This window comes from Bufo bufo, chromosome 3, assembly GCF_905171765.1.
Source record: "Bufo bufo chromosome 3, aBufBuf1.1, whole genome shotgun sequence".
Classification (NCBI taxonomy): Eukaryota; Metazoa; Chordata; class Amphibia; order Anura; family Bufonidae; genus Bufo; species Bufo bufo.
The window spans coordinates 359,566,872-359,638,960 of NC_053391.1; positions in this window are offsets into that span (position 1 = coordinate 359,566,872).

Consider the following 72,089-nt stretch of genomic DNA (forward strand, 5'->3'; position numbering starts at 1 on the left):
AATATAAATAAATAAGTTTTTAAATCCAAATAACTGTTTCATTGTATACCAGATGAGAGTGTGCCATCACAACTATACATTTTCAAGGGATTTTATATACCAATAATATACGTTCTATGTAGTGATTTTAGGTAGTGCAGCATTTGTCTTTGGTTTTGCTGCGTTACCGCATCTACACAGAGTGAAAAATACTATTGGAACCAATAATTGAAACTGGTGTGATTTACCAGTTGCCCCCCAAAAAAACTGATTGAGGCAGGGGTGTAATATACCTTATTCCACAAATACTGCTCTTCTATAGGGACTTTTGTCACAGGGTCATTTTGAAAATGACAGGCAGAGGAAGAGGCAGGCCATTCCGCAGGGGTGGTAGGTGTCTGGCAGGTGCACCAGGCCGGAGCCTAAGTGGGAAGTTGCAGAAGGTGCATGCGATTATGTCAAAGGACGCACCAGACTTGGTTGAGTGGCTCACTCAGCCTTCCGCTTCTGCACCCTCCTCATCTTCTCTATCTCCACCCTCTTCACTCTCTGCTGTATGCACCCCCAAAGACACCACCACCACTACCATATCCCCTCCGCTTGAGTCAGAGGAATTATTTTACCATCCATTACAAGACCTTACCGATGCACAGCCATTATTGGCATCGGATCAGGAAGAGGAGGTATCAACGGTCGCCACCCAGCAGTCTGACGACAGTACCCAGATCAGCCCAAGGAGGGTGGTCCCCGCTGTTGCTGCCTACTCTGAGATCTCTAGTGTCAATGGTGGTGAAGGGGACGAATCCAATGATTATGTGTCGATGGACGTCACGTGGGTGCCCATAAGAGAGGAAGAGGAGGGGAGTTCAGAGGGAGAGAAGGAGCAGCAGATAGGAGAAGGAGGAGAAGCAGGCAGAACTTATAGTGCACAGGAGGCAAAAAGCAGACTGCTAATGTATCTGGAATGAAACATCCACCATGCACGGTCACATCTAGCGCTCCTAGGAAGCCGGCACATGGCTCCGCAGTGTGGGCTTTCTTTAATGTGTCCGCTGCTGACAATAGTATTGCCATCTGCAGCCTGTGCTGTCAACGCATAAGTCGCGGTAAGCCCAACACTCACCTAGGGACGACCGCCTTAAAAAGGCACCTGGCCCAGTGGGAGCAACACCATCAGAACCCACAAAGCCACACTCCCGGCGCTCACCGTCCTGCCTCTTCTCCTTCTCCTCTCTCCTCCCAGTTATCCTCAACTCCACCTTCCACCGTGTAACTGTCACATTCATCTGGAAAAAGGCAGGCTTCCTTGCCCCCAATGGTTTGAGTGAAAAAAGATGATGACGCCGGATAACTCTCTTGCCCAATGGCTGACCGCTGGCTTGTCAGAACTGCTATCCCGCCAACTAATGCCATATAAACTGGTGGACTTGGAGGCCTTTAGAAAATTTGTGGCCATTGGAACACCGCAATGGAAGGTCCCCGGGAGGAAATATTTCTCCAAGAAGGGCATTCCAGAGCTATATGGCAACGTTCAGTGGCAAGTAAATGTATCTCTGGCACACAGTGTCAGTGCCAAGATACATCTGACCCCAGACACGTGGTCTAGCAAACATGGGCAGGGAAGGTACATAACTTTTACTGTCCACTGGGTGAACCTTCTGACGGCCGTCAAGCATCCAACCCGTGGCACTTGTGTAGATTTGGTGTTACCGCCACGGATTGCATGCAGGCCTGCCTCTTCTTCTCCTCCTCCTACTCGATCCTCCCTCTCCTCCTCGGCTGACTCCTCCTTTTCTGCTGCTACCGTCTCTTCCGCTGCGCCCCCCAAGATCCCCAGAACCTATTCGACGTGCCAGGTGAGATGTTGCCATACTGTGCTGCGTCTGTTGTGCCTGAAAGCCAAGAGCCACACCGGTCTTGCACTCCTTTCAGTTTTGCAATCACAGGCAGATTAGTGGCTAACCCCGCTCAGTTTGACAGTTGGTAAAGTGGTGTGCGACAACGGTGCCAATCTGCTGAGCACGCAGAAACAGGGCAAAATGACACATGTGCCGTGCATGGCACACAATAATCAGGTGTATTCAGCTGGCACTCTGTTGTAGAGGCGTGGTGCACGCGTCCGAGATAACAATCCCGTATGTATTAGAAGAAAAGACCGGCACTCACTGTTATCTCCTAGTGGTAAGGTACAATTTTGTGACGCGCGTTTCGGCTCACAATCCGAGCCTTTCTCAAACAGATATGGCATATACACAGTACCACATACACAATTTAAATAGACCGCCAGGGCGGAAGTGACATCAGGTCACCATAGTGATACAATTAACAAAAATAAACAGAAACACGTGAGAGAACAGCCCAACTGCAGCAGCATCAATCAAGACAACATTGCTTTATCATGTGTGGAACTCTCCAAAAATTTAACCAAAGTCAGATGATGCGGTTGGGGGTTCATCACGTTTTCTGAAAAGATAAAGAAAAAGACAAATAATTATAACAATATATGAGCAATAGAATTGGAGATTACAGGAAGCTATTGAGATCATACTCCCGATTCAATCCCCTGGGTTCAAGTGTCTGCAGTGTGTGAATCCAGTAGGCTTCACGCTTTTTTAACATTTTAATCCTGTCACCCCCTCTGCGTGGTTGCGGCACATATTCAATGATCTGGAAGCGCAATTGTGCAATATTGTGGTTGCAGTGATCAAAGTGGTAGGGGATTGGTAAGAGCAAATTCTTTTTTCGTATTGTAGACTTGTGTTTCGAAAAGCGATTTTTCATCCGCATAGAAGTCTCTCCTATACACGTCCTGAACTTAGTCGTACAGCGATTCGTTGCCAAATACCCCGGGGTCCAGGACATCTTGCGGCAGGCCAGGAAAATCTCTGGCCATTTTAGAAGATTTTACACGGCCATGACTCGCCTTGCTGACATTCAGCGGAGACACCACCTGCCTGTCAAACGTCTGATTTGTGACTGCCTGACACGATGAAACTCCACCTTGTATTCGCTTGATAGGCTGCTCCAGCAGAAACATGCAGTTAATGACTACCTGTACGAACTCTGCGGCAGGACAGATTCTGGGAGCTTGTTTTTTTTTCACCGCGCCAGTGGCTGCTCATGCGCGATGCATGCAGACTTCTGTGGCCATTTGATGAGATCACCAAACTGGTCAGTCGCAGCCTGGGCGCCATCACTGACATCATACCCTATGCCTTCTTTCTGGAGTGTGCATTGCATCCTGTCATTGATCAAGCCGTCGAGGAGCAGGAGCAGGAAGATGAGGAAGTTCCGATGCTCGATGAATTCCCAGGGGGGACTACTCCATATGAGACAAGTCAACAACAGGAGTCTGAAGAGGAGTCAGAGGAGGATGGTGCCGGGGCGGAGGAGGAGCAAGAAGAGCATGCTTTAAACGTTTCTGGGATCCCTGGTGTTGTCTGTGGATCGGGGGAGGAGAACGAGGACGACATTATCCTGGATGATGAGCAGAAGCCAGGCCACTCCAACGCTTCCAGTTTAGTGCAAATGGGGGCCTTAATGCTCCAGTGTTTGAAGAGGGACCCCCGTAAAAAAAAGCATAAAGGGCAAGGACCTGTACTGGGTGGCAACGTACTTAGACCCCCGGTACAAACACAAAATGGCGGAAATGTTACCACCATCACATAGGGCTTTGCGGGCGCTGGCAGAGGAATTTCCACTCACAGAGAAACAGTTGCGGGTACCAATCCAACAGCACATGGAAGAAGAGGGCGGTTTGAATAACTCTGCTTGAGAACAGTGGGGTCTGAAACAGACATAACAACAAACTTGATATGCTCTGATATTAACTGATATATACTTATCAACTACATGGGTGTTCAACGTTTACAACAATAACTATAGTATTACAACAGCAACTATAGTATTACAATAATACCTCTACAATATTATGGTTAACAAGCAGTTATTTTAACAATAAGAATTGTATGAATATCGCAATCAACCGCATACACAAAAAAAACTGCAATCAGTGATTTTGCGATATTCTAGCGCCATAATATATGTGGTATACATGATATAATATAGTATAAGTTATGATTAGGGTTGAGCGAACCCAAACTGTAAAGTTCGGGTTCGTACCGAACTTTAGGATTTTTGGATTTTTTAGGACATGTTGACTAATCTCTCAATTTTAAAATCAGTTTGAGGATTTAGTGATACTGCAGAGTGCACCTGTGTTTGTTATTGTTTTGTTATATTGTTATATTAATTATTACATCCGCACTTGTTACCTTGTGTAGGATGTCTATTGTGGTACTTGTGGTTCGCCGCGGGCATCCTCCATTGTATGCATTTTGCTGGGGATTGCCATTAGCAACGGGCCACAAGTGCAGGATTTGCTCCCCTATATATATGCACAACTGCATGTGGGTTTGAAGCACCTCCTGCTAATGCCAACCTGTTTTCTTAGTTTGTATATATAGATTCCTGGAGGTGTATAAACTCCTATTTAAATGTGCCTGTTTTCCATCTACAGGTCACATTTAGGTGCACCTGTGAGGCCTGGGACATATCAGCAAGTCTTGAGTGGGACTCACAGACTCCTCCCTCCTCCCATTGCAAGCATGGCCACATGCTGGAGGTAACTGGTGAGTTGTTTGTGAGTCGGCCTTATGCTCCTGTAATTTGCCCACTGGCTCCTGGTATCGCACATACGGCTCAGGTAGGAGAGTGTAGGGTCCCGGGCTACTTGAGAAACCTTGTCGCGGTGTCCGGGCTTAGACATGTTCTACACCGTAGGACATGTTGACTAATCTCTCAATTTTAAAATCAGTTTGAGGATTTAGTGATACTGCAGAGTGCACCTGTGTTTGTTATTGTTTTGTTATATTGTTATATTAATTATTACATCCGCACTTGTTACCTTGTGTAGGATGTCTATTGTGGTACTTGTGGTTCGCCGCGGGCATCCTCCATTGTATGCATTTTGCTGGGGATTGCCATTAGCAACGGGCCACAAGTGCAGGATTTGCTCCCCTATATATATGCACAACTGCATGTGGGTTTGAAACACCTCCTGCTAATGCCAACCTGTCTTCTTAGTTTGTATTTTTGGACCCCGGACCCAAACTTTTCAATAAAAGTTTGGGTTTGAGTTCGGTGTTCGGCGATTTAAAGGGTTTCTGTCACCCTGCAAAACTCATTTTTTTTTTTTTGGATAGTTAGATTGCTCATAGTGCGATATAGCAGAATATAATGCTCTTACTTACATTCATGCGGCCGATTCTTTATAAAACGAACTTTTATAATATGTAAATTCGGGCTCTACCAGCAAGTAGGGCGTCTTCTTGCTGGTAGCTGCTGCAGAAATCCGCCCCCTCGCCGTGTTGATTGACAGGGCCAGCCAAAAATCGTGCGCCTCGCGTCATTCGGCGCAGGCGCTCTGAGATGAGGAGGCTCGTCTCCTCAGCACTCCCTCAGTGCGCCTGCGCCGATGACGTCTTCTCTTTCGGTGATGTCATCGGCGCAGGCGCACTGAGGGAGTGCTGAGGATACGAGCCTCCTCATCTCAGAGCGCCTGCGCCGAATGACGCGAGGCGCGCGATTTTTGAATTACTGACAGGGCCGGCCGGAGGAGGAGATCACGGCTGGCCCTGTCAATCAACACGGCGAGGGGGCGGATTTCTGCAGCAGCTACCAGCAAGTAGACGCCCTACTTGCTGGTAGAGCCCGAATTTACATATTATAAAAGTTCGTTTTATAAAGAATCGGCCGCATGAATGTAAGTAAGAGCATTATATTCTGCTATATCGCACTATGAGCAATCTAACTATCCAAAAAAAAAAATAATGAGTTTTGCAGGGTGACAGAAACCCTTTAATGACGCTTTTTGAAAGGCTGCAGGGCAGCCAATCAACAAGCATTTAACTTGTGTGCCCTTAGAAGCCATCACAGCCATGCCTAATAATGGCATGGCTGTGATTGGCCAGTGCAGCATGTGACCCAGCCTCTCTATATAAGCTACAGTCACGTAGCGCCGCACATCACTCTGCTCTTACTAGTGTAGGGATAGGATGCTGCTGCTGTGAGGGAGAGAATAGGAAAAAATATATCTGTTATCAGAACTTGTTGTTAACTCTGCGATCCACAGCGATTTTTTTGTGTTGGTGCAATGCAACATTTTGTGCAAGATACTACATTTGCAGCCTTTGCTGCATTTCTGACAGTCCAATACAAACATTAAATACTGCTGTTATATTCTAGTTTTAAAAAAACACCCATAATGTGCAAGATACTACATTTGCGGCCTTTGCTGCATTTCTGACAATCCAATACGAGCATTAAATACTGCCTTTATATTCTGGCTTTAAAAAAACACCCATTTTGTGCTAGATACTACATTTGAGGCCTTTGCTGCATTTGTGACAGTCCAATACAAGCATTAAATACTGCTGTTATATTCTGGTTTTTAAAAAAAAAACTATTTTGTGCTAAATACTATATTTGCGGCCTTTGCTGCATTTCTGACAGTCCAATACAAACGTTAAATACTGCTGTTATATTCTGGTTTTAAAAAAACACCCATTTTGTGCTAGATACTACATTTGCGGCCGTTGCTGCATTTGTGACAGTCCAATACGAGCTATAAAGACTGCTGTTATATTCGGGTTTTAAAAAAGCACACATTTTGTGCAAAATACTACATTTGTGGCCTTTGCTGCATTTGTGACAGTCCAATACAAGCGTTAAATACTGCTGTTATATTCTGGTTTAAAAAAACAAAAAACATTTCTTCCTAGATACTCCATTTGTGGCCTTTGCTGCATTTGTGACAGTCCAATACAAGCGTTAACTATTGCTGTTATATTCTGGTTTAAAAAATAATAATTTTGTGCAAGATACTACATTTGTGGCCTTAGCTGCATTTCTGACAGTCCAATACAAGCCTTAAATACTGCTATTATATTCTGGTTTTAAAAAAAACACCCATTTTGTGCAAGATACTACATTTGCGGCCTTTGCTGCATTTCTGACAGTCCAATACGAGCTATAAATACTGCAGTTATATTCTGGTTTTAAAAAAGCACACATTTTGTGCAAGATACTACATTTGTGGCCTTTGCTTCATTTGTTACAGTCCAATACAAGCGTTAGATACTGCTGTTATAGTCGGGTTTTAAAAAAACACCCATTTTGTGCAAGACAGTACATTTGCGGCCTTTGCTGCATTTCTGACAGTCCAATACAAGCGTTAAATTCTGCTGTTATAGTCTGGTTTTAAAAAAACACCCATTTTGTGCAAGACACTATATTTGCGGCCTTTGCTACATTTGTGACAGTCAAATACAACCAGTCAATACTGCTGTTACATTGTTGGTTGACAAATTACCATTTTTTGTGACCGTGAAGTAATTGTATAAAATTTGCCTGTCACACTGTTGTGTGACCTCAATACATTTTTCCTGTTTATGACACTGGCACTGCATTACTGTCAGTGAACTTAATTGTTGACTATTGGTGGTTACATTGTCGCCTGGCATAAACTATCTGTTTGGTTGGTGAACGCAAAGAATGAGGAGTGTCAAATAAGGGACGTGGCCCCGGTCGTGGTGCTTCTGGTGTTGGTGGAGCTCCTGTTGCAGGGAGAGGACGTGGTCGATCTGCGCCAGATTACAGGCACAAGTGAAACACCTTCCTCGCGATAGTAGATTGGGTGGCTGACAGTGCCTCCAGTTCCTTCACATTGTCTCCCACCCAGTTTCCTGCTGAAAGATCAGAGTTGGCACCTGCAGCCCATGGCCATCAGTCTTTCACCCCCTTTCAAATCAGCCAAGCAGTCTGAGCCCCAAGTCATGCAGCAGTCTCTTCTGCTTATTGATGTCTCTGCTAGCAGGGTTTCCCAGGGCCATCCACCTAGCCCTGCCCCAGAAGTGGAAGAGATTGAGTGCACCGATGCCCAATCACTAATGTTTCAGGATGAGGACATGGGAGGACCACCGCAGCACGTGATGACGAAACACAGTTGCCAACTGCTGCGGCTTTCTGCAGTCTGCAGACCGACAAGTAGGATGTGCAGGATGATGAGGAACTAGACCCCACATGGAATCAAGGTCATGTGAGTGACGTGTGCAGTTTGGAGGAAGAGGCGGTGATCGCACAGAGGCACAGCACAGCAAAAGATATAGCAGGGTGCAAAAGTGTCTGTTACATTCCTAGGTGACATTTTACCATTTTTGCTGTATACAAACCCCTGCTCTGCATAGGTGACAGGGACCTAATTTTTGTAAAATCGTCTGTTCAATTGGTGGGTGACATTAACCCATTTTTGCTGATGAAAAAACCCTGCTCTGCATAGGTGACAGGGACTTAAATTTCTAAAATTGGTCTTTAATTGACGCGCGCCCCCTCCTTTCATTCGATCCTTTCGCTTTAACAACATGTGCCACATTTCCGTTCAATCACATTTCAGCCTTTGACCTCCCTTGGATGTGGTATCCGTTTCTCACGCTCCCTCTCCGGCATGGAACCCTGATTCCCCATTATCCGCGATGACCATGGTAAGCGCATAAAATAACATCGAAAGTTGCTAGAGAAGATATCCAATTGGATCATGGACGTCACGGGGACGAGCGATCAGGCAGAGGTAATCTAGAGTCAACAAAGCGGCAGCAGGGCCTCTCCTGTCTATCATTTCCAAATCCAAAATACCCCAGTGACATTACCTGTAATTTTTTATTAATCATAACAATAACAGGGCATCTTAAGAGTCCTGTATTGTTATTTATCATCACTACCTCCCCGAGTCGGGAGTGGGTAATTGCTTTTTCCTTTACTTGGATGCTTCCGCTTTAACAACTTGTCCCACATTTCTGCTCGATCATATTTCATCCATTGACTTCCCTTGGATGTGGTATGCCTTTTTCAGGCTCCCTCTCCGGCATGGAACCCTGATTCCCCGTTACCCGTGATCACCATGGTAGACTCATAAAAGAACATCGAAAGTTGATAGTAAAGATATCCAATTGGATAGTGGACATCACAGGGACGTGCAAAATGGTGGAGCAGTATGTGTGCACACGCCTACACGTACTGACCGCCCTCTTCAACTTTTGGGTCTCTAAATAGGGCACATGGCCTGAGCTTGCCCTTTACGCCTTGGAGGTACTGGCCTGCCCTGCAGCCAGTGTATTGTCTGAATGTTTGTTTAGCACAGCAAGAGGGGGTTATCAAAGAGAAGCGCAGCCGCCTGTCCATAGCCAATGTGGACAAGCTCATGTTCATTAAAATGAACCAGGCATGGATCCCACAGAACTTGTCCGTACCTTGTCCAGAATAGACATGTATACCGGCCTCACCCAGCAATTTTTGTACTCCAGCCCTTTTTCTCTTTGTTTTATTTTTTATATTTCCAAATGTTTTGGGGTCTACCCAAATTTGAACAAAAATTAAAATAAAATAAAAAACAAAACCAAAAACAAGTGTTGGCTACGTCCTCCTCCTCCACCGCCGCTTCCACCTACAACGCCACATCCACCGCCTCCTCAACCTCCTACTCCATATGGACCTCCTCCTCCTAGATAAAGATTATTATTTTTTATTTTTACGTATTTTATGTTATTTGAAGTCATTTCCCTATCCACATTTGTTTGCAGAGCACTTGCCATGCTTTTAACCACATTTTGCTGCCATTTGCAGCCCTCTAGATCTTTCCATGACTTTTTTTAGAGCCATTTTAGTGCTCCAAAGTTCGGGTCCCCATTGACTTCAATGTGGTTTGGGTTCAGGGTCAAGTTCGGGTCAAGTTCGGGTCCCTAACTCAAACTTTTTTGTGAAGTTCGGCCGAACCTGTCGAACCCGAACATCCAGGTGTCCGCTCAACTCTATTCCTCAGGCACCTTTTAAGACAGTATCTGAAGATTCACATATTTATACACCAAAGTACATAGGAATAATGAGGTAGATGAGACAAGTGATATAAAGCAGATCAATGTGAGTGGAGGAGGAAACAAACAGATGTAGCAGTAAATTGTTGTGGCAATTATAGATAAGGGGTGGGAGGCTCATAGTGTAACCTCCGATGACCTTAATTTTACATGGAAGCACACATGTTTACTTTTAATATATTCTATTATAAGCCATGAAAAAAATACCCTGCTCCATCACTAGCTGTATTATACAGGCACTATACCACAAAAATGAGTGTCTACAAGCCAATGGGGACTTCATGCATTATGTGACATTCCTAAGAACCACCTAGTTGTCTCAGGACTGGAGGAAAAATTACAGACTGCTCCATAGGCTTTCATGTTTGTACTCTGTGGTTCCTACTGTCATGATCAGGATCTTAACAGCTTGCACCGTCATACTGCATGCAGGAGCCTAGACAGAGCTTGTGATCTTATTTATTACTGTACATTTCCTGTGTGCAGCTGCAGGTAGAAGCTAGCATGTAGAAAGTAAGGATCAGGGCTTAGTGGCTCCAGCAGTAGCTTATGAAACAGAAACTCTGTCATTCTTCATATTTTTCTGGCATTGTTTAACCTTTAACTAACCCGCAGGAAATATAGACATATACTAAGACAACAAGCATCAATTAATCCAAGGATAGGTGAGGAAAGTAGAATTAGGAGGTGTTGGGGCGAGACCACTGTAAAACTTTTGTATAATTTTTGCATATATTTTGCAATGGTCTATGAGTCTGCAAAGCCTCCACTTGGATGGCAGTTGTGCCATTTTTTTTTTTTTAGAACTCAGTATTATCTGTATTCATTACTACAATATGTGACTCCAAATCAGAGAGTGCCTGCTACTACATTTTCTTAAAAATTCATCTTGAGTTTCCCAAAATTGTGGATACCAGTTGAATTAAAACTTTTGAAGTTCAATTTGGACAAATCTCTCAAAATGGCAACCACTATGTTACAGGTCCGAAGAAAGAGAAGAAGGCAATTGCCACCAAAAGGGGATAATTTATGGACCATGTTTTAATTTGAAAATATAAATATGACAGTGCAGTGTATTATTAAACAGGCTGTTTGTTACCACCCACTGCCATCCGTTAACTCATTGCCATATACAGTATGTTGCTGTCACTTTAACATTACTAATGCTGTCTAAGGAGCTTGAAATTGGTTGGATACAATCCTAGGAGACCTCAAAACACAATATATGACTTTTGAGGGTAACTTATTGGGGTTGAATTTATTTGTGCTTAAATCACATCTGATGAATGATTTGTACGAATTGGACCCAAAATAGATGTCAATCTCTAGCCACAAATTGCAACAAAAATATTTTTTACGCCGCTTTTTCATGCCACTTCTGTTGTAATGGGCAGTGGATATGGTCCCACTGTACCAACCAACTGTTTGACTTTGGAATAGTCCTAAGGGTTTTAAACTGTGGTCCCTGTTTTTCACCCTTTAACTTCTATACAGAAATGTCATCTGCACTGCAGTTGACAGCTGACCCATGTGGCTCAAAGATACCGGTGCGAAGCACCAAGAGATCAGGCAATATTTGTAGTCAGTAAACAGGCAAAGGTCAGAGAAGGCAGAGCTGGTGCATTTCTATGAAACTATTCTGAGGTCTGGGCAAGCAGCAAAAGGTCAGTATGGTAGACAGGCTAAGGCCAGGTACAGGCAGAAGAGTATCAGAGTTAACAGGCAGAGGCATGATACACAGGCAGACATAATATCACACCTTCACTGGTAAACAAGCAAGCTAGGAACCTGAGACCACTAGCCATAGGCTGAGGAAAAATTAGGACATTTGTATTCTGGCCCTTTAAGAGTAGTTTTCCAACAATACAGAAGTCAAATGTCTGCAATTACTGCTTACATGCTAGCTATATTTACCAACTAACAGCCTGATGTCTGGCTTTAGATGAATATCCGTCTGTACCTATAACCCTGGCTTGTGGCCTGCAGTCTTCTAGTACTCTACTGTTGACTGTACAGAGTTGTTTGGCTCCTTCCCGGTATTTTCTTGGCTGGTGATGCATATTGACACTCGCAGTAAATTGTTATGCAAATAGTTTCCTGGTACGAGAAATGAGAACAGTAGCATTAGAGAATGAAAACACTACGCATGCTTTACATCATGCAGGGTAAATGTATATGTATATAAAAAAAACGGAAGCAAAAAATGACCTTTTTTCACATGAGAACTGAAATCTCACTTTTCGACATAATAAATACTTAAGCTTACAAGTGTAAGTCATATTGATCAATACATTTATTTAAAGGGGTTGTTTCACTAAGACAACTCCTTTTAATATGGCCTATCAAGGACCCAACCAGTCCAGTTAGTATAGCGTGCTAGTCCTTGTGTTAGAATAGAGCTATCAATAAATTAGATGTATTTCTATAAATCACAGAGTAACAGGTAATACAAAGCTAAGTAATCGTGTTATACTAAATAATGATAAGATGAATAATAGGCAATAGGTAGTAGTCCCAATTACTAATAAATAGATGGATATAAAAAGATAGTAAAAGCAGGTGACTAATAATCTGTAGAAAAATGGTGGTGTTAGAATAAGTCAATCTTGCACATATAGTCCTTCCATTAATAAAGGTTAAATACTATTGATTTTTGTGATATTCGCTGGCAAACTTGTAAGTTTCGGGTTGCAGCTGATCTGAAATTATATTGCTGGTCCCAAGTACAAGTCTTAGCATACTGCTGGTATCAAGTTAAAATCGTATTCAGTAAAAAACAGAGATAAATCTCCTGTTGATTAGTATCGTATCAGAGGGAGTCTGTCAACGGAACTTATGTGCGGGGTGGGTATTCTTGGATAGCTACTGCCTTAACGCGGCGTCCAGCGTCTTCTTTGGCACCTAAAATCGCTTACCTCTCAATGTTTTCTCCTACGCAGCTCTTCCGATTTTTGGTCGATTTCAGCCTTACCCGGACAAGGCCTCTGCGTCCCACGTGGAGTCTGGTGGTGCGCTTCACCTAAATGAGAAGGTGCGGTTGTTTGCGCTGTCTCACCAAGTATCCTACACACGTGACCGGGATGTGGTTGAACCGGGAAAAAAGGTCAGACCAGTGACGCGATGAAGTCTCTGATTTTGTAAACTTTCGTGCTGGAGCGCTCTATTCGTTATTAAGCTTTATATAGTCCAGAATAATTCCAGAATAAATCAAGGTACCGTAATAGTAAGTCCCCAAACTTCCTCAAACGCGTTTCGGGACATTTGGTCCCTTCATCAGTGAGTGGGGGACTGTTCATGTATAGTTCCTTATATATGGTATCCAATTAGGTAGTTTCAGTTGGATTCATGCAAAATGTGACGCACAGGACTCACTAGTACCAACCAGAGGTGCACTCAGAATAAGAGGACTCACCCTATCCTCTTGATAGTAAATATATATAACAAAAAGAATCTGGACACTCTCTAGGTATTTGGGTCACAATGAATTTATTGATACATAAATTAATTAAAATAAAACTGATTAAAATATCCTCATCCCATGTTATAGCATATAAACACTTAAACAACAATCATACACATCATCTGAATATTGGCAAATAAATAATACCTAAATACTGTCAATGTAGTAGATGGATACAATATGCTGCAACTGATACTGTCGCAACGTCCTGGAATACTATCAATGCAAACTCTTGATGAACTAGTGTCCTGTATGTCGAACCGAAATGATTATATATGTGCGCACATGGAGGTATTCAAAGGTAGCGGCGTCCCGCTAAATCATTACCAGCGGCGTCCCACTGGAGAAATTTTCTTAGAATCCTTGCGAAAGTCTGCCAAAAATATTGGAGCGGTCTTACCGTATCGGTGAGTATACCGCAACTGCTCCGCTGGATGGTGCTATGTTGTTCAGACCAATGTCGCGAGCGTGACTCGTCCGCTTTCTCCCGCGTTGGTAGTTTGTTTGGCACGTGCAGCTAGACTTGTATTGTTGGTCTTACACTGTATAGCTTAAACTTCCTTTCGCGATGCGTACGTTCTGTGTGTAAACAGCAGGCTGTTCACATACATCAGGTAGTCGTAGTATTGGGGTCCTGGCTAAACGTGTTTCGTGGTATACGGTCACCCCTTCCTCAGAGCTACTGTCGAACCCGAACATCCAGGTGTCCGCTCAACTCTATTCCTCAGGCACCTTTTAAGACAGTATCTGAAGATTCACATATTTATACACCAAAGTACATAGGAATAATGAGGTAGATGAGACAAGTGATGTAAAGCAGATCAATGTGAGTGAAGGAGGAAACAAACGGATGTAGCAGTAAATTGTTGTGGCAATTATAGATAAGGGGTGGGAGGCTCATAGTGTAACCTCCGATGACCTTAATTTTACATGGAAGCACACATGTTTACTTTTAATATATTCTATTATAAGCCATGAAAAAAAATACCCTGCTCCATCACTAGCTGTATTATACAGGCACTATACCACAAAAATGAGTGTCTACAAGCCAATGGGGACTTCATGCATTATGTGACATTCCTAAGAACCACCTAGTTGTCTCAGGACTGGAGGAAAAATTATGGAATGATCGCATGTGGCTCAGATAAGAATGAAGAGTTGACAGAGTACAGACTGCTCCATAGGCTTTCATGTTTGTACTCTGTGGTTCCTACTGTCATGATCAGGATCTTAACAGCTTGCACCGTCATACTGCATGCAGGAGCCTAGAAGACAGAGCTTGTGATCTTATTTATTACTGTACATTTCCTGTGTGCAGCTGCAGGTAGAAGCTAGCATGTAGAAAGTAAGGATCAGGGCTCAGTGGCTCCAGCAGTAGCTTATGAAACAGAAACTCTGTCAATCTTCATATTTTTCTGGCATTGTTTAACCTTTAACTAACCCGCAGGAAATATAGACATATACTAAGACAACAAGCATTAATTAATCCAAGGATAGGTGAGGAAAGTAGAATTAGGAGGTGTTGGGGCGAGACCACTGTAAAACTTTTGCATCATTTTTGCATATATTTTGCAATGGTCTATGAGTCTGCAAAGCCTCCACTTGGATGGCAGTTGTGCCATTTTTTTTTTTTTTAGAACTCAGTATTATCTGTATTCATTACTACAATATGTGACTCCAAATCAGAGAGAGCTACGGAGGAAGGGGTGACCGTATACCCCGAAACGCGCTTAGCCAGGACCCCAATACTATGACTACCTGATGTATGTGAACAGCCTGCCGTTTACACACAGAACGTCCACATCGCGAAAGGAAGTTTGAGTTATACAGCGTAAGACCAACAATACAAGTCTAACTGCACGTGCCAAACAAACTACCAACGCGGGAGAAAGGGGACGAGTCACGCTCGCGACATTGGTCTGAACAACATAGGACCATCTAGCGGAGCAGTTGCGGTATACTCACCGATACGGTAAGACCGCTCCAATATTTTCGGCAGACTTTCACAAGGATTATAAGAAAATTTCTCCAGTGGGACGCCGCTGGTAATGATTTAGCGGGACGCCGCTACCTTTGAATACCTCCATGTGCGCACATATATAATCATTTCGGTTCGACATACAGGACACTAGTTCATCAAGAGTTTGCATTGATAGTATTCCAGGACGTTGCGACAGTATCAGTTGCAGCATATTGTATCCATCTACTACATTGACAGTATTTGTTGGGTCATTCATATAAATTGCACAAGGTCGTGCTTTTTTAGGTATAATTTATTTGCCAATATTCAGATGATGTGTATGATTGTTGTTTAAGTGTTTATATGCTATAGCATGGGATGAGGATATTTTAATCAGTTTTATTTTAATTAATTTATGTATCAATAAATTCATTGTGACCCAAATACCTAGAGAGTGCCCAGATTTTTTTTTGTTATATATATCAGTTGGATTCAATTCTCCAAATAGCTTGAGATCCAGAACTAGTAAGTAACTGAATAATCAGCCAAAGTGACAGCAACATACTGTATATGGCCATGGGTTAACGCATGGCAGTGGGTGGTAACAAACAGCCTGTTTAACCCCTTCCCGACTGCAATCCGTCTATATACATGATAACTACACATGCCCCGTGCAGCTACCACGTGTATAGATGTCGGGAGCCTTAAAGAGAGGGAGCGCTACTTCACTGCTCTATGCAGCGCTTTCCCGCAATGTACCCAGCTTCCTTCTTCTGCCCAGCGATAACCAAGCCTTTAGCATCGGTTTCTGGGGCAGAATAGTATCTGTTGACCACCACGATTTTTTTCCAATCGTGGTGGTCATATTGCTTACATGATCCGGAACTCCCCTTGCTTTTTTCAGCCTCCGCCTCCCTCCTCCTCCCTCCTCCCCCCTCCTCCTCCCCCCCCCCCCGCCCTCCTCCTCCTCCTCCTCCCCCCCCCCTCCTCCTCCTCCCCCCGCCCCCCCCCCCCTCCTCCTCTTGCCCCCCCTCCTCCTCCTCCTCCTCCTGCCCCCCCTCCTCCTCCTCCTCCCCCCTCCTCCTCCTCCCTCCTCCTGCTTAGCCCCAGTAAAAGAACTGAAACATCTACTTGGGTGAATAACAGATGCCACTTTTTTTACTTTATCTCGATGTGACGCAGCTTTTTTTCATATATATAGTGTATATACATATATATATATTTATATATATATATCAAAAGGTAAATTCAAGGCAGCACAAAATTGTAACCAAAGTATGGATTGCCTGCAATAAGACGCAACCTACCGTCTTGAAATACAAAGAAGAAAAGACTGCAGCACTTCTAATCGGTGAAAAAAATGTGAGGTCCTTTATTCACCCACGCAACGTTTCAGTCCGCTATCTGGGACCGTTCTCAAGTCCCAGAAAGCGGACTGAAACGTTGCATGGGTGAATAAAGGACCTCACCCATGCAACGTCACATCCAAGCAGTGTCACATCTAGGTAAATTGAAAAAAGTGGTGTCCTTTAGTGATGTTTCAGTTCTCTTACTGGAAGATAATCTGCTTAGTACCAGTAAGAGAACTGAAATATCGCTACTTGGGTGAATAAAGGACGCCACTTTTTTCACTTTATCTGGATGTGACGCAGATTTTTTTCTTTTTTATACAGCAGATAATTGGAAAGGCACACAATTTATTCCTACACTGAGAGTGCTGCCCTAATTTTATATATATATATATTAGAGATGGGACAGGGGATTCGTCAAATCCACGAATCCATCGAATCTTGCTGGATTCGTGGGATTTGTGGACTCGAATCCCGACGTCCTTTCCGTAATTCGAATCCGACGAATCCCGCCGAGTAGGGCTTCAGTAGGGCTGCGTCTCACTCACCGCTTCCGTGTCCTCCGGAGGCCAGAGAGGCAGGACTTTGCGTAATGCGCAGTTGCGCTCATACATCGTCATCACGCCGGTGTGAGTCCGACGTCACGTAAGTCCCAGTGCATGCTGGGATGAAGACGGTCTCGGACCCCATGTGTCTGTGGCTGCGCCCTTCTCACTAGTGCCAGTGCCATTAGGTAATTTATTAAGTTAACAGCACTTGAGGCATGCCAGGGGGGAATCAGAGTCACTGTAAATTGATATTGAAATGAAAGGCAGATGGAGAGAGAGTGGTTAATGGAGGCTGCAGGCACCACCTTGGCATGTATAACGTTATGGTTTAGAGAGGGGTTAATGAACGCACCTCCAAGGTGCTTTTATTAACCCCTACAAACCAATAACTTTATACATGCCTAATGCCAAGGTGCTTCCATTAACCCCTCCAAACCCAATGGGCATGTATAAAGTTATTGGTTTGGAGGGGTTAATGGAAGCACCTTGGCATTAGGCTGCCATGTATAAAGTTATTGGTTTGGAGAGGGGTTAATGGAAGAACCTTGGCAATGGGCATGTATAAAGTTATTGGTTTGGAGGGGTTAATGGAAACACCTTGGCATTAGGCATGTATAAAGTTATTGGTTGGAGGGGTTAATGGAAGCACCTTGGCAATGGGCAGGTATAAAGTTATTAACCCCTTCAAACCAATAACTTTATACATGCCTAATGCCAAGGTGTTTCCATTAACCCCTTCAAACCAATAACTTTATACATGCCTAATGCCAAGGTGCTTCCATTAACCCCTCCAAACCAATAACTTTATACATGCCTAATGCCAAGGTGTTTCCATTAACCCCTTCAAACCAATAACATTATACATGCCTAATTTCGTACGTTATTTTAAGGAGGTTTTTCTTATTAGATTACTCGATGAATCGAGAAATTATAATCGATAGAATACTCGATTACTAAAATATTCGTTTACTGCAGCCCTACCGCCGAGCCTGCAACGTCATCACGTCCCCACACCTCGCGAGAGCAGTGTCTGACGCTCACCGCCAGAGAGAAGAGACGCCAGCAAGCCCCGGACTTCCTGCACTGCTGGAGCCTGCCTCAGCCTCACTGAGCACCCCAGCCACACATACGAAGGTACTACAGCCTGGAGCGGGAGCACTTCATGTTGGAGGAGTGTGGCCCATAGTCCGCCTGCAGGTTCAGAGTCTTCACCGGCACATGGGGACACTGTACAGCACATGGGGGCACTGTACAGCACATGGGGGCACTGTACAGCACATGGGGGCACTGTATGCCACATGAGGGCAATGTGGGGCACTGTATGGCACATGGGGGCACTGTATGGCACATGGGGGCACATGGCACATTGAGGCAAGGAATGGCACATGGAGGAAAGGAATGGCACATGGGGGCACTGTATGGCACATGAGGGCACACGAGGGCACTGTATGGCACATGGGAGCAGACGCGTACATACAGGGGTCGCAGTTGCAGTGGGGGGGGGGCTTTGACGGGGAAGGGGCACCATGGATCAGTTTCGCACTGGGGCCCCATGGAATGTGTGTACGCCACTCGCCTGGGCTAACCTATACTGGGGCACTATACCTGTCTAACCTATACTGGGGCACTATACCTGGCTAACCTATATTTATTGGGGTACTATACCTGGCTAACTTATACTGGGGTACTATACCTGGCTAACCTATACTAAAGCACTATAGCTGGCTATTGTCTAACCTATACTGGGGCATCTATATCTGGCTACCTAATACTGTGGGCAACTATACCTGGCTACCTACAAATGGGGGCATCTATACCAGGCTCCATATACTGGGGGCTACTATACCAGGCTACCTATACCAAAATTCAAGTGATATAGCTAAGCTTGCTGTTGCTAACTGCACTATTCTCAATTGCATATATTGACATCTTCTGTGCAGGTCGCGCTCGAATACCGCTGTTGCCTGCAGTGGAGACCAGACCTTGTTTGGAGCCGCCGAGCAGGACATCAACCTTGCCTGGAGCAACACAGCTGGTCCTTCTGGTTTGTTGTGCAGGTAGGTACTTTTGACAACACCAATGCCTGGCTACCTAATACTGTGGGCAACTATACATGGCTACCTAATACTGTGAGCAACTATACCAGGCTACCTAATAGTGTGGGCTACTATAACTGGCTACTTATCCTGGGGGCAACTATACCTGGCTACCTACAAATGGGGTCATCTATACCAGGCTCCATATACTGGGGGCTACTATACCAGGCTACCTATACCAAAATTCAAGTGATATAGCTAAGCTTGCTGTTGCTAACTGCACTATTCTCAATTGCTAATATTGACAACTTCTGTGCAGGTCCCGCTCAAGTACCGCTGTTGCCTGCAGTGGAGACCAGACCTTGTTTGGAGCCGCCGAGCAGGACATCAACCTTGCCTGGAGCAACACAGCTGGTCCTTTTGGTTTGTTGTGCAGGTAGGTACTTTTGACAACACCAATGCCTGGCTACCTAATACTGTGGGCAACTATACATGGCTACCTAATACTGTGAGCAAGTATACCAGGCTACCTAATAGTGTGGGCTACTATACCTGGCTACTTATCCTGGGGGCAACTATACCTGGCTACCTACAAATTGGGGCATCTATACCAGGCTCCATATACTGGGGGCAACTATACTAGGCTATCAATAACAAAATAAAATTCAAGTGATATAGCTCACTACTGCACTTGAATTGCAAATGCACCTCTTCTGTGCAGGTCCTGTTTAACTACCAGGGTATATCTTATGTGTTTTGACTGGGAGGTTTATATTGCTGTGTTACTTACTAGAGGGGGTTCTATACTGAGGGGCAGTATCTAGTCTACTAAGGGGGCATTATATTGAGGTGGCAGGCATGAGAAGAAGGGAGCAGTGACATGGAGCAATACAAAATGTAGGGTTAAAGATTTTTTTTTTATGTCACTTTCAGGCAGAGTGTGCCAATAGCACCCCATATGATGGCATCATCTCAAGCAGCATCAAACATCTAGAACTATTTCAAAATATCACTGAATTAAAATTATGCAAATTGCAACCTGTGCCCGGCTAAAATATCCAGAGGAAAAGACTCCCATACCACCTCAGCTATGTGGAAACATTTGAAAACGAAACATTTCTCCAAATTTCAGGAACTGAAAGGCACACGTTCACCATCGCCACTATTGCCTCCAGCTCCACCCTCAGCCCCTCGGTCTGTCAGTGAGGATTTAACATCCGAAGACCTAGATGAAGATTTAGCTTTTGTTCACAGTCCGGCATCAACGTCTAGTCCAGCTCCTAGTCCAGGATCAGCAGAGTCATCGTTTACTGAAAGTCCGTTCAAACCACCCCCAGTGAAACGCAAAGCAGTAACACCACCTTCTCAGCAATGGACTATGCCAGCCTTTCTAGACAAAAAGCAAATTTTCAAACCAGGAGACAAAAGAGCTAAAACAGTGACACGATTAGTCGTTGAAATGATCTGTCAGGAGACAACCAACCACTATCCATAGTAGAGGATAAAGGTTTCAGAAAGTTGATAAACCACCTAGAGCCAAGATATGTCATCCCAAGCAGGAAACACATGGCAGAAAAGGTAATTCCAGAAATGTATGAAGAGGTAAAGACAAAAGTTCAGGACCTTCTAGAGAAAACCAATTTTATTGGAGTAACAACAGACATGTGGACATCTACATCTTATGATGATTATCTCAGTTTGACAGTTCACTTCATAGATGACAACTTTCTGTATCATCACCTGTGCTTGGAATGTATTCCCTTTCCTGAGGTTGCACATACAGCATCTGCCATAGAAGCTTTCATCACCAGCACTATGACAGAATGAAATCTGTCACAAAAAGTTGTGTGTGTCATGAGAGACAATGGTCCTAATGTGGTAGCAGCTTTACAGCGCAGTCCGTTTCACCACTTGCCTTGCTCATACCTTTCAATTAGTTCTGAAAGATGGTTTATTGAATAAGAGTGAAATTAAGGAAATTATGGCATCCTGCCGGAGTATTGTAGGACATTACAAACACTCTTCAAAAGCCATGAAACTCTTGATAAATGCTGCTTATTAAACTCTTGATAAATGCTGCCTATTAAACAAAGAAAAAAAAAAAAGCCATGAAAACCTTACGATCCGCTCAAGACAAGTTAAATCTGAAACCTCATCGTCTCATACAAGACGAACCAACTAGATGGAACTCTCAGCTTCACATGCTAGCTCGTCTCCTGGAACAAAAGCCAGCTGTTTTACTATCTGCTTCTGACCTAAATTTTCAGGTAGATCTTAGTGCTCGGCAGTGGACAATTATAGAAGAAGTGATATGAATCCTTGATGTGTTTGATAGAGCTACTTTTGTGGCCAGTTCAAGCCAAGTGACAATCTCTGAAATAATTCCTTTAGTCAACAGTACAATTCGTGCTTTGCAGAATTTCAAATCCACTATAGCTTCCATACAGGGATTCAGAAATGATTTGCTTGCATCAATGAAAAGGCGCTATCACTCTGTTGAGTCTGAAAAATTCTATGCTCTTGGTACTTTACTGGATCCCCTATTCAAGGGAACTGTGTTTATCAATAGAGAAAAACTTGAGGAAGCTAAATCCACACTGGCCATTGAGATTACAGATTCAGATCTAAGTATGCAAGGCGAGCACACTGATCGACATTCATCAGCACAAGAACTAGGAGCAGATAACAGTCAAACATCACAAACTGAACAACAAGGAGGTCATAGCATGTGGAGTTATTATTCTCAATTGATGGTGGTACCATCTTCCAGCAGCAGCGAGCATTCTCTATCTCCGGAGGAAGAAATAAATGCCTACTTAGCAGAACCACTGATTCAACCATCCTCTGATATTTTCAAGTACTGAAAAGAAAACAAAAAATATCAGAATTTGAGAACACTCTCTAAAAAGTTCTTAATTACACCTCCTTCCACTGTAATTTCAGAAAGATTATTCAGCACATCAGGCATCATAGTTGATAGGAAACGAAGTAGACTGGACACAGAACGAGTTCGTCTTCTGGTTTTCCTGAACAAAAATCTTCCTTGAACGAACAACTTTAGTAAATTGTGAAATGGAGGAGGGTGCATTGTTTTAGCTTGAGGCCGGGATATGGAGTGTGCCATGTTTATATACGGGTTGCCTGTTGTCCTGTTGATCTTTCCTGCATCTCTTAATTACATACCAGTAGGTGCAAACATGATCTTTAAAATTCCTGTAAAACTTCAGTCTCAAGTAGATAGAAAATCCAACTGCCTGCTTCCTCAGGGCCTATGTCTAAATAGCTGAGGTGGTATGGGAGTCTTTGGCGTGCACAGGGTGCAATTTGCATTTCAGTGATATTTTGAAATAGTTCCAGATGTTTGATGCTGGTTGAGATGATGCCATCATATGGGGTGCTATTGGCACACTCTGCCTGAAAGTGACATGAAGAAGAAAAAAATCTTTAACCCTACATTTTGTATTGCTCCCTGTCACTGCTCTCTTCTTCTCAGGCCTGCTACCTCAATATAATGCCCCCTTAGTAGACTAGATACTGCCCCTCAGTATAGAACCCACTCTAGTAAGTAACACAGCAATATAAACCTCCCAGTCAAAACACATAAGATATACCCTGGTAGTTGAACAGGACCTGCACAGAAGAGGTGCATTTGCAATTCAAGTGCAGTAGTAAGCTATATCGCTTGAATTTTGGTATAGGTAGCCTGTTATAGTAGCCTGTAGGTATAGTTGCCCCCAGGATATGTAGCCAGGTATAGTAGCCCACAGTATTAGGTAGCCTGGTATAGTTGCTCACAGAAGCATCACAGGCAGAGGATCAGCTGGACAGCCAGGCAACTGGTATTGTTTAGAAAACATGTCAGCCTCCAAATCCCCCTAACTTCAGGTGCTTTAAAGGACAACTGAAGTGAGAGGTATATGGATGCTGCCATGTTTTTCCTTTTTTAAACAATATCAGTTGCCTGGCAGCCCTGCTTGTCTATTTGGCACCAGTAGTGTATGAATCACACCAGAAACAAGCATGCAGGTAATCTTATCTGATTTGACAAAAATGTCTGATAAACACCTGATCTGCTGCATGCTTGTTCATGGCCTATGGCTAATGTTTTCGAGGAAGAGGATCAGCTGGACAGCCAGGCAACTGTTATTGATCAAGTAATGGCAGCCTCCATATACCTCTCATTTCAGTTGTCCTTAAAGGGAACTTGTCACCTGGATTTTGTGCATAGAGCTGAGGACATGAGTTGCTAGATGGCCGCTAGCACATCTGCAATACCCAGTCCCCATAGCTCTGTGTTCTTTTATTGTGTAAAAAAAATGATTTGATACATAAGCAAATTAACCATAGATGAGTCCTGTATGTGAGATGAGTCCTGTCCGTGAGATGAGTCCTGTCCGTGAGATGAGTCAGGGACAGGACTCATCTCAGGTTAATAATTTGCATATGTATCAAATCGTTTTTTTGACACAATAAAAGCACACAGAGCTATGGGGACTGGGTATTGCGGATGTGCTAGCGGCCATTTAGCAACCCATGTCCTCAGCTCTATGCACAAAATCCTGGTGACAGGTTTCCTTTAAGGTTACTTTCTCTCTGTGTTGACGAATACTTTGTTAAAAAAGTAAGGACTCTTTATTTTTTCATATTAAAAGAATATTGAGTTTGGATCAGTTTGTTTCTTACACCATTCACACAATTCTTATGTAAAGGATTCGTAGGATTCGAGATTCGAAAGATTCGAGAACCTTTTTGGATTCGGATTCGGAATAGAAAAAAATTGGATTCATCCCACCGCTAAACATCACTATATAAACTAAACTATGTCCCTCTATTAAGCTCTATCAAATGTCAATTAGAAGCCTTAAACCCTCCCTTACTATCTTGGTTTGGACGTAAAAATATGGTCAAGTCTCTCGTCCTACCTAGATTAAATTACCTCCTTCAGGTCCTCCCCATACCTATACCCAACTCCTTTTTTCAAACCCTGGAGAAATGCATTCGCTCCTTCATATGGAACGGCAAAAAAGCAAGAATTAATATCAACACCTTACAGAGACCCAGAACTCAGGGAGGTATAGGCCTTCCTAACCCCCTATTATATAACAAAGCCATACTTCTTTCCAGAGCCTTGGACTGGTTCAGAAACCCTGACCATAAGTCTTGGGTTGGTATGGAAACCCCTGCCTACCTCACGACCCTAAGGGCCCTATTAGTAGAGCCTCTCCATAGTATATTCTTAGCCTTCAAACATAATCCCTTGGCGTCAGCTACCCTTGAGGCTTGGAGATGGTTCCAAAACTCGAATTGGGGTTTCCCGTCTCCCTCCCCCCTTGCCCAAATCAGAGATGTGATTGGCTTAGCCACTTTAGAACTTAAACAAAGTATACCCAAAAACCTACGCTCCTCAGAAGTTCCTATCCTCACCATATTATTAAAGAGTGAGAGGGAACTACTGGACCGAGAAGTCCTCATCTCATTCCTACCTGAGATCAAATCTCACCCCCATATGCTCTCTTTCTTGGTTGCATATATCAACAAAAATATCCCTCTGAGCTCTCTTCTCAGACCTCTCACCTGGTTTGAGAGCCTCATCCACAACCTTTCTCCCCCGAAGAAACCTATATCCTCACTTTACAATTACCTTAGTACAACTATTTTACCTCCCAAGCCTTCCTTTATAAACCAATGGGAAAGGGATTTGAATATCCACTTCTCACCTGAAGAGCAACTCCTACTATTTAAAATGCCACATATATCCTCAAGGTGTACCAGAATCCAAGAGAATGGATATAAAGTGTTAACTAGGTGGTACAAAACACCAGACATTACCTGTCGTTACGATAGCAGTGGTTCTGACATCTGTTGGAGATGTGGGGTAGGACGTGGAACCATGTTTCATATATGGTGGACTTGCCCTCTGGTGATTGGTGGAATAAAATCTTTCAAAAATGCAATGAAATTTGCAACTCTAATGTTACACCATCACCTTTATTGGCTTTATTAGGTCTATTACGTGACCACAAGACAAAATCTCCCCCCCTCTTTAAAAACCTAATTATTTCTGCCCGACTTTTGATCCCTACACATTGGTTGACAACAAATATCCCTTCTTTAGACCACTGGTTCAATAAAGTCGACTCTATTTATAGATTTGAGGAGATAGCAGCATGGGAAAATAGATCCCAACACAAATTTATGACTCTCTGGGAAAACTGGAGATCTTTTAGAGGTTTCCAGTGACTTAGTCATCTAAACCACCTTGCCTTACAGAGATACTTATACCTAGGGCCCTCTTCCAGAACCCCGATAAGAATTCTACAAAATATAGCTCTGTTAACATACATCCTCAGTGTTGTTTTGTTTGTTTTATACTTACTATTTGTTACCCAAACAATCTATGTATAATGGGAGCTCACTCCTCCTATTCCAATGAATCGATACAAATGTAACTGATATTTATTTTTCAATAAAACTTTTGAAAATCAAAAAATAAATAAATAAAAAATATCTTGACTCAGAGATTCTTTTCTTCGGGAGCTGACTCAGGAGGTGGTGTTTCGCGCTGGTCGCCAGCTGGTTTGGAATCCTCTGCATCTGGTCCATGGTTTGGTCGATTAGACATCAGGAACATCTCACTCCGGCGTATAGAAGGAATGGAAACAAAAAAACATAAGTACACGTCCTATTTCCTTTCGCCAGGATCCAATGGAAAACCAATGAGCCCCAAGACCTCCCAAAGCTTTAAAAAGGATTCCAACCCTCACTAGTCATAGTTCCGCCTCTGCCCTGCTCCTGTCAGTATGGGCCTGACCCTTGTCAATGGTGTCTGCTAGCCAGCATAACCGTCATCTAATTCACAGAAACCCTCCTTTGGACGTTCTACTGTCGTTTCTCGGTGATCTCTCTCACTGCCTCAACGGTTTCATTGAACATCTCATCCACTATGGACGAGAAATTGTTCAATCACTTCATAAGTCCAACTCCCCATCTCGTCCAGCCAGAAAACAAATCCCTTCCAGCTCTCCCTGCCCTTCTTACCTCCTTCCACACCATCAGTTTCTCCCAATCGGCTGCAACGTAAGATACAGGGACAAGCTTCACCAGGACACATGAACCTCTGGCAATAGGGGGAACTACCTTATAAGCGGCTAACCGGCATAGGAAATAGTATGGACCCGTCAACTCCACACAAGAACTTCTGACGGTCACGGGCTTCCAGTAATAACTGTATAGACTGAGTGATCGCTCCCTGAGTCTGAACGTCACACCCTTCTTTCCAGCAGATATAATCCGGTCTATGGGTGTTATTAAAGAGATCAGGGGTTTCATTAGTAAGGTTGACCGTTATACCTTCCTCACAACTGGAGGATCCCACAAAATTATGACCTTTACCACATCTATGGGTCGCCTAGCTGCCCAGACACCCATACAGGAGTAACAAGCGAGGAGCAGGAGCCAGAGCTATTATTAAACCTATAGCTGATATTTAGAGATGTCGCAAACATAAAATTTTCAGTTCGCGGACGTCGAACGTGAATTTCTGCAAATGTTCACGAACGGGCGAACCGGGCGAACCGCCATAGACTTCAATAGGCAGGCAAATTTTAAAACCCACAGGGACTTTTTCTGGCCACAATAGTGATGGAAAAGTTGTTTCAAGGGGACTAACACCTGGACTGTGGCATGCCGGAGGGGTATCAATGACAAAACTCCCATGGAAAATTACGTAGTTGACGCAGAGTCGGGTTTTAATCCATAAAGGACATAAATCACCTAACATTCCTAAATTGTTTAGAATAACGTGCTTTAAAACATCAGGTATGATGTTGTATCGATCAGGTACTGTAAGGGTTACGCCCACTTCACAGTGACAGACCAAACTCTGACAGACCAAACTCCCCGTTTAACGCACCGCAAACAACCGCAAACAGTCCATTTGCATAACCACAAACTCCCCATTTGCACAACCGCAAACTCCCCATTTGCACAAGGTTGGATACCAAGCTAGCCATGTCCCGTTCCTTGTCCTCACTGACGTCATTGAAGGTCTCTTCCTCCACCCAGCCACGTACAACACCAAGGGTCCCCGAAAGATGACAACAAGCCACCTGAGATGCCTGCTGTGGTTGGTCTTCCACCTCCTTAAAGCCACCTTCCTCCTCTGACTCCTCTTCTTCAGACTCCTCTCTCTGAGTTGCCGCAGGTCCATCAATCGACGACGACAAGGCTGCTTCTGGTGGTAATGGTGACCACAACTCTTCCTCTTCATGCTCATCTACGGCCTGATCCAGCACTCTTCGCAGGGCACGCTCCAGAAAAAACACATATGGGATGAGGTCGATGATGTTGCCTCTTACTTCCAATTTGGGGCACTGCGCGTGCGCCGTGCAATGTACTGTGCTACCCTATATGAGTGGTATGTTAAGTAGTATTATTCCTATCAGTTTAATCCCTGTTACGTCCCCTATCAGGGGCCGGTGTATGGAATAGATTTTAGGAACCGGGAGATGGAAAAAGATGCTTGGTCAGTCCTCTTACTTCCAATTTGTGGCACTGCGCGTGCGCCGTGCAATGTACTGTGCTACCCTATATGAGTGGTATGTTAAGTAGTACTATTCCTATCAGTTTAATCCCTGTTACGTCCCCTATCAGGGGCCGGTGTATGGAATAGATTTTAGGAACCGGGAGATGGAAAAAGATGCTTGGTCGGTCCTCTTACTTCCAATTTGGGGCACTGCGCGTGCGCCGTGCAATGTACTGTGCTACCCTATATGAGTGGTATGTTAAGTAGTATTATTCATATCAGTTTAATCCCTGTTACGTCCCCTATCAGGGGCCGGTGTATGGAATAGATTTTAGGAACCGGGAGATGGAAAAAGATGCTTGGTCGGTAATCTTACTTCCAATTTGGGGCACTGCGCGTGCGCCATGCAATGTACTGTGCTACCCTATATGAGTGGTATGTTAAGTAGTACTATTCCTATCAGTTTAATCCCTGTTACATCCCCTATCAGGGACCGGTGTATGGAATAGATTTTAGGAACCGGGAGATGGAAAAAGATGCTTGGTCGGTCCTCTTACTTCCAATTTGGGGCACTGCGCGTGCGCCGTGCAATGTACTGTGCTATCCTATATGAGTGGTATGTTAAGTAGTACTATTCCTATCAGTTTAATCCCTGTTACGTCCCCTATCAAGGGCCGGTCTATGGAATAGATTTTAGGAACCGGGAGATGGAAAAAGATGCTTGGATGGTCCTCTTACTTCCAACTTGGGGCACTGCACGTGCGCCGTGCAATGTACTGTGCCACCCTATATGAGTGGTTTGTTAAGTAGTACTATTCTTATCAGTTTAATCCCTGTTACGTCCCCTATCAGGGGACGTGTAACGAATAGATTTTAGACAACCGCAAAGAGTTGTCAATAGTTGACACACTCATGACATAAATTTTATTCCTCTATGCGTCAATCTTGGTGTAGTGATGACTGTGCTCATGCGCACGTTTGGGAGATTGCAGGCGATGGCGGTTTTTCAAAGCCTATGGTCATGCTGAGGGAGTTCAGTGACAGTTAAGTAACCCAGAAAACAATGATTCTGCAGTGTGGGCCCATTGTTGGCCTAGTAGGCTTTAATGATCACCTTAGATGATCACAAAGAAAATTTATGTTTTTTCTATGCAAAATTATCCAGCCGATCGCTTTTGGTCTGTTCACAACACACTCATAGAGGTGATCGCTTCATTGTGATACGCAAGCCCCTTCACCACAACAAGGTAACGATCACGAAGGGGAATTGACACATGTATGTGCCTTTTTTTTTGTTTTGTTTTTGCAGCCACAGTGCAGCACCAGAGGCCAGAAAAATTAGGCATGTACACATGCCTGAAAAATTAGGTAATGTTGCAGCCGCTGTAGCAGCGGCCGGAAAAATTTATGTTTTTCAGGCAGAAAGTGCACTAAAACATTGCGGCTTGAACCCTAGTTGGTGGCGGAGAAGTCACGCAAGTCATTCGGCATGCAGAGATTAAATACAGCAGAGTGTGGACCATTTTTAGCCCAAGGCATCTCATCAAGCCTTTTTTAGTCAAATGCATCCCCCACAGTCAGTCCCTTCGTGATCCATGCCTCATTCATCTTAATAAAGGTGAGGTAATCTAGACTTTTTTGACCTAGGCAACTTCTCTTCTCAGTGACAATACCTCCTGCTGCGCTGAAGGCCCTTTCTGACAGGACACTTGAAGCGGGACAGGCCAGAAGTTCTATCGCAAATTGGGATAGCTCAGGCCACAGGTCAAGCCTGCACACCCGGTAGTAAAGGGGTTCATCGCTCCTCAGAGTGTCGATATCTGCAGTTAAGGCGAGGTAGTCTGCTACCTGTCAGTCGAGTCGTTCTCTGAGGGTGGCAATGCATAGGACTTAAAAAGCTCTGCATGTCCTCCATCAACAACACGTCTGTAAAGCGTCCTGTCCTTGCCGGCGTGGTCGTGGTAGGAGGAGGATTACTTTCACCTCTTCCCCTGTTAGATCCCTGTTGTGCTGTGACATCACCCTTATACGCTGTGTAAAGCATACTTTTTAACTTGTTTTGGAACTGGTGCATCCTTTCCGACTTCCGGTAATTCGGTAACATTTCAGCCACTTTCTGCTTATACCAGGGGTCTAGTAGCATGGCCACCCAGTACAGGTCGTTCTCCTTCAGCCTTTTTATACGAGGGTCCTTCAACAGGCATGACAGCATGAAAGACCCCATTTGCACAAGGTTGGATGCCGAGCTACTCATGTCCCGTTCCTCGTCCTCACTGATCTCATTGAAGGTCTGTTCTTCCCCCCAGCCACGTACAACACCACGGGTACCAGATGGGTGAAAACGAGCACCCTGGGATGCCTGCTGTGGTAGGTCTTCCTCCTCCTCAAAGCCACATTCCTCCTCTGACTCCTCTTCCTCAGACTCCTCTTCCAGCGTTGCCGCAGGTCCAGCAAGCGATGCTGATAAGGCTGTTTCTGGTGGTGATGGTGACCACAACTCTTCCTCTTCACGCTCATCTACGGCCTGATCCAGCACTCTTCTCAGGTCACGCTCGAGGAAGAAAACAAATGGGATGATGTCACTGATGGTGCCTTCGGTGCAACTGACTAGGTTTGTCACCTCCTCAAAAGGAGGTGCTCAGGCATTGCGCATGAGCGTCCAGTAACGTGGCAAAAAAATACCCAGCTCCGCAGAGGCTGTCCTTGCACCCCGGTCATACAAATACTGGTTGATGGCTTTTTCTTGTTGGAGCAGGCGGTCGAACATTAGGAGTGTTGAATTCCAACGTGTCGGGCTGTCGCAAATCAAGCGCCTCACTGGCATATTGTTTCACCGCTGAATATCGGAAAAGTGCGCCATGCCTGTGTAGGAACGCCAGAAATGGCCACACACCTTCCTGGCCTGCTTGAGAACGTTCTGTAAGCCTGGGTACTTATGCACAAAGTGTTGTACGATCAGATTCAACACATGTGACATGTGTCAACTTGCCCAAATTCAATGCCGCCAATAAATTGCTTCCGTTGTCACACACCACTTTGCCTATCAGCACATTTACCTAATGCGCAGTGTACGTGATATACCTGCCCTGACCGTTCTTTGCAGACCAGGTATCAGTGGTCAGTTGGACCCTTGCCCCAACACTGTGTGCCAGACATGCCATGACTTCCTTTTCCACAATATAGTACAGGTTGGGGATTGCCTTTTGTGAAAAAAAAAAATTCAGCCGGGTACCTTCCACTGCGGTGTCCCAATAGCTACAAATTTTTTGAAGGCCTCAGACTCCACCAGCTTGTATGGTAAAAGCTGGCGGGCTAAGAGTTCTGACAAGCCAGCTGTGAGACGCCGGGCAAGGGGGTGACTCTGTGACATTGGCTTCTTACGCTCAAACATTTCTTTAACAGACACCTGACTGTGGGCAGATGAGCAGTAACTGCTGAAGGTGAGAGGCGGAGTGGCGGGTCGTTGAGAGGGGGCAAGGAGGACAGCAGTGGTTGACGTGGCTGAAGATGCTGGACCAGGAGGAGGATGGTGGCTTTGAGTTTGTGTGCTGCTTGTACTCATCATGTGTTGATCCCATAGCGTTTGTGATGTGAGATCATGTGCCTTCGCAAAGCAGTTGTACCTAGGTGTGTGTTGGACTTCCAACGACTCAGTTTCTTTTGGAACAGGTTGCAAATGGCATCGCTGTTATCAGAGGCAGACACACCAAAAAAATGCCACACTGCTGAGCTTTGCAAAGACGGCATTCTGGTGGTGGCAACCGCATGCGTTGATTGGCGTGCTGTCTGGCTGACCCCGGGTGCCAATACATGCTGTCTGACTGTGCCACTAGCTCCTTGCGACAACCTCCCCCTGCTTCCAACTCGTCTCCTCCTCCTCTTTGTCTCCTCATCTGAACTTTCCCCCTGTTCTTCTCTTCGAGTGGGCACCCATGTGACATCCACGGACACATTGTCATCATCAACCGCTTCACTTGTACCTGACAACTCAGCAAAGGAAGCAGCAGTTGGTACAACATCATCATCATCACACCGTACGTCCATGTGTGTAATGCTGCCTGACTGAGACATATCCCTGTTATCTACATCCTCTGGCAATAATGGTTGCGCATCACTCATTTCTTCCAACTGATGTGTAAATAACTCCTCTGACAGATCAAGTGAAGCAGCTAGTGTTTTACGGCAGGCGGGCGAGTGGTAACTTGAGAGGTGCCCGAAGCTGAGCTGGAGGAGGATGGTGCGTCAAGGTTCCGAGCGGAAGCTGTAGAAGATTGACTGTCCTGTGTTAGCCAGTCAACTATGTCCTCAGAACTTTTCGAGTTCAGCGTACGTGGCCTCTGAACACTGGGCATTATTCTAGGGCCAAAGAAAATCACAGCACCACGACCACGACGGCCGCTGCGGGGTGGCCTGCCTCTGCCTGTCATTTTTTAGATTAGTGGTACTATGCGTGCAGGGTACTGTGCCACCCGATATGAGTGGTGGGCAGTGGGCAAAGTATTCCTTTTTTATTTGCAAGCTACTGTGCCACCAGATAAAAGTGGTGTGCACTGGCAGTGGGCACAGTACACTCTGTGGACCTGACACACAACTGCAATTATATTACAGAGAAAAAATTGTATTCCTATTTATCTGCAAGCTATTGTGATACCAGATATAAGTGGTGGGCACTGGCAGTGGGCACAGTACACTCTGTGGGACTGACACATGCTGGCAGGCAACTGCAATTATATTACAGCGAAAAAATTGTATTCCTTTTTTATCTGCAAGCTACTGTGCCACCAGATATGAGTGGTGGGCACTGGCAGTGGGCACAGTACACTCTGTGGGCCTGACACACAGTGACAGGCAACTGCAATTATATTACAGAGAAAAAAATTGTATTCCTTTTTTATCTGCAAGCTACTGTGCCACCAGATATAAGTGGTGGGCACTGGCAGTGGGCACAGTACAGTTGGTGGACTTGACACACACTGGCAGGCAACTGCAATGATATTACAGAAAAAAATTGCATTCCTTTTTTATCTGCAAGCTACTGTGCCACCAGATATGAGTGGTGGGCACTGGAAGTGGGCACAGTACACTCTGTGGGCCTGACACACAACTGCAATTATATTACAGAGAAAAAATTGTATTCCTTTTTTATCTGCAAGCTACTGTGCCACCAGATATGAGTGGTGGGCACTGGCAGTGGGCACAGTACACTCTGTGGGCCTGACACACACTGGCAGGCAACTGCAATTATATTACAGAGAAAAAATTGTATTCCTTTTTTATCTACAAGCTACTGTGCCACCAGACATGAGTGGTGGGCACTGGCAGTGGGCACAGTACACTCGGTGGGCCTGACACACATTGGCAGGCAACTGCAATTATATTACAGAGAAAAAACTGTATTCCTTTTTTATCTGCAAGATACTGTGCCACCAGATATGAGTGGTGGGCACTGGCAGTGGGCACAGTACACTCTGTGGGCCTGACACTCAATGGCAGGAAACTGCAATTATAATATAGAGAAAAAATTGTATTACTTTTTTATCTGCAAGCTACTGTGCCACCAGATATGAGTGGTGGGCACTGGCACTGGGCACAGTACACTCTGTGGGCCTGACACACACTGGCAGGCAACTGCAATTATATTACAGAGAAAAAAATTTATTCCTTTTTTATCTGCAAGCTACTGTGCCACCAGATTTGAGTGGTGGGCACTGGCAGTGGGCACAGTACACTCGGTGGGCCTGACACACTGGCAGGCAACTGCAATAATATTACAGAAAAAAATTGTATTCCTTTTTTATCTGCAAGCTGCTGTGCCACCAGATATGAATGGTGGGCACTGGCAGTGGGCACAGTACACTCTGTGGGCCTGACACACACTGGCAGGCTACTGCAATTATATTACAGAGAAAAAATGGTATTACTTTATCTGCAAGGTACTGTGCCACCAGACATGAGTGGTGGGCACTGGCAGTGGGCACAGTACACTCTGTGGGCCTGTCACACACTGGCAGGCAACTGCAATTATATTACAGAGAAAAAATTGTATTCCTTTTTTATCTGCAAGCTACTGTGCCACCAGACATGAGTGGTGGGCACTGGCAGTGGGCACAGTACACTCTGTAGGCCTGACACACACTGGCAGGCAACTGCAATTATATTACAGAGAAAAAACTGTATTCCTTTTTTATCTGCAAGATACTGTGCCACCAGATATGAGTGGTGGGCACTGGCAGTGGGCACAGTACACTCTGTGGGCCTGACACTCAATGGCAGGAAACTGCAATTATAATATAGAGAAAAAATTGTATTACTTTTTTATCTGCAAGCTACTGTGCCACCAGATATGAGTGGTGGGCACTGGCACTGGGCACAGTACACTCGGTGGGCCTGACACACACTGGCAGGCAACTGCAATAATATTACAGAAAAAAATTGTATTCCTTTTTTATCTGCAAGCTGCTGTGCCACCAGATATGAATGGTGGGCACTGGCAGTGGGCACAGTACACTCTGTGGGCCTGACACACACTGGCAGGCTACTGCAATTATATTACAGAGAAAAAATGGTATTACTTTTTTATCTGCAAGGTACTGTGCCACCAGACATGAGTGGTGGGCACTGGCAGTGTGCACAGTACACTCTGTGGGCCTGACACACAACTGCAATTATTTTACAGAGAAAAAATGGTATTGCTTTTTATCTGCAAGCTACTGCGCCACCAGATATAACTGTTGGGCACTGGCAGTGGGCACAGTACACTCTGTGGGACTGACACACACTGGCAGGCAACTGCAATGATATTACAGAAAAAAAATTGTATTCCTTTTTTATCTGAAAGCTACTGTGCCACCAGATATGAGTGGTGGGCACTGGCAGTGGGCACAGTACACTCGATGGGCCTGACACACACTGGCAGGCAACTGCAATTATATTACAAAGAAAAAATTGTATTCCTTTTTTATCAGCAAGCTACTGTGCCACCAGATATGAGTGGTGGGCACTGGCAGTGGGCACAGTACACTCTGTGGGCCTGACACACACTGGCAGGCAACTGCACTGATATTACAGAGAAAAAACTGTATTCCTTTTTTATCTGCAAGATACTGTGCCACCAGATATGAGTGGTGGGCACTGGCAGTGGGCACAGTACACTCTGTGGGCCTGACACACACTGGCAGGAAACTGCAATTATATTATAGAGAAAAAATTGTATTACTTTTTTTTATCTTCAAGCTACTGTGCCACCAGATATGAGTGGTGGGCACTGTCAGTGGGCACAGTACACTCGGTGGGCCTGACACACTGGCAGGCAACTGCAATTATATTACAGAGAAAAAATTGTATTCCTTTTTTATCTGCAAGCTACTGTGCCACCAGATATGAGTGGTGGGCACTGGCAGTGGGCACATTACACTCGGTGGGCCTGACACACACTGGCAGGCAACTGCAATTATATTACAGAGAAAAAATTGTATTACTTTTTATCTGCAAGCTACTGTGCCACCAGATATGAGTGGTGGGCATTGGCAGTGGGCACAGTACACTCTGTGGGACTGACACATGCTGGCAGGCTACTGCAATTATATAACAGAGAAAAAAATGTATTCCTTTTTTATCTGCAAGCTACTGTGCCACCAGACATGAGTGGTGGGCACTGGCAGTGGGCACAGTACACTATGTGGGCCTGACACACACTGGCAGGCAACTGCAATTATATTACAGAGAAAAAATTGTATTCCTTTTTTATCTGCAAGCTACTGTGCCACCAGATATGAGTGGTAGGCACTGGCAATGGGCACAGTACACTCTGTGGGCCTGACACACACTGGCAGTCAACTGCAATTATATTACAGAGAAAAAATTGTATTCCTTTTTTATCTGCAAGCCACTGTGCCACCAGATATGAGTGGTGGGCACTGGCAGTGGGCACAGTACACTCGGTGGGCCTGACACACTGGCAGGCAACTGCAATTATATTACAGAGAAAAAATTGTATTCCTTTTTTATCTGCAAGCTACTGTGCCACCAGATATGAGTGGTGGGCACTGGCAGTGGGCACATTACACTCGGTGGGCCTGACACACACTGGCAGGCAACTGCAATTATATTACAGAGAAAAAATTGTATTACTTTTTATCTGCAAGCTACTGTGCCACCAGATATGAGTGGTGGGCATTGGCAGTGGGCACAGTACACTCTGTGGGACTGACACATGCTGGCAGGCTACTGCAATTATATAACAGAGAAAAAAATGTATTCCTTTTTTATCTGCAAGCTACTGTGCCACCAGACATGAGTGGTGGGCACTGGCAGTGGGCACAGTACACTATGTGGGCCTGACACACACTGGCAGGCAACTGCAATTATATTACAGAGAAAAAATTGTATTCCTTTTTTATCTGCAAGCTACTGTGCCACCAGATATGAGTGGTGGGCACTGGCAGTGGGCACAGTACACTCTGTGGGCCTGACACACACTGGCAGGCAACTGCAATTATATTAAGGAGAAAAAATGGTATTCCTTTTTTATCTGCAAGCTACTGTGCCACCAGATATGAGTGGTGGGCACTGGCAGTGGGCACAGTACACTCGGTGGGCCTGACACACACTGGCAGGAAACTGCATTTATATTATAGAGAAAAAATTGTATTTCTTTTTTATCTGCAAGCTACTGTGCCACCAGATATGAGTGGTGGGAACTAGCAGTGGGCACAGTACACTCTGTGGGCCTGTCACACACTGGCAGGCAACTGCAATTGTATTACAGAGAAAAAATTGTATTCCTTTTTTATCTGCAAGCTACTGTGAAACCAGACATGAGTGGTGGGCACTGGCAGTGGGCACAGTACACTCTGTGGGCCTGACACACACTGGCAGGCAACTGCAATTATATTACAGAGAAAAAATTGCATTTCTTTTTTATCTGCAAGCTACTGTGCCACCAGATATGAGTGGTGGGCACTGGCAGTGGGCACAGTACACTCTGTGGGCCTGTCACACACTGGCAGGCAACTGCAATTATATTACAGAGAAAAAATTGTATTCCTTTTTTATCTGCAAGCTACTGTGCCACCAGACATGAGTGGTGGGCACTGGCAGTGGGCACAGTACACTCTGTAGGCCTGACACACACTGGCAGGCAACTGCAATTATATTACAGAGAAAAAACTGTATTCCTTTTTTATCTGCAAGATACTGTGCCACCAGATATGAGTGGTGGGCACTGGCAGTGGGCACAGTACACTCTGTGGGCCTGACACTCAATGGCAGGAAACTGCAATTATAATATAGAGAAAAAATTGTATTACTTTTTTATCTGCAAGCTACTGTGCCACCAGATATGAGTGGTGGGCACTGGCACTGGGCACAGTACACTCTGTGGGCCTGACACACACTGGCAGGCAACTGCAATTATATTACAGAGAAAAAAATTTATTCCTTTTTTATCTGCAAGCTACTGTGCCACCAGATTTGAGTGGTGGGCACTGGCAGTGGGCACAGTACACTCGGTGGGCCTGACACACTGGCAGGCAACTGCAATAATATTACAGAAAAAAATTGTATTCCTTTTTTATCTGCAAGCTGCTGTGCCACCAGATATGAATGGTGGGCACTGGCAGTGGGCACAGTACACTCTGTGGGCCTGACACACACTGGCAGGCTACTGCAATTATATTACAGAGAAAAAATGGTATTACTTTTTTATCTGCAAGGTACTGTGCCACCAGACATGAGTGGTGGGCACTGGCAGTGGGCACAGTACACTCTGTGGGCCTGACACACAACTGCAATTATTTTACAGAGAAAAAATGGTATTGCTTTTTATCTGCAAGCTACTGCGCCACCAGATATAACTGTTGGGCACTGGCAGTGGGCACAGTACACTCTGTGGGACTGACACACACTGGCAGGCAACTGCAATGATATTACAGAAAAAAAATTGTATTCCTTTTTTATCTGAAAGCTACTGTGCCACCAGATATGAGTGGTGGGCACTGGCAGTGGGCACAGTACACTCGATGGGCCTGACACACACTGGCAGGCAACTGCAATTATATTACAAAGAAAAAATTGTATTCCTTTTTTATCAGCAAGCTACTGTGCCACCAGATATGAGTGGTGGGCACTGGCAGTGGGCACAGTACACTCTGTGGGCCTGACACACACTGGCAGGCAACTGCACTGATATTACAGAGAAAAAACTGTATTCCTTTTTTATCTGCAAGATACTGTGCCACCAGATATGAGTGGTGGGCACTGGCAGTGGGCACAGTACACTATGTGGGCCTGACACACACTGGCAGGAAACTGCAATTATATTATAGAGAAAAAATTGTATTACTTTTTATCTGCAAGCTACTGTGCCACCAGATATGAGTGGTGGGCATTGGCAGTGGGCACAGTACACTCTGTGGGACTGACACATGCTGGCAGGCTACTGCAATTATATAACAGAGAAAAAAATGTATTCCTTTTTTATCTGCAAGCTACTGTGCCACCAGACATGAGTGGTGGGCACTGGCAGTGGGCACAGTACACTATGTGGGCCTGACACACACTGGCAGGCAACTGCAATTATATTACAGAGAAAAAATTGTATTCCTTTTTTATCTGCAAGCTACTGTGCCACCAGATATGAGTGGTGGGCACTGGCAGTGGGCACAGTACACTCTGTGGGCCTGACACACACTGGCAGGCAACTGCAATTATATTAAGGAGAAAAAATGGTATTCCTTTTTTATCTGCAAGCTACTGTGCCACCAGATATGAGTGGTGGGCACTGGCAGTGGGCACAGTACACTCGGTGGGCCTGACACACACTGGCAGGAAACTGCATTCATATTATAGAGAAAAAATTGTATTTCTTTTTTATCTGCAAGCTACTGTGCCACCAGATATGAGTGGTGGGAACTAGCAGTGGGCACAGTACACTCTGTGGGCCTGTCACACACTGGCAGGCAACTGCAATTGTATTACAGAGAAAAAATTGTATTCCTTTTTTATCTGCAAGCTACTGTGAAACCAGACATGAGTGGTGGGCACTGGCAGTGGGCACAGTACACTCTGTGGGCCTGACACACACTGGCAGGCAACTGCAATTATATTACAGAGAAAAAATTGCATTTCTTTTTTATCTGCAAGCTACTGTGCCACCAGATATGAGTGGTGGGCACTGGCAGTGGGCACAGTACACTCTGTGGGCCTGTCACACACTGGCAGGCAACTGCAATTATATTACAGAGAAAAAATTGTATTCCTTTTTTATCTGCAAGCTACTGTGCCACCAGACATGAGTGGTGGGCACTGGCAGTGGGCACAGTACACTCGGTGGGCCTGACACACACTGGCAGGCAACTGCAATAATATTACAGAAAAAAATTGTATTCCTTTTTTATCTGCAAGCTGCTGTGCCACCAGATATGAATGGTGGGCACTGGCAGTGGGCACAGTACACTCTGTGGGCCTGACACACACTGGCAGGCTACTGCAATTATATTACAGAGAAAAAATGGTATTACTTTTTTATCTGCAAGGTACTGTGCCACCAGACATGAGTGGTGGGCACTGGCAGTGTGCACAGTACACTCTGTGGGCCTGACACACAACTGCAATTATTTTACAGAGAAAAAATGGTATTGCTTTTTATCTGCAAGCTACTGCGCCACCAGATATAACTGTTGGGCACTGGCAGTGGGCACAGTACACTCTGTGGGACTGACACACACTGGCAGGCAACTGCAATGATATTACAGAAAAAAAATTGTATTCCTTTTTTATCTGAAAGCTACTGTGCCACCAGATATGAGTGGTGGGCACTGGCAGTGGGCACAGTACACTCGATGGGCCTGACACACACTGGCAGGCAACTGCAATTATATTACAAAGAAAAAATTGTATTCCTTTTTTATCAGCAAGCTACTGTGCCACCAGATATGAGTGGTGGGCACTGGCAGTGGGCACAGTACACTCTGTGGGCCTGACACACACTGGCAGGCAACTGCACTGATATTACAGAGAAAAAACTGTATTCCTTTTTTATCTGCAAGATACTGTGCCACCAGATATGAGTGGTGGGCACTGGCAGTGGGCACAGTACACTCTGTGGGCCTGACACACACTGGCAGGAAACTGCAATTATATTATAGAGAAAAAATTGTATTACTTTTTTTTATCTTCAAGCTACTGTGCCACCAGATATGAGTGGTGGGCACTGTCAGTGGGCACAGTACACTCTGTGGGCCTGACACACACTGGCAGGCCACTGCAATTATATTACAGAGAAAAAAATGTATTCCTTTTTTATCTGCAAGCTACTGTGCCACCAGATATGAGTGGTAGGCACTGGCAATGGGCACAGTACACTCTGTGGGCCTGACACACACTGGCAGTCAACTGCAATTATATTACAGAGAAAAAATTGTATTCCTTTTTTATCTGCAAGCTACTGTGCCACCAGATATAAGTGGTGGCCACTGGCAGTGGGCACAGTACACTCTGTGGGCCTGACACACACTGGCAGGCAACTGCAATGATATTACAGAAAAAAAATTGTATTCCTTTTTTCATCTGCCAGCTGCTGTGCCACCAGATATGAGTGGTGGGCACTGGCAGTGGGCACATTACACTCTGTGGGCCTGACACACACTGGCAGGCAACTGCAATTATATTACAGAGAATAAAAATTATTCCTTTTTTATCTGCAAGCTACTGTGCCACCAGATATGAGTGGTGGGCACTGGCAGTGGGCACAGTACACTCTGTGGGACTGACACACACTGGCAGGCAACTGCAATTATATTACAGAGAAAAAATTGTATTCCTTTTTTATCTGCAAGCTACTGTGCCACCAGATATGAGTGGTGGGCACTGGCAGTGGGCACAGTACACTCGGTGGGAGCGATGTTCGCCGGGAACTTTTCGCCGGCGAATAGTTCGGGACATCTTTACTGATAAAATCAGTGCTATCAACAAATGTCTCCTTGTGGCCCTGGCTAGTTTGATGTGCGTTTCCCTCCCTAAAAATGTAACTAAACAAATAAACAAATGTCATACTCTTCATTCTTTAACTTAGTTGAGAAGCTTCTTGCAGTGACCGGTTAATTTCAGTTGTCTCGTCCCTTGAACTTCAGAGAGGTTAGCATCATCAACAGCACCTGGAATGGCCCAAGATATCTCGGCTCTAGTCCCATCCTCAGATGTTTCTTTAGCACGACCCAATCACCTGGTTGACTAGAATGAACACTGGTTATTGAGTCTGGGTCCGGGATAGACTCCTGAACCCGGTGGTGGACATCGGGTGATAACCCGTGGGGCTGCCTGGGGGCATACCTGATGGAATAAAGGGATACAGCGGAACATTCAGGCCATGGATCGGCCATGATTTTTACCTTCTTTGCAAAAATCTGACCCAAGTACCGTCAAAGAAAAGGCAGTCATGATGGTTCTCAACGTGATTCCCTACTAGGTTAGAAAATGGATTGACAGTTGAGAGGTTAGAATGGTTAGTAAAAAGTTTGAAGATTGTTGTTTTCTGCACCACTTTCCCCCCCTTCTCATCGTCCTTAACACCAGGACGAAGAGAAGCTGGATTCAACATGGTGCATCATCTCAAGGTTAGATGGAGAGATGAGTGAGGTATGAGAGAGAGAGAGAGAGAAAGAGAAAAGCGCTTCTATTGGACTCCGTAGTTTTAGTTGGACGGGAGTACAAGACAGTGTTTTTTCGCACTGTCTGGGACTTTTGAATGCCCTGTTGCTGGAGATAGATGGATTAGTGAAGCCACAGTTCTGCTTTCTGGAGGGAACCATGGCTTTGGAGTCTAGTGGGGAATTTACGGACAAACTTTTTCCCAATCCAGACCTCAAAGATCCCTTCTTTGGGGATGGTCCACTCTGAACCTACAGTCCGTTGGTGCCAATCTTTGAGGGGCTTAACAACTCCTCCTCCATAGATGGATTTCATGTACTGCTTGGCTGTCCTATAGTCAGAAGTGGTACCCTTCTGTTCCCTAGATTTCCCTAAACCCATGCTCGAGTCTTGTAAAAGTAGGTGCGTCCACCTACAGTGTCCCGCGACACACGCTTGGACTATCCCGCGACACACACCTGGAGTGGAATGTGCGCACAGGAAACAAACACACAGTACTCCTGTGGGGAAAGGGGTTACTCACACAGCTATTGGTATGCCCGGGTGATATATATCACCTTGTCTCCTTAAAAAAAGCTCATCAACTTACTTTCCTTTGCCTATATTATTCTATATAGTCAAGCTGAACAGCACACAAAGCCCTTTTTTGCAGTGACTGTTTAAAAACCTCTCGCACAGCAGCAACCCTTGAATTCAGACAGTAGTTTCCACACAATATCATGAGACCCCCAGTACTCCCAACCAAATCTACAGAGAAGAGAGAGAGAGAGAGAGAGAGAGAAAGAAAAAGAGAAAAAGAAAGAGAAAAGTGCCAAATATGAAAAAGGAAAAAAATGGAATAATAGACAAAAAAAAGAAATGGGCTAGTAAAAAGAAAAAACTGAAAAAAACTTGATTACATCATAAACTTAAAAAAAAAAAATGGGTTAGTAAAACAAAACGTAGAAAACTTCAGTTACAGGAAGTCTTGCTATTTACATTGAGGTTCAGTAAAAAGTAAATGTTAATTTAAAACCAAACCTCAAATACAAAAAAACAAAAAACAAAAACCATTTGGAAAACATACAACTGTATAGGACTGAATTAACAAATAAATGTCCTGGAGGGTTTACCTCAAACCGTAAACACTGGCCGGAGAATTTCTACCCACCCAGTCATTGAAATGCTAATTTGCCCAGCCCTAAACCAAAAAGCAGGATTTAACATTACAAGGTCTGGGCAAGGGTTTTTTTTTTTTTTTTTTTTAGGGGAAGGGAAAAATCAATTTAAATTAGGTCTCAGAGTTCCTCCATTTTCTGTAAATACAAACAGTAAGGCTACTTTCACACTAGCGTTGTTTTAATCCGGCGTTCAATTCCGACACCGGAACTGCCCGCCGGATCCGGAAAAACGTGTGAAAACGGATTACATTTGAATCCTGATCAGGATTTTGATCACAATGAAAAAATGCATTGGAAAAAACGGATCCGCCATTTATGGACTTTAACTTTTTTTTCACATTTTTCGGGTTTAACATGCAAAAGCCTGATCCGTTTTGACTGAACACACAGTGCCAGATCCGGCGTTAATGCAAGTCAATGGGAAAAAGGCCTGATCCGGCGTTCAGTCAAAGTGTTCAGGCTTTTTGGCCGGAGGTAAAAATACTGCATGCTACGTTTTTCTGAAAAGCCTGATCAGTCAAAAAGACTGAACTGAAGACATCCTGATGCATCCTGAAGGACTGACTCTCCATTCAGAATGCATGGGGATAAAACTGATCAGTTCTTTTCCGGATTTGAGCCCCTAGGACGGAACTCAACGCCGGAAAAGAAAAACGCTAGTGTGAAAGTACCCTAAGTTGGTTTACAAAGACCTTAATTTACCCTTCTCTAGCACACAAAAAATAGGAACTCTCCAAAATTCCTTGAACCGAAGCTGTGTGAAGCTCTTTCCTCTCTGAGCTTCACATTTTCACATTTTAACCATTCATATTGGGATTTAAAATCTGCTTCATTAATCAATGACCTTGGCTGTCCCTGGGTTCTCTGCCTTTGCAAAGAACCATGTCTGGGACCATTACCCCACCTTGCTGAATAAACCACTTTACTTCTAGGTGTGGTTCTGGGGTACTTAACATACCTGTGTCTGTTGCCATTAGCAACGTCGCAATATCGTGCAATGTGCCCATATTCCCTGCATGCAAAACAACGAATAGCTTGTCTCCCTGCACAATACCTTCTCTGGGAATATGGTGATTTGACTTGCTTCACAATATTAATCATCCCAGCATGTCTAGATCCCATACTACTATCTGTTTTGAGTCCACTTACCACGGACTCATCTGAGGAATCTTCTGGCATTGTGTTAACACTTCCAACTCCAGGGTCAGACACATTGTCCATCTCCATATCTGAGTCGGATCCACTATGCGACCCACAGTCCTCAGACTTCTCCATGCTTACAGCCCATACATTTCCTCCATCCCAGACACATTACTCTCCAACGGTTGTCTCAATGACTCCGGCTGCACTAAGCACCGAGAATGCTCATCCTCTGTCCTCCTACAGAGAGCAGACAATTCCCTTACAGCACCCTGTGCGTGCGTCAGGCTTTCAGATAACCATTCATTCTTGTTTTGGAGCTCAGTATTACACCTCACAGTACATTCATAATTAGCGCTAGCTTCAGCTGCCTGCTGGACAAGAGTTCTCAATTTAACAATTTCCACTTTTAAATTTTCCACTTCTCCTTCCAAACTCACCTTCAGCCTACAAGACTCCTGATATTTATCCGCTATCCACCCAGCAGCAAAAATCAGAGCATACTTGCCTTTCCTTTTGCGCCATTTTCTGGTACTGATCAGGTTTGCTACACAATTCTGAGCCTGCTGCCATGGATCAGTAGATCCCTGCATAGCTTGAAGAATGGCCGCCGTGTCCTTCAACTTTGCAACTTTCTTTAAAAATACTTTCCATTGTACAAGAAAACAAAACACTGCTACCAATTTCTAGGAGTTGTCCCAATACTTTTGGTACAGAACTAAAAGCACCTCCTTTCTACACTGTAGTACCTGTATTTATTATGCCAAACAATTCAGTATAACAGCCACAGATATACAAACATTAAGCTGAGTTATCAATTATAGGACAATTTCACCGCTAAACTGCCACTAATGCTCACACAATGTATCAGACTGGTCACTGAGCTATACCATAACCGAACACTCAACTGATATCCAGCACAAAACTTACCAACAGAAAATGTACAAACACTAAAAAAAATTGCTGCCTCTATAAACCTCTATAAAATCGCCTTTTACAAAATCACAGTAATATAAAAGTTAAGAAGTTACAACAAAAAACACAATACTCTGTACTGCTCAGCACACACATCACAATCTCTGTACAATCAACTCAGATCCACCAAAAACTACACAATGGAAAAACACACCTTATCTTTACACAAATAGAGCGAAAAATGTTCTTTTAACAAGCAGAAATTTTCCATGACGCAGCAGACAAAACGACAGTTTACATTTCTCTCCCGTTTTACCTGCTGTGCAGAGAAAAAACCTGTTGAATCCTTCCAAGCTCGCCATCTGTTGTAGAAATATTCATATTAGAAATCCGCTCGCATCAGATTTGTGTAAGGACAGGCAAATCTCTCAACCGCAGTCAGACAAAGGTGTAACCATCTTGAGTTCTTCTGAGCAACTGCCCCTCCTCCACAGTCTGCTCACCTTTTATTTAGTCACAGTAACAATAGAAAAGGGGTTGGCCCATCACCCAACCGCTTACTTCATGTAACAAGGATGCAGGAAGTGATGACATACAGGAAGTGATGACATAGGAAGACAAGACACCATCATTTAGAATAACATAGCCAGCTTACAAACACATGTATCCTATAACCACTGGAGCGAACCTTATCCAGCCTTGCTCAGTGATCAATGCCAGATAAAGTTACTATTATCCTCATGCATGTTTGATTACAGGACAAGGTCATTATCTCCAGCGGCTGATCAGGCGCACTAGAGACAACAAACGCACGTTCCTTTCATATATTGTTCTCTTAACAAATGCATCCACGCCAAGCCAATAAATCCGCGTCTTGCGCAGGGGCCCTAGCCGGCGTCCATACATCAGCCAACAAAACACTGCTCTGCTGAACACATCAGTCTCCCCCGGCCCACAGCCCAGTGCTTAGCACATGGACCATTCGCCGACGGAGACCTCTGCACCCAGCAGCTGTGACAGGACATACACAGGAATATATCCACTCCAATGGTTTACCCTGACACTGAGCGACATGAAGACAATACACAATATATTAGAAACACATCCTAATAAAATTTCCACAACAGTGAGGAATATGATAATGATTGTTTGTTGGACAGGACCAGGGAGCCGGTTCAGGGTGCTGAGGAGGAGATGACATCAGTGTCACGGCCATGGCTATGACCGTGACTCCTGAACCGCATGCGGTTGTCAGCGGTTTTCTTTGGTGTTCAATCACAGGTGAGGGCTGTGGTATTTGCCTCACCTGTGGTTGCCGCTGGCAACAGTGTGTATGTGGCAGCGTAGCAGGCTGAGCTGTGCCATTGCAGCTCGCTACGTTGTGCATGCGGTTTTGAGTTATGTGTGTATGTGTGCACTTCCTTTTTATGTTATTGTGTGCACGTCTCCTTTAAGTGGTGTTTTCCCTTCCCTGGTGTTGGAAGGGTTAATCTCCTTCCTAGTGTGTGTGTGCACTGGGTGTGTCCGACTGTGGGGTGTGGCTTCTTGGCCTATAAAGCCTCACTGCTTTTGCAGGCCTGCAGGTTGCTTCAGCCATGCTTAGCTGAGAGCAGCCTCATGTCTTTATTACCTGCCAGTAAGAGCCACCCCTGTGGTCATAACCATAATGTCGCTTTAAGTTATTTCTAGTTATGTGTGATGTCCGTGTGATGTTTTATATGTGATTTTGTGCAGCTATGGATCTGGGTTCCTGTGTGGGGATGCGTTTGTGATCTGCACCCTGCTTACACAGGGATCCAGTCAGCAAGGCTGTGGCAGGTAGGTGGAACTCTTTGTTCACCTGCCATATCCATAGAGTTGTTTATGTCTCCCCTTTTCCTGCAGCTTGGCCGTTGAGACTCCTGCTCCTCCGTGTCTAGGAGGAGTGGGCTTGTCTTACTCAGCTCCTAGGTGAGGGTCATCTTGAGGGCTAGCAGGGACTTTTAGGTTCCGGAGCATGAGCCCTCCTACCATCAAGGTTGGCTCATGTAGCTAGGAGCCAGGGTCAGGTTAGGGATGCGTTTAGGAGGTGACCTGCTCCCTAATCCTGTCTTCATGGCCAAGCAGCCGTAACATCACCGGGCCCCACACGGCTGAGGATTTCCCCCATCCTCAGCCGTGACAGTATGACCACAGTCGCTTCTTACGTGGCGCTCCCTCGAAAGAGGGTAAAGCATGCACTGCTGTCTACGGATGGGGTGCATGCGCGTTCTCCGGAGGGAGAGCGTTATGGGGCTTTCACCATTTACGGCGCGGTGAGTGGCATTCCCAGCTCACCGTTGTCCGTGTTGGTGTCCCCTTTTTGTTTGTCTTTCCCCTCCCCCCCCTCCCATTGTTTCTTATGCCTCACCAACTTTCCCCTTTTGTTGTTGGGAGGGGCTTTGAGGGGTGGGAGTATGCATCCCTCGAAAGAGGGTGAAGCATGTACCGCCCTCTGCGGAAGGGTTACATGCGCGCTCTTCGGAGGGAGAGCGTTCTGGGGGTTTCGCCTCTGACGGCGCGGTGAGTGGCGTTTCCCCGCCTTCCCTTCACCGTTGCCTCGTTTGGCGTCCCCCTGATTTTATAGCACTAGGGTGTTTGTTTGGTGTGCGAGTTGCACACCTTCGAAAGAGGGTGCAGCATGCAGTGCCATATCCTTGTGGCCTGCATGCGCGTTCTCCGGAGGGAGAGCGTTCCTAGGGGTTCTCCGTTAACGGCACGGTTGGTGGCTTATTCCCCGCCACCTTACCTTCCGTGTCCGTGTTGGGGATCCCTCGTCCCTCTCCATGTTCCCATCTCTGGTCGTCTGCTGGCAGCACTCCGTAAGTGGTCCGGCTGCGTGCTGGTTAGGAGTGTCTGCTGGCAGCGACTGGAGTGGGGACGTGAGTGGAGAGTCCCCTCGTCCACTCTCAGTGGTTCCATTTCCGTGTCGCTGGTGCGGGCTGCAGGCCTCGTCGGACTGGCTGTGTTGTGTGCTGGGAGAGGATGCAGCTGACAGCGACTTTCTGGGAACCATGTCCTGAGAGTGGACGTCCCCTTCTCTCATCCCCTTGTGTGAGTCCCTCACGTGTCTTTTTTTTGGTGGGGGGGCTTTGAGGGGTGGGAGTGTCACGGCCATGGCTATGACCGTGACTCCTGAACCGCATGCGGTTGTCAGCGGTTTTCTTTGGTGTTCAATCACAGGTGAGGGCTGTGGTATTTGCCTCACCTGTGGTTGCCGCTGGCAACAGTGTGTATGTGGCAGCGTAGCAGGCTGAGCTGTGCCATTGCAGCTCGCTACGTTGTGCATGCGGTTTTGAGTTATGTGTGTATGTGTGCACTTCCTTTTTATGTTATTGTGTGCACGTCTCCTTTAAGTGGTGTTTTCCCTTCCCTGGTGTTGGAAGGGTTAATCTCCTTCCTAGTGTGTGTGTGCACTGGGTGTGTCCGACTGTGGGGTGTGGCTTCTTGGCCTATAAAGCCTCACTGCTTTTGCAGGCCTGCAGGTTGCTTCAGCCATGCTTAGCTGAGAGCAGCCTCATGTCTTTATTACCTGCCAGTAAGAGCCACCCCTGTGGTCATAACCATAATGTCGCTTTAAGTTATTTCTAGTTATGTGTGATGTCCGTGTGATGTTTTATATGTGATTTTGTGCAGCTATGGATCTGGGTTCCTGTGTGGGGATGCGTTTGTGATCTGCACCCTGCTTACACAGGGATCCAGTCAGCAAGGCTGTGGCAGGTAGGTGGAACTCTTTGTTCACCTGCCATATCCATAGAGCTGTTTATGTCTCCCCTTTTCCTGCAGCTTGGCCGTTGAGACTCCTGCTCCTCCGTGTCTAGGAGGAGTGGGCTTGTCTTACTCAGCTCCTAGGTGAGGGTCATCTTGAGGGCTAGCAGGGACGTTTAGGTTCCGGAGCATGAGCCCTCCTACCATCAAGGTTGGCTCATGTAGCTAGGAGCCAGGGTCAGGTTAGGGATGCGTTTAGGAGGTGACCTGCTCCCTAATCCTGTCTTCATGGCCAAGCAGCCGTAACATCACCGGGCCCCACACGGCTGAGGATTTCCCCCATCCTCAGCCGTGACAATCAGAGAAGGAGGGCAATGGCTACTGCAGCAATAAAAAGCAGAGACTGGATATGGCCAGAACCTCCAAAACACTTTTAGGGCCAGATCTGCTTGTTAGGTTATGCTAACATAGCCAGACCAGCATCCTCTATCCATAACAGCTGATTGCCTGAAGCTCCAGGACCTGGACCCACAATGATCAACTGAGAAGCTGTTGTTTTTATGGGCCACCTTTTTTAAGGTAAAGTTTGATATAAGAAAGCTTAGAGTTTTCCTTTAATGGAGGGAAAGTGAGCTAACAATGACCTTGATTACAAGAAAAGGCTATTTAACAGGAAATACCCAGAGCTCCAATTAATTAAGGAACAAGTAACATTTCACCAAATGTGAGGGAAGCACTCAGATAAGCAGCTAACAAACGAAACTAATATATGTGCACAATATAACATCAGGAGTTTTACATTTTTTTCTGGAAAGTAAATGACCCCTGTAATTGCACATCCAGAACTACAAGGACAGGTATATACAATGCTCAATACATGTGAAGTACTCAAACATGTTTATTTTATCTTATTGTGTTCCTGTATGGGGATGATTCATTATGATGTCAAAAATAAGGCAGTGTCTAATTAATCAGCACAGTGGAATAACTATATTCCTCCACATAAGGTGAACTAACAGCATTTGATGAATATATGCTCTGCACTTCTGTTAAATTATGTTGCCTATATCCAGTCTTAATGTTTCCTTTTCTTGTCTCAGGGTGGCAGCACAGAGTAAAAATCCTTTTAGCATGTACATTATATAGCTGCATTGAATATAAGAAATAGACATGCAAGCAACCACATTATTTTGTATTAGTTTATAGCAGATGACTGATTAGATAGATAGATAGATAGATAGATAGATAGATATTCCAAAATTAGAAAATTGATTCTACTGATTCAGAATTTGTCACAAATTTCTTGTGGTTCATTTCAGGCAAATCAGAGAGAAACCCACACATAATACTTCTCTAAGATGTGCAAACGAGTTCTCCTTACAAACAGAGTACTGCCTGTCCCAGTATTATGCTTTGAAGAGTGATACCTGCAAGCCAGTTCTCTTTCCAAAAGTTCAAGAGTACTGAGTGCCTCAAGAGAAAAATTACCTGGGGAAGCTGAGTGATCCTGAGGGTACTCTTGGGGGTAGTCTCATTAGGCAGACCACCTAGTATGCATTAGGAGTACTGAAGTCCAGCCAATGCTGCTCTGCCTTTCTGGGAAACATATAATATGCAAATTAGCATCTCTTACATCTGCTGGAATCAGATAGGCTTACTTTTCTTTCCCTTTTGAAAGGAAAGCTAATTTTAATCTTTTTACCAGAATCTAAGAGATGTTAATTTGCATATATGTTTCCAAGAAACGCAATGCAGCATTAGCTGGACTACAATGCTCCTCATGCATACTAGTCTCCCTATTGAGAAAGAGCACCGCCAAGGCAACTCAACTAACCAGGACAAGTTTCTCTTGAGGCACTCAGTTCTCTTATGCTTGTATGTCTCACTTAGATAATTATTACATGTGGGTCTTTCTTTGTCAGGTCTTCTAAGGCCTCATGCACACGACCGTGCTGTTTTTTGCGGTCCGCAAACTGCATATCCGCAAAAAACGGAAGCCGCCCGTGTTGCCTTCCGCAATTTGCGGAACGGAAAGGGCGCCGGCAATATAAATGCCTATTCTTGTCCGCGCTTTGCACGGAACGGAGCCACGGATGCGTACAGCATCTTTTGCGTACAGCATCTTTTGCGGCCCCTTTTGCGGCCCCATTGTAGTGAATGGGTCCGCATCCGAGCCGCCGAAACGGCGGCTCGGATGAGGACCAAAACAAAGGTCGTGTACATGAGGCCTAAGACTGTTTTTTCAGAGAAAAATATTAATCCTTGGAGATCTTAGGGTGTTCTAAGCCAATTTCCAAGGTAATTGAAGCATATTTGATTTAGGTAGAGTTGATATATTTTTTTTAAATCAGAGACTAAATGTATTTCAATAGTTTCTTAGATAGGTACAGTTAAAAGGGGTATTCTGTTTATATAATTATAAATGATTAAGTATTAGGTCTATGGAGGTCTGACCTCCACGGATCAAAAGAATGGGGACTCATTACCTGTGAGGTCCTCTGAGATGAGCAGCAGGTCAATCATGTACAATGCTGCTGCATTTGTCTCTACACAACTGCATCTCCAACAGTCCCCAAGAGATGAATGGAGTAGTGCATGCTTCACCTGCCACTACATCCATTTTGGTGCCCTTTGGGATAAGGGGCCTACATTTGTGTAACTGGTGGGGGGCCCCCACTGATTAAATAGTTATCCCCTATAGTGTAGAAAGGGGTAACTTGATATAACCGTCATACCTGTTTAATATGTATTTATTCCCCACAGGATGACATACAATATATTGGACTATTATTGTTCTGTGATTGTATTGGAATGCAGCTTCCCCTAGAATATTCCCATAGTTTCAAAGGTTTCATCGCTATGCTTAGAATAAATATAGAGGCTTTTGTGATATAGGCAATACAAATGTTCTTCATTGACTTTTAATAAGAGTAAATAAATGAAAACAATGACAGAAAATCCTTCTCCTTGGTTTTGGTTAATAAAGGACTTATGTTTGTGGATCCCATTCCTGCTGTTTCAGAACAAGCCTTTCCTGCGTTCCACTAGAGAAAATTGAATGTATATTCAGTGTGCATAAAAAGAACATGGCAGAAAAACGAATGTCTGGAGCACATAAGAATGATATAACTCTTGTTTGTGATGCTTTTAAAATTTCATTCCTGCTTTGAAGAAAATCCTCTTCTTGAATAGAGGCAAGCAGTTAACCAGATATGAAACAAACCTTTCATGTACTGGTATCAATTCTTAGCATTGGATTGAAAAGGCAGAAATAGAGAGACACGGAGACTGAGAGGGAGGGAGGATAGATTGAGATTGATTGGAGTAGAGAATTGGAGCTCAAACTCAGAATTGTCTCTAGCTATCAAATGAGCAAGAATTGGGACATCACATCTGTGGGTATAGAAAGGAAGGAGACATTATTAGTTTCACTGAAAACCCTTAACAAGGTTACATGCCCTTTATACTGAAACCTCACGCACATGAATAGTTTCAGGGTCAGAGGCAATAAATGATCAGCAGCTTTCCATTGAGATAACCCTTTAAAACAATTATCTATATCTTAGCTTCCATAGAGAAGTTGTCTTAGGAGAGACCCTGGTGGCACCGCTGGGCTTTATCTCAGTATTGTGGTCTTCCATGAAAGTCGAATGGAGTCATCAGAAAACAAAGTGGAGCAGAACTTTCCTAGAGGTATGCCGCCAACGTCTATCCAGAGACAACTCTGTTAACCTCTGTGACTGTTACATGGTGGGCGCTGGGATACTAAGATCTGTAATGAATAGGATTTAACAATGTCTACAATGAACATATTATCTCTACATGCTGTGTTGGACTGGCCCAAAAGAGTACCAGAGGATCTTCCCATGAGCCCAAGATCTGACACAGAAATGGACTCCTAATAAAACAGAGCACCTAAGGTCTAGTAGAAGACAATTTCATTTGAAGCTGACCTCCAAATCGACAACCACCAGATATCCTAAAAAACTTTATTGATGATAAGTTTATAAGTGGGTGTGCACATGTGGGCACTCACAAATATTTCCTCTGGTGGCCCCAAGGATATTCAGTCCAACATTGCCTATATACATTTCTAAATTCACAAAGATGTTTGCAAATACGTAAGGGGATGCACCAGTGTCTCCGTTTAAACACTGATTGTTATGGTTGCCTCAGGCTGGCTGAGGGTTAGACAGCTTAGATGTCCTTGTCCCCGAATTCTAGAGAGCGCTGTTAGGTTCCTTTTAGCAGTCATCCATGCTCCTGTAGGTGTAGATGAAATCCAGAGAGCTCTTACAAGGGCTAGTGATTAGTGATGCTCTACAAAACGAGTCAAAGCACGAATTGAGGGTAGGAAGCAGAATCTCTCTTTACTGAGGGCTACCCGCCCGTATTTATGCAGGTCCCCATCTGGTGGACACTCCCCTAGGGGACCAGATGGAAGACTGTGACACAGGACAGATAAACAACAGTTCAGGACACACCGACACAATACATCCCCCACAATGCATTCTGGTTTTCTCCTCTCTGCCCCGGAGACAACCGAGGAGTAATTCAATTATCTCTCAGGACAAAGGGAGATTGCCAATACACACATGGAGACAATAGGACAGAAATCACTACTCCAACATACAATGTCACAACCATTACAGTAAACATAGACATGTAACACATCCCCAGATAGCTCCGGTCTGAGTGCATATTATTAGGTAAATGACACTCAGACTACACGAATACAGTAGAATCGCCATGGAGCCAAAGTCTTTACTTTCACATAGTCTTTCGTTATACGAATGGGCTCCATGGCATAGCAATCTGGGGTATCACTGTTCAAATCGGGCAAGTACCAAATGACCCGGCTTTCATGTCTTAAATAACCAAAATACATGGTTGCAACAAAGTATCAGCCAGAGTGTAACTGTAACATAGCTCCCTCCTTCTGGAACACTCTGGCAGACACGGTTTGACCCCTTTTCGGGGCAACTTGAGGCTGTCCAGAACAACTTTACTCTGGGCTGATATCAGTCTGCCGGGACAAACCATCGGTATTACCGTTTTGTTTTCCTGGTCAGTATTGAATGGTAAAATTGAAAGGATGTAATGACAGGCTCCAGCGCAATAACCGACCATTGTCCCCGGAGACACGGTTTAGCCAGACGAGAGGATTATGGTCTGTGATGAGTGTAAATTCTTGACCATATAAGTAGGGGGTTAGTCTCTTTAGGGCCCACACCAGGGCCAAACACTACTTTTCCACCGCGGCATAACTGACCTCCCTTGTTAGGAGCTTTCTACTGATGTAGGCAACAGGATGCTCCCGCCCTCCTCTCCGACTTGGCTTAGAACTGCCCCCAGCCCAAACATGGAAGCGTCTGTGTGGACAATAAAGCGTTTGTTAGGGACTGGGGCAGCCAAAATAGGAGCATTCACAAGAGCCTTTTTCAGAGCTTGAAAGGTTTCTTCACAGTGGGGAGACCACAGGACTTGTCTGGGGAGGTTCTTTTTCCTCAAATCGGTCAGGGGTTTTGCAATGGTGCTATAATCGGGTACAAACCGTCTGTAATACCCTGCAGTGCCCAGAAATGCCAGTACCTGTGTCTTAGTAAGGGGGATTGGCCAGTTAGCGACCGCTTCTATTTTTGCTGGTTCAGGGCATTGTTTACCGCATCCCACTCTATGTCACAGGTACTGCACTTCGGCCATCCCAAAATGGCATTTTTATGTCTTCAGAGTCAGGCCAGCAGCCCGGATCTGATCCAGAACAGTTCCTACCTGAGTTAAGTGTTCCTCCCAGGACTCATTGGAAATCGCTATGTCATCCAGGTATGGATATGTAGAGAGAATCTCTAAATCGCACATCCTCATACCTATGCTTCTGATATACAACTGTTTTCAATTATCAGCATTTCTTATGATAAAACATGGCTATACAGCGATGCTATCAATCATTTGCTGTGCACTATATAGAGGCAATTAGTATACAGTTTGATCAAAGCGCATAGGCCCACTTACCGCGACAAGGATGCCTCTTGTTTAAGTGGGAACCTACTCTAACCATGGCGCAGAGCCGTGCGGCGACCGACACGCCTCCACACCGCTCCAGCAGGCAATGGGATCCAGCAGCCGCACAGTGGCCCCACTGTACAGTGAGGCCACATGGGCCCCGGGTCCCATCACTCCACCAGCTGGATCCCATTGCCTGCTGGAGCGGTGTGGAGGCGTGTCGGTCGCCGCACGGCTCTGCGCCATGGTTAGAGTAGGTTCCCACTTAAACAAGAGGCATCCTTGTCGCGGTAAGTGGGCCTATGCGCTTTGATCAAACTGTATACTAATTGCCTCTATATAGTGCACAGCAAATGATTGATAGCATCGCTGTATAGCCATGTTTTATCATAAGAAATGCTGATAATTGAAAACAGTTGTATATCAGAAGCATAGGTATGAGGATGTGCGATTTAGAGATTCTCTCTACATATCCATACAAGTCATCCAGGTATGCGCAAGCAAAATCCTGGAAGCCATCAAGGAGTATGTCTACCAAGCGCTGGAACATAGCTGGGGCATTCTTCATCCCGAATGGCATGACCTTAAATTGGTACAAGCCAAATGAGGTGACGAAGGCCGACTTGGGGACAGCCTCCTTGGCCAGAGGGATCTGCCAATAACCTTTACAGAGGTCAATGGTAATTAAGTAATTCCCTCTGGCTATGCGATCGAGCAACTCATCTACCCGGGGCATTGGGTATGCATCAGTAACCGTTTTGTCGTTTAGCTTTCTATAATCTACGCAAAATCTAGTGGTACCGTCCTTTTTCGGTACCAACACTACTGGGGAAGCCCAGGGACTGTCGGAGGACTTAATTACTCCTAATCGTAGCATTTCAGATAATTCCATTTTCATCCCGTCTCTAACTGCCTCAGGGATTCGGTAAGGGGCCTGGCGAAGGGGCATCTCACCTGGGGTGTCTACCTGATGGGTGGTGAGGAGTGTATACTCTGGGTCTTGGGAAAAGGTAAACCTCTTTTGGTATAGCATGTCACTTAACTGGCCCTTCTCAACGGTACTTAACTTTTCTCCCATCTGCACTTGGCTGAGTATGTCGGGGTGCAGTTTCCTATTTAAGAGATCAGGTGTGGGAAGATTATCAGGGTCTTCATGTCCTGGACCACATATTGCAGTCACTTCCTCAGGTCTCTCATTGTACTCCTTGAGCATATTTATATGGAAAGTTTTCCGTAGCCTTTCATCGTGACAGCTGGCGATGACATAGGTAGTGTCACACACTTTATCTACGACTTTATAAGGACCCTGCCAAGAGGCTTGTAACTTGTCCTGCCTAACTGGTTTAAGTACCATCACTTTCTGTCCTATTTGAAAAATGCGGCGCCCGGCTCCCTCATTGTACCATACTTTCTGGCGTCTCTGTGCGGTCTGGAGCTTGGCTTGGACAGATCTGGCTAGTTTTTGCATCCGGTCCCTAAGCTCTAATACATATGGCACGATAGGAAGCCCGTCATTCTCAGTGTCTCCCTCCCAGTGTTCCCTAATAAGGTCCAAGGGTCCTCGTACTTTTCTCCCATAAAGTAGTTCAAACGGGGAGAAACCCGTGGATTCCTGCGGCACCTCCCAATATGCGAACAGGAGGTGTGGCAGGAACCGCTCCCAATCCCTATACTCACTGGTAAAGGTCTTGAGCATTCGCTCGCACAAACCGTTTCTTTGGGGATGGTAGGGAGAACTGAGTAAATATTTTATGTTACACACGTGCCACAGCTGTTGGGTTAGTTCTGCTGTAAACTGGGTGCCTCTATCGAATAGGATTTCCCTGGGAAACCCAACACGGGAAAAAATATGTACCAAGGCATTGGCTACAGTATCGGCCTGAATGTTTGATAGCGCTACTGCCTCTGGGTACCAGGTGGCATAATCAACTACAGTAAGGATGTATTTCTTTCCCGAGGGGCTAGGGGTAGCGAGAGGTCCTATTAAATCTATGGCCACCCTACTAAACGGCACTTCAATAATGGGCACATTGGCTAGGTGAGCTTTCAGATGATCTCCCCTTTTTCCCACCCTTTGACACACATCACAGGTCCTACAATGAGTACGCACATCATTATGTACTCCAGGCCAGAAAAAGGTGTGGGTGATCCTATGTAATGTACGGGTCATTCCTAGATGCCCTGCTAACGGAATATTGTGTCCTACTCTTAATATCTCCTTGCGGTATTTTAACGGAATTACCAACTGGCGTTTTGGGTTTCTCTTTTACTCTGTTAATCTGTACAATTTATTCTGTTCCCAAACAAACATTTCATTATCTAACCCCCCTATGCCTTGTTCAGCTTTCTCCCTATATTTCTGTAGCGTCAGGTCAGTCTTAGTCTCAGCTTCAAATGTCTCAGGAGTATCCCATTGGACTGGGGGCTGAGGGAAAGTCAGGGTGGGAGTTTGTCCTACCTGTGGCTCCCGCACTGGTGAAGGTTCTCTCTCAGTCCTGGCTTGCGACTGGGTGGTTCCCATATGGGCTGTTGCACCATAGGAGGGGGCATAGGCAGATGTCATCGGCCCCAAGTCATTGCCCAATAAAACTTCCGCTGGTAAATTGTCCATGATGCCCACATTCACTTGACCCTCCCCTGCACCCCAATTCAAATGTACTCGGGCTGTGAGTACCCGGTATACTGCTCCTCCTGCCACTCGTACAACCACAGTTTGCCCAGACCTTTTGTGAGCCGGAATAAGACTGCCTTTAACTAGCGTGATGGTGGCGCCAGTATCACGTAGTCCTTCCACTGACCGCCCCTCTAATTGTACCTGCTGTCTGTGGGTTGTCATCTGATGCTGCGTAGATAGTGTTGGCCTCAAGGAGTTGCCCTAGGTATTCCTCTGGAGCGGAGGGTGATGACAAACACATGGCACTAAGGTGGCGAGTTGGTACAGCAGTGGTTTGTGGCTTTGGTCGGTTCCAGTAGGGGCATTCTGTGTTGAGTGGACACTGCCTGGCATAATGTCCTGGTTCGTGGCAGTTGTGAAAGGTTCCTCTGGCTCTGTCATAACTGGTATTAACTGGTCTCTGGTACCTGGTGGGGCCTGGTGGAATTGGAGCCCGAAATTCATTGCGAGGAGGTGGTCTGTAAGTATCCCGTTGTTCTGTGGGTGAAGTGGGTCTGGAGCTTGGAAGTTCGTGTAGTACCCGATCTGCGTATTCGTCAGCGAGATGTGCAGCTGTCTTGAGCGTGGTGGGTTGCTTGTCCAACAACCATAGTAATAATTTTGGCTCCAATCCTTTGTAAAAATGTTCTAGCAGAAATAATTGTAACACTTCCTCAGCGGTTACCGCTTGACTGCCCGTAATCCAATGATTAGCAGCTCGGTGCAATCGGTTGGCCCATTCTGTGTGTGTATCGCTGCATTTCTTGGCCATTTCTCTGAACTACCGGCGATACGTATCAGGTGTCACAGCATACCTTTTTAACAATGCCTCTTTTATCCATATGTATTGGGTAATTTCCTCAGCTGGCATATCCCGGAAGACATCAGCAGCCCTACCAGTTAATTTACCCAAACTAGTTGTCAGGTGACATGAAAAAGTATTTTGGAATTGATCATTTGCAAATACAACATAATTGAAATGACTAATATATTTTAGTTATGAAAGGGTGAGTGATGTCCTGATCCAGGAAACTCCACTTCCACATTCATTCTGTCGCAGACAGGGCAGTCCATCCACCCTCTCTAAGCCCAGTGACATGCTGATGCAGAGGTAGAGAAGGGGCGAGGGTCAACTATTGGAATGAGCCAGACAGCCATTCCTCATGCCACTGACAAAGAGAAGGAAAGCAAGCTCCTTATTTGTGTCAGAACAAAAGTGGAAGTGGAGCTACCTGGACCAGGAAAGGGGGGCTAAAAATGGAACATTGGTTGTCATTTCATAATTAATTTATATTAGTAATTTTTATTATTTTCTATTTGATGTCCCTGAACACCCCTTTAATTCCAGGCATGAATGTAGGCACTTTGAATAGTTTAAATGCAGAACTTACATTGGCAATATTCTGAATATTTACAAAAAAGATGGAGAGGATAATGGCTGTAATATGAACATTATAACCAGGGCCGGTTTTAAACAATATGTGGCCCTGGGCAAAATCAAAAGTGGGGCCCCAAATCTTGTAATAATGTGCTAAAAACACAGTCCAAGGTCCGACACCTGACACCCCCGCCAATCAGCTGTTTGAGCAGACGGTGCATGCTGTTCACTGCTGCTGTACCATAGACATACAGCGGTGAGCAGGAAGAGAAATAGGGAGACGGCACATGCGCACAGTGCACGCCGTCTCCTCAAACAGCTGATCAGCATGGGGTGCCCCTACAATACCTTAGTAGCAATAATATAACCATAATGTCCCCCTGTAGTGCCCCCCACTAGTTTCAATATATAATGCTCCCCCCATAGTGCCAGTATATATATATATATATATATATATAATGTTCCCCTGTAGTGCCAGTATATAATGCTCCTCCATTCCTCCCCAGTAGTGCCAGGTATATATAATGATCTCCTTCCCCCCTTTCATGGTGCCCCCAGCAGTGCGGACATTTATTATCGAGAAAAAAACTAAAAAAACCTCACCCGCGCTTTCCCCGCTGCTGTCTGTTTTGTCTGTGGCTTGTGCTGCTGCCTCCTGATGCATGCGGTCCAAGTGACATCACCACTCCTGTTCCGGGTCTCACGTGATCACGTCATCATGCGAGACCCAGTGCAGGAGGTTGTGTTGATGTCATTGCGGCTTTTTGTGCTGCTCTAATGCCTCACAGGCTTGAGGCCTAGTGGCCTGAGGCTTGTGAAGTTGGACGGCCATGAGTGCACCCCCTTTATGGGTAGCGAAGTGGCACCCAAGGCGGATGACTACCCTCCCCTATCCATTGTCCCTGCTCTAATGCAGAGCACATTACCCCAGGAGGTATAACAGGAAAGGACTATAACTCCCAGCATGTCTAAGCCATTATTATTTAATATAAAAGCACATTACAGGGGGGTGTATAAGAGGATGGGACTACAACTCCAAGCATATCCAAGTCGTTATTATGTAATATCAAAGTACATTATAAGAGGAGGTATAAGAGGAGAGGACTACAACTCCCAGCATATACAGGGTGTTGTAATGTACCCTGATATTACATAATAATGGCCTGGACATGCTGAGAGTTGTAGCTCCGCCTCCTGTTCTGGTCACATGATGGTGAGGTCATCACAGGTCCTTCATGCCCCTCTTCTCTGATGAGCTCCGCCTCCTGCATATGACATCATGGCAGGTCCTACAGCTCCAGTAGAAGAGTGTTGCTGGTGTCCGGAGCTGCGCAGTAGTAATGACTTGTGTTATGTGTAAAGGAAAGGGGTCTTATACTGCATTGTAAAGTGCAGCTGTTCAGCTGTCCTCCCGTTTGCTTCCACAGACGTTCAGCTGAACAGCAGCACTGATGCAGGGGGCCCCTTATACCATGGGGGCCCTGGGCAATTGCCCCCACCCCCCTTAACGCTGGCCTTGATAATAACAACACTGCAGCCATTTACTGGCTGGTATTGGTGGCAGCCTATAGTCTGAGACTAGGACAGGTTACATGTCCACTACACAGGTTATCATGGAACATGATATCATCTTCTGATGGGCCTACAGATAAGATGATGGGAACTAGAACTCCCTCAACTGATGTGCTAATGGGAATGTTCCTGTTGCTACAGGGCACAATTTATAGGATAAAATTATATTAAATAATTGAGAAAACTGGCTGATATATTTGACTGGGTTCAATAAAGGTGACTCTAGGCTTTATCGCAGCCTCTAGACGCTGCTCCACGGAAAAACAAAGCAGAATAGCAATTAACACAGCATCAGGAATGTAATTATTAAGAGTGATAATACCATCTTATATGATCAGATAATACTTGATGAAATATTTCTCTTTGTGCTGGCTTCTTATCCTTTCTGCCTAGAAGTGGCATCAGGGTAACCATGTGAGAAAGCAAGATGCTGTGTATAGATGGGAGAGAGGTTGTGTTGAGTAGAAGATGAATTTGTGCACATGAGACATGGAAGGGGAAAGCTGAATAGTGCAGTCTGCCATGCTACCACCTAAAAATATGTGTAGGTTATTTTAGAGATGGTATAATCTATCCACCAAGTTTGAGATGCGCCACAAATACAGTTGATTGGCCTCCTGAAGAACCCGTGGAGATGACAATTTTTCAAGATTTGCCTATGTCTACTCATTATCTTTCTGTGCCTGGGACTGGAATGATCAATACACTCATTAATGGTCTTACTGAATATAAGATAGTGGCATGTTGATCAATCTATTTAAAGGGAACCTGTCACCTGGATTTTCAGTATAGAGCTGAGGACATGTGCTGCTAGATGGCCGCTAGCACATCCGCAATATACAGTCCTCATAGCTCTCTTTGCTTTTATTATAAAAAAAAAAACAATTTTATAGATATGTAAATGAACCTTAGACGAGTCCTGTCTCCTCCATGCTTCAGAGATGAGTCCAGCGTTCTCTGACTCTGAGCCCAGCCATGCCCACTGTAAAGGAGCCCAGCACCAACCCCCCCCCCCCCCCCCACATCCTCCGAATCTCATCCTTGCTCCCCAACGTCACAAATATTGAGCGTCGTAATCTCGCGATGCGCGAGCTAGCGCATGCGCAGTTCGTTCCCTGAGGCTGATGCCACACAGCGAAGGAACACTATGCCGACACTGGGGATGCGCTAGCTCGCACATCGCAAGATTATGGCGCTCTAGTTTGTGACATCGCGGAGCAAGAACGAGATTTGGAGTATGCGGGGCGGTGCTGGGCTCCTTCACAGTGGGCCGTGGCTGGGCTCCGGAAACGTTAGTAGCCTCATTTACATATTTATAAAATCGTTGTTTTGACACAATAAAAGCACACAGAGCTATGGGGACTGGGTATTGATCAAAACAGCAGATGTGACAACTCTCACTTTCACTTAAAGTTGTTCTCTGGAGAAAAACAGTGTTTTGCAATGTAATTATTGTCCTTCAGTAGCATCATCTCAGTGACACTACACATGATTCACACTCCCGTGTTATTAATATGGAGTAAAATGGTTGATGAAACATTGCTATACACCCACTGCATTTCCACACTTACATCATCTATACAAAACAGTAGATTTTTTGCCACTGTGTAGTGGGGGAACTGAGGACTATGCAGAGGACATGAGGAACTAGGAGAGATGGAATATTACGGTTGGATAGTTGGTCCTGGAGAGGCTAACTTTTGAAAATTCACATCTGTCTGTATATGTTACCTTTATATGTAGTTACACATTTTATTGCATTAAAGGGGTTGTCTCACTTCAGCAAGTGGCATTTATTATGTAAAGGAAGTTAACATAAGCCACTTACTAATATATTGTTATTACCCATATTGCCTCCTTTGCTGGCTGGATCCATTTTTCCATTACATTATACAATGCTCATTTGCATGGTTACGACCACCCCGCAATCCATCAGCAGTGGCCATGCTTGCACACTAGAGGAAAAAGTCCCTACCTCTCTGGTGACCGGGACCATAGGAAGGTACATAAGCTGGTGTTTTTTTTTCTATAGTGTGCAAGCATGACCACCACTGATGAATTGCAGGGTGGTTGTAACCATGGAAACGAGCCATGTACAGTGGGGGAAATAATTATTTGACCCCTCACTGATTTTGTAAGTTTGTCCAATGACAAAGAAATGAAAAGTCTCAGAACAGTATCATTTCAATGGTAGGTTTATTGTAACAGTGGCAGATAGCACATCAAAAGGAAAATCGAAAAAATAACTTTAAATAAAAGATAGCAACTGATTTGCATTTCATTGAGTGAAATAAGTATTTGAACCCTCTAACAAAAAAAGACTTAATACTTGGTGGAAAAACCCTTGTTTGCAAGCACAGAGGTCAAACGTTTCTTGTAATTGATGACCAAGTTTGCGCACATTTTAGGAGGAATGTTGGTCCACTCCTCTTTGCAGATCATCTCTAAATCCCTAAGGTTTCGAGGCTGTCTCTGTGCAACTCTGAGCTTGAGCTCCCTCCATAGGTTTTCGATTGGATTAAGGTCCGGAGACTGACTAGGCCACTCCATGACCTTAATGTGCTTCTTCTTGAGCCACTCCTTTGTTGCCTTTGCTGTATGTTTTGGGTCATTGTCGTGCTGGAACACCCATCCACGACCCATTTTCAGTTTCCTGGCAGAGGGAAGGAGGTTGTCGCTCAGGATTTCACGATACATGGCTCCGTCCATTTTCCCGTTTATGCGAATAAGTTGTCCTGTGCCCTTAGCAGAAAAACACCCCCAAAGCAAAATGTTTCCACCCCCATGCTTGACGGTGGGGATGGAAACATTGGGGGTCATAGGCAGCATTTTTCTTCCTCCAAACACAGCGAGTTGAGTTAATGCCAAAGAGCTCTATTTTGGTCTCATCAGACCACAGCACCTTCTCCCAGTCACTCTCTGAATCATTCAGGTGTTCATTGGCAAACTTCAGACGGGCCTGCACATGTGCCTTCCTGAGCAGGGGGACCTTGCGAGCCCTGCAGGATTTTAATCCATTGCGGTGTAATGTGTTTCCAATGGTTTTCTTGGTGACTGTGGTCCCTGCTAATTTGAGGTCATTAACTAACTCCTCCCGTGTAGTTCTAGGATGCTTTTTCACCTTTCTCAGAACCATTGACACCCCACGAGGTGAGATCTTGCGTGGAGCCCCAGAGCGAGGTCGATTGATGGTCATTTTGTGCTCCTTCCATTTTCGAACAATCGCACCAACAGTTGTCACCTTCTCTCCCAGCTTCTTGCTAATGGTTTTGTAGCCCATTCCAGCCTTGTGCAGGTCTACAATTTTGTCTCTGACATCCTTGGACAGCTCTTTGGTCTTTCCCATGTTGGAGAGTTTGGAGTCTGCTTGATTGATTGATTCTGTGGACAGGTGTCTTTTATACAGGTGACTAGTTAAGACAGGTGTCCTTAATGAGGGTGACTAATTGAGTAGAAGTGTCTAACCACTCTGTGGGAGCCAGAACTCTTAATGGTTGGTAGGGGTTCAAATACTTATTTCACTCAATGAAATGCAAATCAGTTGCTATCTTTTATTTAAAGTTATTTTTTCGATTTTCCTTTTGATGTGCTATCTGCCACTGTTACAATAAACCTACCATTGAAATGATACTGTTCTGAGACTTTTCATTTCTTTGTCATTGGACAAACTTACAAAATCAGTGAGGGGTCAAATAATTATTTCCCCCACTGTATAATGTGATGGAAAAAGGAATCCAGGCAGCAAATGAAGCAATATGATTAATAACAATACATTAGTAAGTGCCTTGTATTAACTTTCTCTACATGATAAATGCTATTTGCTGAAGTGACACAACCCCTTTAAGGCTAAAATCTCTGCCTTGAAAACGTAAAAGGATCCCTCTCTGACAATGGCCTATAGCAGAAATATATGAACATATGGTCTAAATAATCAGATCTTTGGGGGTGAGTCTGGGAAGCCATCACTAGGCCTTTTCTGTAAAATATACTCCAAACAGTGCATTACTCTATAGTAAGGGTGATGTCACGGTGATGTCACAGTGCCTGTAAGACAAATCCATCCTTTGTCTGACTTTTGGAACTCAAGTATTAGATTCCTTCAGCTTGAAAAAAAGAAAAAAAAGGAAAAGCGGTTATGTACTCTCCTCACTCTCTACATGTAAGTGCTGAATAACCTGATAAGAGTCAATTATTCTTCGTAGACAGTTCAAAGGAGCCAAGTCAATGCAACTCTTCTTTCACCCGGATTGAAGGGTGTCCCTATACAGAGAACTCCCATATACAGGTCCTACATTACCAAGGGAGGATGTGGGGAAATAAAATGGCCGTCTAACCATAGCTACCCCAGTCTATATGGCATTTTAGGGCATGAACAGGATGGCAAAATGAAAAGGTGCTCTGTAACAGCAAATCCTACTTTGTCGGAGCTGGTACAGCCATGCATTGCCTGTACGACTTAATTTGAATGGCCAGTATAAAATGCCATATTTCCCCTTGGCATGCTTGCTTATGGCAGCCACAGGTGTTTACAGCTGATTGCCAGGGGATGGATAGAGAAGTCAGACCAGCAATAACCAGCAGATCACTGAGCCAGCGTCTTTTTATGATGAGATTATCCAAAGAATCCTGGCTCTATTTTAATCCTTGCTTTGGGGTCACCTCACATCTGTGTACTCTCTAGACATAAAAAAAATGTATAAATACAGTCAGGTCCATAAATATTGGGACATCGACACAATTCTAAAATTTTTGGCTCTATACACCACTACAATGGATTTAAAAATTTACATCCAAATCAGGTGAACGGTGTAGGAATTACAACAGTTTGCATATGTGCCTACCACTTGTTAAGGGACCAAAAGTAATGGGACAATTGGCTTCTCAGCTGTTCCATGGCCAGGTGTGTGTTATTCCATCATTATCCAAATTACAATGAGCAGATAAAAGGTCCAGAGTTCATTTCAAGTGTGCTATTTGCATTTGGTATATGTTGCTGTCAACTTTAAAGATGAGATCCAAAGAGCTGTCACTATCAGTGAAAAAAGCCATCATTAGGCTGAAAAAAACAAAACAAACCCATCAGAGAGATAGCAAAAACATTAGGTGTGGCCAAAAAAACTGTTTGGAACATTCTTAAAAAGAAGGAACGCACTGGTGAGCTCAGCAACACCAAAAGACCCGGAAGACCACGGAAAACAGCTGTGGTGGATGACCGAAGAATCCTTTCCCTGATGAAGAAAACGCCCTTCACAACAGTTGTCCAGATCAAGAACACTCTCCAGGAGGTAGGTGTATGTGTGTCAAAGTCAACAATCAAGAGAAGACTTTACCAGAGTGAATACAGAGGGTTCACCACAAGATGTAAACCATTGGTGAGTCTCAAAAACACAAAGGCCTGATTAGAGTTTGCCAAACGACATCTAAAAAAGCCTTCACAGTTCTGGAACAACATCCTATGGACAGATGAGACCAAGATCAACTTGTACCAGAGTGATGGGAAGAGAAGAGTATGGAGAAGGAAAGGAACTGCTCATGATCCTAAGCATACCACCTCATCAGTGAAGCATGGTGGTGGTAGTGTCATGGCGTGGGCATGTATGGCTGCCAATGGAACTGGTTCTCTTGTATTTATTGATGATGTGACTGCTGACAAAAGCAGCAGGATGAATTCTGAAGTGTTTTGGGCAATATTATCTGCTCATATTCAGCCAAATGCTTCAGAACTCATTGGACGGCGCTTCACAGTGCAGATGGACAATGACCCAAAACATACTGCAAAAGCAACCAAAGAGTTTTTTAAGGGAAAGAAGTGGAATGTTATGCAATGGCCAAGTCAATCACCTGACCTGAATCCTATTGAGCATGGATTTCACTTGCAGAAGACAAAACTGAAGGGAAAATGCCCCAAGAACAAGCAGGAACTAAAGACATTTGCAGTTGAGGCCTGGCAGAGCATCACCAGGGATGAAACCCAGCGTCTGGTGATGTCTATGCATTTCATACTTTAGGCTGTAATTGACTGCAAAGGATTTGCAACCAAGTATTAAAAAGTGAAAGTTTGATTTATGATTATTATTCTGTCCCATTACTTTTGGTCCCTTAACAAGTAGGAGGTACATATGCAAACTGTTGTAATTCCTGCACCGTTCACCTGATTTGGCTGTAAATACCCTCAAATTAAAGCTGACAGTCTGCAGTTAAAGCACATCTTGTTAGTTTCACTTCAAATCCATTGTGGTGGTGTATAGAGCCAACAATTTTAGAATTGTGTTGATGTCCCAATATTTATGGACCTGACTGTATAGGATTGCTACAAGCAACTTCGGCATATACCCTGGAGGCAGACTACCACAGATTATTATTTTTTGCCTTAAATGAGTTATGCCACGAGTCCGACTGATGTAAAAAATACAAATCAGACATCATGGAGAACATGACAATCTTTTTCTAACAAAGCTAGAACCAGCCCTGTACCTCACATGGATCCAGAGATCTCCTCATCCATTGCTCAAATTGCTCTGCTAGAAGTATTTCAGGCTGGCAACTCAGGGGGCAAGCCCTTTCTTAGCAGGTATGTCCTTTTTTAGTAATGTCCTTTCTGATGTTGCTCTTTTCCTGTAACTGCCACAGTTTCTAGTTGAAGAGCGTGCGACCACCTCAGTGAGGTGGACAAGAAAAAAAGGAAAAGAACAAGCAGCAGGTGGCGCTATACAGATACATTTTATTAAATAACTCTGGAGTTATACCAAATGTTTAATTTTATGCACTTACAAAAGTATTCAGATCCAGGTGTGAGTTTAAAAAATGAATATTTTTTGTGACACAGCCCCTTTAAGCAGGGCAGTTAGATGCAAGGCTAGGATAGCGAACTAAGGGGGTCATGTGTCAAACTGGTGTAAAGTAGAACTGGCTGAGTTGACCATAGCAACCAATCAGATTCAACCTTTCATTTTTGTCAGCTCCTTTGAAAAATGAAAGGTGGAATCTGATTGGTTGCTATGGGCAACTAAGCCAGTTCTACTTTACACCAGTTTGATGAATGACCGCGTAAGTCTTTGCCCTGGTTTAACGAAAGCTTAGCTGTTGCTCTGCCCATGATCTAGGACATAGCTGATTTCTCCCACTCCATACCTTCTACACTATCTTGTCTTTTACATCCTCCAAGTTCATTTGCTGATGTTCAGCCCTGACATATTTGCAAAGCTAATGAACCTTTGTAAAACTCCAGCAGAATCTTAACTGCAGCCAGTATTGCAGTGTATAGATGCCAGGACAGTACAGCAGCTACTTCAAGAGCAGTGGGCACCAGGCTCCTCATACCCAGCACCAATTCTTGATACCCAAGTGTTTATAAATATTGATATGTTTATTTTGCATCATCCTATTATCCACCTCTATTCTTATTATCACATATTTACACAACATGCCATCTCCATTGATCGGTTCCTGTCTACATTCATGGATTCTGTTGTTTTTTGGGGGCTTATGGTAAAGAAATATGTGACAAGTATCTTATGAGTGGGGACCAGTGTGAGAGGAGGAGGAGGAGGAGGAGGGAGGGAGACAAATTCAAGATGTAATTTGCAGCATTGTTGTATGTAGGGGAGGAAGGGAGAAAAACCTTCTTCTCTCTTGTGGATGCTTCTCTGATAGTGGAAGGAATATTGTTATGAAGAGCTGATTAATATTGGAGCTGGAGGGATTGTGTGGATATTCCCTGCAGGAAGATCTTGTGGCTACCCAGTCATTTTGAATATTTGGAAGTGAGAGAGAGGAGCAGGATTCCTGATCTCATCTCCCCAGTGCAGGGAGAGACTTGGTTTATTCCGGCTGCAGAAGCAAAGAGCTGTTCAATGTAGTGGGATTTTCTTTGCAAGAATACCTGACCTCCTTTTCCAGAGATCCCCGCAGATTCTGCCATGAGAACCATCTCTGGATGGCTGAATTGGGGGCACAGGACAGGGTGCAGCTGCACATCCAGGAGGATATGGGGGGCATGGTGGGTTTTGGGGCTCCTGGAAGTGCAAACTTGGAGCAGGCTGGTCTTCATCAGCTTTGGGCTATTGGCTGCATCAGCAACGGGTGAGTCCTTATACATACCATCCAAGTTCTAATACCATTCCAATAATCATTGCTGTGGGCACCCATAGGCGTTATGATCCTGGATGCTCAGTAAGGGAGATGGATGCATGTAGGATGCTAATTATACAACCTGTCTGAGATGCTGTGCACCTCATCATGTTAGTCCTATGGTTGAGGAAACCTGCTTTATATATATATATATATATATATATATATATATATATACATTTTCAGTGAAATATGATGCATATGATGCTATATGATGTGCTATGTTGTTTGATCTGATGTTCCTAGCAGTCCCATGCCTCAGCATGACATCCTGTGTGCTGTTGCAGCAATATGAGCTTAAAGGTGTAGTCTGGAGATGAACATCTTATACCTGTAGGAATCAACCCTCCTAGTAACAAAATCCAACATCTGAGACTTTGTCATGTTCCCTGGTCACACACTGAAGCCTTCTATTTCATATGTGCTGCAGGCATAAATCACCTACCTTTATACATGCTGCATCCACTTGAGCTTTACAGTATATCTACAGCAAACTTTGCATTCTGCATAGAACATCATGTACCCTTTACCAACTAGTGAGCACACACAACAGCCCAATGTCCACCAAGTACTGCTTGGTATATTGACATGGTATACAGTACTAATATCCATATATTGCCAAGCAGCTGGACTTGAGGAAATTTCCATTACTCAGGCAAATATCCTGGGATTTTATATGCGTCTTGATCTGTCACTGCCGTTTCAGAATTCCAGGCATTTGGAAGAGGCTTTCCCTATTAATTGAATCCCTAGAAGTGACCTCTCGCCTTTATCTGGACACGATCTGGCTTGACCCTAGCTCATGCTTTTAAGATCTTTACTAGCATATGCCTACAGCTATCAAACGCACAGAAGATTCATTTTTATTCTACTAGTTACATTTCTTCAGTCATAGCCATGGTGATCCCCATCTTTATGCATATTAATAAACTACATAAACTGTTATCTTTTGAGGAACTAATTCAAGGATTATCATTTTAACCTGATCCATAAGAGCATTTGTCCATTTACAGGAGGCCCACAGATACTGATTCTTGGAATAACACTAGACTTTTATGCTGCAACTAAATATCTCTAATCCCATAATTGCATGAAACTATTAGTTTGGAAACGCAACATATGCAATGGCGAGGAGACTGTCTGATTACCTGTTTTATTTTCTAATTGGATATTCTCTGGAGTAATAAAGTGAAGAGCACATATTTAGTGGAACTAGGAAATACACGTATTGGTATATTGGCATCAGATTTCCAATAAATACTGGGAAAAGAGCTCATGGACCCTGGCTTCCATTATGGAATATATATATATATATAGAGAGAGAGAGAGAGAGAGAGAGAGAAAGAGACAGAGCGAGAGAGAGAGAAAGAGAGAGATACATACAGATTTCTTTGCCATCCTCTCTCTTTCTCTCTCTCTCTCTCTCTCTCTATATATATATATCTGTATCCATCAATTTTTCTCTATCTATATATACACCTGTGAATATCTGTGTGTATATCCTACAATACAACCAGGTATGGACTGTAGGATAAGTGTGCAAGAGTACCCAGTGCAATACCCATAAAGGTACCTTAGCCTTTGACGGTTCCACATGCATTCATTTTGCATGGCTCTAGAACAGAAATGAAACGCTGTCCTGTTGAATGCTGTTCCTATGTGCAGAATCTGCATCTTACACATCGTTAATAAGTGTACATGTAAAATTACTACTAGCACTGACTGCATACGTTGATCTCAGTCTTGGGTATTGGCTCAAGTATTTTTAGTCATTTGCAGAATTCCATGACACAGAGAAGATTTTGAAAAGGTTCCTGCATTCATCCGCTTGTGGAGTGTAATAGCATAAAACCTGTGTGTCTCATTTCATTGATTGTGATGGAGTATCATTATTCATAAATGGTTCAGCTCCCAGAGAAATGTTGCTCAGCTTTTTTTTTCCCACCAGTAGAATGGCATGTATTTAGAGGATTTGTTCACAGTAGGACACTGACTATAAATATATAACCTGCAGGGGAAGGAATCAGTTGATAACCCTGTCCAGCCCCCACAATTTATAAGCCCGCCTCAGTCCCTTTGATCCTCTCACTCATTTGAATTTAAAATATCTCGTTAATGTACATTGATAGTAGCTTTTCCATCAACCAACCCAGTTCAGTGTGAAGGTTAATCAATTAATACTCTATATTCTGTTAATTATTAGCATATTGTCATTTTTTGAACTGGAGGCTGCCATCTTTAAAAAATCCCAATTTAGATATAAGATATGACATACACCTCGTGTGCCCGGTAAAGACAATATACATGACTCTTAATAACATATCAACTTTTAAGTGCCCAGATATATCTAGAAGGGTGCCAATATTCTCTTTAATTCTGACAATTTTTGTCCAAGACTCTAAATTTCTGTGGTCTTTTGAATTCAACATTCCATCCCAAAAGGTGGGTTGCTAATTGACCATGTCAATTCTTGGTCAAAAAGCCATTTAGCAATCATCAAACTAGTGATGAGGCCATAAATGTAGTAGTCAGAAGTTTTTGTAAAACATAGAAAGACCATTTAAAGAGCATAATCGTATGTAGAGAACATGGCAGTAGTGATCAAGTAACAGCTATTACATGACATTTTAAAATGGCCACCTATATAGTCACAGGACAACCTCATCCTTGTGCTTTGCATGCAATTGTGGGAGGTCCCAGAAAACCCTTTGACTCGTCCGTCAATGTGGGCAAAACAGTACTTGTATATTCATATATATGCCTTAGAAGTAAGACTGCTGCATCTGTCTTATTACTGATATATATTTTTGCTTTGTGCCTGAGTGGCGGAAATATTTTTTGATTGCATATTATAATGAACAATGTGCGTTTTTCTTTCACCGTCGCATACTTGAGCCACTGTCATTATTCAAAAGATTCGAGCAAAGAGAATAAAAGTGTATAAAATATGTCATCATTGCTAAAACAAATATAAGGATCTAGATATAGGTTTTAAAATTAATGATTAAATTATTCTAGGTGAGAGGAAGCACAGTTTTCTTATTGAAATTGTAATGTAAGCACCCACACATTGACTATTAACATTGAGACATATAAGATATTAATTTTTATATCTTTATCTAGAGAAAGAAACAAATTAACTAATTGGATTTAAACATTATGACTCAAAAATTGTTTTTTTTTTTTCCTGCAGCACACCCATGGGTAATACTAGGCCTGATAGCAAGGTAGTACTAGCTTAGGAAAAAAAAGAGTTGGCTACCACCAGGGAAACAGTTCCACTCTTTTCCAAGGCATGCCAGGTTCTGCAGTTCATCCCAGTGCAACTCTCATTTCTAACTAATGGAAATTCAACCCTAATCTTCCCAGCATTAGGTAGTCTTTAAAACTGTCATTTGACAGTGCTTTCCCTGGAAGTGCCAGTGTCCCTAGCATGTTGGTTGTAAACTCATATTATTTTTACTTCTGACTCTTCTGCTCTTGAAGAACAGGGGCTCAATGAGCTTTCCAGCCAAGCAATCTAAAACATATCCCACCTCCCTTGGTCCCTGAAGTTCAGCATGATAGAAGGATGACCATTCATTAATTTGGTAGCCTGGCATTTCTTGACCACCAATTCCTAGTGCTCTTATTTATATTACATCCTCCCCATCCTCCTGTATTCATGTGTGGTTTTTAATAAAGGGTCGGCTGACCACCCTGGTACCTATCTGAAGTAAGGTCACCTCTTTTATATGAGCGGGTATAGTCAGTGTATTTCTTTGTGTCAGACACTGTTGCCTCCCAATGCAATAACAGCAACAAACATGTGAAATGCACTTTTCTAACTCAAGAGACTCAATGTGCAGGGAAGGCTGTAGAGCAGCCTTCATAGGAAGTCAATTTATCTCTTTGTATATTTTGTAGGATTGGAGTGAACCAAACTACCTAAAGAAAACCCAGACAAACAAGGGGAGCACATGCAAACTTATACAGATTTTGTC